This window comes from Narcine bancroftii, chromosome 14 (assembly GCF_036971445.1).
Source record: "Narcine bancroftii isolate sNarBan1 chromosome 14, sNarBan1.hap1, whole genome shotgun sequence".
In the NCBI taxonomy this organism is placed as follows: Eukaryota; Metazoa; Chordata; class Chondrichthyes; order Torpediniformes; family Narcinidae; genus Narcine; species Narcine bancroftii.
Window position 1 is genome coordinate 33447371 of NC_091482.1, and position 60948 is coordinate 33508318.

A 60948-nucleotide genomic window follows, 5' to 3' on the forward strand; every position below is an offset into this window, starting at 1 on the left:
AGGACATGTAAACACTGTGAAATGCAAATAAGAGCTCAAGCCAAAAGGAAAATTTTGGAAACACCCAGCAGATCAAGTAGTATGTCACTTAAATATTGCAGGTGGATAGATCAGCAGCAGAACTGCAAACAAAGCAAGAGATATAATAGTCACTGGCTGTTGAGTTTGTCAACATAAAGAAATCCCCAGGATGTGAAGCCAAATAAAGAAAGGAGAAAGAAAATTGCTGGAGGAACCTGGTGGGTTGAGAAGCATCAGTGATGGGGGTGGGATGGAAGTGAACTGTCATTTCAAATTGAGACTCTGCATCAGGTTAAGAAAGGAGGAGGTAGCAGCTTCCATCAAGCATGTAGTGATGAAAGAGACTGGCAGTTTCTTTGTTGAAGATGCAGCAGTGGATAGATGGACTCTTGACCAAGTATAACAGTGCACAGCAGCAGGGCGGAAATGGGTTCATGTAAGTTCCTGACATAGCAGCTCTCTCTCTCTCTCTCTCTCTCTCTCTCTCTCTTTCTATATATATATTCATGTTATAATGATCATTTTTAAATTAAAATTTAGACTCTGATACCATTAGAACTCTGGTTTCTGGGAATCCATTTGACTGCAAAACAATATCCCTGAATATTTTTTTTCTTAAAGACATGGATAGACATTGCTTGTAGAAATTAAATTAGAATGTCATTGTTGTCTATGACTCATTCAAAAATATCCGTACTAAAGTTGAGTTGATTTTTCCATGGTTTATTAAACATTGTATCAGTTACTACATTTTTTTCTTTGGCTTGGCTTCGCGGATGAAGATTTATGGAGGGGGTAAAAGTCCACGTCAGCTGCAGGCTCGTTTGTGGCTGACAAGTCCGATGCGGGACAGGCAAACACGGTTGCAGCGGCTGCAGGGGAAAATTGGTTGGTTGGGGTTGAGTGTTGGGTTTTTCCTCCTTTGCCTTTTGTCAGTGAGGTGGGCTCTGCGGTCTTCTTCAAAGGAGGTTGCTGCCCGCCAAACTGTGAGGCGCCAAGATGCACGGTTTGAGGCGATATCAGCCCACTGGCGGTGGTCAATGTGGCAGGCACCAAGAGATTTCTTTAGGCAGTCCTTGTACCTTTTCTTTGGTGCACCTCTGTCACGGTGGCCAGTGGAGAGCTCGCCATATAACACGATCTTGGGAAGGCGATGGTCCTCCATTCTGGAGACGTGACCCATCCAGCGCAGCTGGATCTTCAGCAGCGTGGACTCGATGCTGTCGACGTCTGCCATCTCGAGTACTTCGACGTTAGGGATGTAAGCACTCCAATGGATGTTGAGGATGGAGCGGAGACAACGCTGGTGGAAGCGTTCTAGGAGCCGTAGGTGATGCCGGTAGAGGACCCATGATTCGGAGCCGAACAGGAGTGTGGGTATGACAACGGCTCTGTATACGCTTATCTTTATTACAAGCTGTTAAAACTTTGTTACATGGTACTAAAACAATGAGTTAATGGTCAATAAAAGTTGTTGGAATGCTTCTCATTTGTTTATTTTTGTAGAATAAAGAAAATCTAACTATTCTAGACTGCTTCTGCTCATCTCTTTCTGAAAGCATTCAGAATGGCTGTTGCTAGGAGATTGCACAAAATAGGCCAAACAAAACCACATAAGGACAAATGCAAACATTTTAACCCCTACAGACTACCCTTAAAAATAACAAGTAAATCTCAGCAGCTTGTCCATCCCATGAGGAAAACTAATGTGCATTAAATTGATAGACACTATCAATTACTCCAAAGACTGAGTGAAGAATGATAGGCTTTAATACACATTAGATTTCAGCTGGCCCAACTCCATGTCCTCGAATGAATGGAAGGGGGCAGGGAGGTCGACTTTTATGTCTAGGTCACAGGGGAGGGGTTATATGGGTCGAGTCATCAGTGGGCGGGCTAGCCACTTATGTACAGAGCAGCAGCAGAATATACATATCTACACAACACTACAGTTAGCAGAAACCAGAGAAGTCGATGTTAATGCCAACTGGCTGAAGATTGCCCAGATGGAAGATAAGGTGTTGTTCCTCCAATCTGCGGGTGGTCAGGGTAGGATAGTACATAAGGCCATGGACAGACATGAGTCTGAGAGTGTGACTCAGAATTGAAATGGTTGGTCACTGGGAAGTCTCTGTTGTACTGGAGGAAGTGGAGGTGCTGAGCGAAGCAATCTCCCGATCTGCAACCGATCTCTCCGATGTACAGAAGCCCACAATGCAGTATATCTGTCCTATGCATGTACAGGTGCAGTGTTACTTCACTTGAAAGGCCTGTTTGATGCCCAAGACTATGGTGAGGGAGGAGATGTGGGCGCGTGTTGCACCTCCTGTGGCCACAGGGGAAGGTCCAGGGGTGGGGGGGGGGGGGAAGTGCACGAGGGAATCATGGAGGGAGTGGTCCCTATGTAAGGCAGAGAGGGGAGGAGAAGGGAAAATGTGCCTGGTGGTAGGATCCTGTAGTAAGTGCCAGAAATTCTGAAGGATAATGTGTTGGTTGTGAAGGCTGGTGGGGTGGTAGGTGAAAATGAGGGGGATTTTCCTCTGGGGGCAGAGGGGGCCAGGGCAGATGAGCAAGAAATGGAGGAGATGTTGGTGGAGGGGAAGCCACATTTGTGGAAGAAAACATACATTTCAGAAGATGTGGACTGGAAGGCCTCATTAATATAATAACAACATTGCTGCAACAGTGGTAGCAGGATAAAAGGACACCTCTATGGAGTCTTTCATATGAAGCCTGGAGACAAAATTGTTAATCTTGTTGCATGCTGACCTATCCTGAGCCTTTTGCAGAAATTCCTTAGGAGAGTCGTCATCCAGCTGCAAAAACTCCAGGTACTCTTTGATGTATAGGAGCCACAAGACTTGCATTGCCAGGTTCAGGAACAGCTGCTGCCCCTCCACCATCAGACTCCTCAACAACAAACTCAATCAGGGACTCATTTACTTTTGCACTTCATCGATTTTTTTTCTCTGTATTTCAGTCAGTTTGTTTACATTTCAGACACATCAGTGCAGGAGAGTCCATCCTTTACCTCATGCTCTGTCAAACCAAGGCCACTCGTAAATTGGAGGAACAACACCTAATATTCCACTTGGGTATCTCCAAACAGATGACATTACCATTGACTTCTCTGGTTTCTACTAGCCCAGTCCCTGTTTTCCCTCTCTTCCCTATCACTTTGTCTTCTTTCCTCCAGCTCTCCACCCCTTTCCCTCTCCATTCACAGACTCCTTCTCCTTCCACCATGTGTGCTGGTTGGCCCTTCCTCTTCCTCCCTTATCCACCTATTACCTGCTGCCTATGGGACTGTGCTCCTCCTCTTATCCCTCCCTCCCGACATTTGGTTCGGATGCCTGTCTACATTTTTATCGTGCCTTGAAGGGCAGCACAGTTGGCATAGTGGTCAGCACAACACTGTTACAGTGGCAGTGATCGGGTCTAGGGTTTGAATCCCACGCTGTCTGTGAGGAGTTTGTGTGTTCTCCCTGTGTCTGAATGGGTTTTCCCTGGGATTTCCGGTTTCCACCAAAACTTTAAAATGTACTGGGGGTTTAGGTTAATTGGGTGTAAATTGGGCAGCCTGTCACAGTACTGTATGTCTAAATTTATTTAAAAAGGGCTCAAGCCTGAAAATGTTTTTTATGTATCTTGATCTTTCCTATATAAAGTATACTGTTTGACCTGCAGAATTTCTCCAGTATTGTGTTTTTAGTATCAGCAAATGTATCCAAGCTCCTCATGATAAGTAAATAAGAAATCAGCCAACTGTTTTATTTAAAATAACTGTGGTGGCTCACCACTAGGCAGGCGAACCAGCCCCGCTTGTAAGCCATGTGGCGGGGCAGCCAGCCAAAATGGCGCCTTCGGGGGTTTCCCTTCCTCCCAGCACGGGGCTCAGGAGCCCACGCTGGGGGACCACATGACGCCTGGGTGACGTCAGCGCCCTCCAGCACGGTTCTCAGCCAGGTCCGGGCTGGTAGTACAAGTGTGGCCCAGCAGCCTGCAATAAACTAGTCTGCTCACTGAGCTCAACCCGTCTGGTTGTGTGTGTTATTGCAGGAGCAGAGTAGCTGCCGCTACAATTGGTGACCCCGACTGGTTCAAACGTCTTTGAATCCATCATGAGCGAGCCTGGGATCAGCGCTATAACATGAAACTGCCTGAATTCTGGGTTCAGGAGCCAGAGAACTGGTTCGGCCATGCGGAGGCTCAGTTTCACCTCCGCCAGATTTCATCCAACACGACCAAATTCTACCATGTGGTCGCTGCCCTGGACCAGGCAACTGCCAGACATGTGCTGCACCTCGTTCAGCACCCACCTGCTGAAGACAAACATGAGATCATCAAGCGAGTGCTTACCGGATCCCTCGAACTCCAGGCACCAGCGTGCCTCTTAGATGCTGCACCTTGACGCCCTGGGGGACAGGTCCCCGATGGAGCTGATGGACGAGATGCTCATGCTCAAAGGTGATCACACCAACTGCCCACTCTTTGAGCGCATTTTCTTCGACCATATGCCTGGGTACATCTGGCCGCTGTTAGTCCAGGAGAGCTTCACTGACCCGAGGAAGGTCACCCAGAAGGCCCAAGAGCTATGGCTCGCACGATTCCCAGAGGGCTCAGCAGTCCAGCAGGTCACAAGGCACAACCATGACCATGCCAAGCCCGCCCCTAGCTGCGGTAGAACATCCGTCGCCCTGCAGGGGCCCCCAAGAGCATAACCAAGGCCAAGAGCATCCGCTCCAGGCCTCTGCTTCTATCACCAGCGCTGGGGAGCCAAGGCTCAGAAGTGTCGTCAGCCCTGTTCATTCCAGAGAAACAACCAGACCGGCCGCTGTTAATGGCTGTGGCGGCTGGCCAAGGACACAGCCTCCTCTACCTGTGGGACTCAGTCAGCGGCCGGCAGTTCCTCGTTGACACTGGAGCCCAAATTAGCATCATCCCGGCCACAGCCATGGAGTCCAGGAACCAACCTCATGGACCTCCCCTCTGTGCGGCCAACGCAACAGAAATCTGGACGTATGGAGACAAGACAGTCCACTTACAAATCGGCCAATGAAATTTCGCATGGATGTTCACCGTCTCGTCTCTCCTGACCGCCATCCTGGGTGCAGACTTTATCCTCGCACACGGGCTTCTGGTGGACATTCGAGGTAGGTGCCTGGTGGAGGCCTGTACCTTCCAGGCTGTTCGCCTCGACACCTCCCGCTCGGAGCAACTGCAGATGGCCACGATCAGCATGCCCAGAGACGAGTTCCAGAGAATCCTGCACAAGTTCCCGACACTCCTCAAGTCACAGTTCTCCGCTGCCTCACCGCGCCATCGGGTGTTCCACCACATGCCCACCCAGGGCCCACCGGTTCATGCCAAGGCATACCGGCACCCGGCTGACAAGCTCCAGGTGGCAAAGGAGGAGTTTTCGCACCTGTTGGAACTGGGGATCATTCGGCGGTCCGACAGTCAGTGGGCCTCACCGCTCCACCTCGTCCCGAAAGCCTCCGGAGGCTGGCGTCCCTGCAGAGACTATCGATGGCTCAACGAGGCAATAGCTCCTGACCGTTACCCCATCTGTTACATCCAAGACTTTATGGCCAACCTGCACGGTGCGAGGGTTTTCTCCAAGGTTGACCTGGTGTGCGGATATCATCAGATCCCGGTGCACCCTGAGGACATACCCAAGATGGCCATTATCATCTCCTTTGGCTTGTTTGAATTCCTGCGAATGCTGTTTGGGCTCAAGAACACCGCTCAGACTTTCCAGCGCCTCATGGACTGTGGGCAGGGACTTCGATTTCGTCTTTATTTATTTGGATGACATCCTTATCGCCAGCAAGGACCAGGCGCAACACAAGGCCCGCCTACACGCCCTTTTCTCCAGGCTGGCTGACTTCAGCCTTACCATCAACCGGACAAGTGCCAGTTCGGGAAAGTCCATGCAGTTCCTGGGCCATACCATCATGGCCGAAGGAGCCACACCCGCTGCTGCGAAGGTCGCCACTATCAGGGAGTTCCCTCACCAGGACAGCCTCAAGGGGCTGCAGGAGTTCAAGAGTATGGTCAACTTTTACAACTGCTTCATCCCAGGAGCTGCGTGCATCATGCAGCCGCTATTCGCCCTCATCACAGCCAAGCACAAAATGCTCGCTTGGAACCCAGAAGCCTGCACCGCATTCGAGACCACCAAGGATGTCCTCGCGAAGGCCACCATGCTCGCCCACCCGCACACCAACCTGCATATGGCACTCTCTGTCGATCCTCTGCCACAGCTGTCGGTGCCGTCCTGGAGCAGCAGATGCATGGACATTGGAAGCCACTGGCATTCTTCAGCCGCCTGCTCTGCCTGCCGGAATGCAAGTATAGTGCCTTCAACCGTGAGTTACTGGGCATGTACCTGGCAGTGCGGCATTTCCGCTATTTTTTGGAGGGGAGGACTTTTACCATCTTCACTGACCACAAACCTTTCACCCAGGCACTCATGATAGCAAAGGATCCCAGGTCAGCCCGCCAGCAGCGTCACCTCTCCTTCATGTCGGAATTTACCACCGACATTCAGCACAAGGTGGGGAAGGACAATGTGGTTGCCGATGCATTCTTGCGACTGGCCATCTCCACGCTGATGCCCAGCCTTGACTTCGACCAGCTCGCCCGGGACCAGAAGTCTGATGAGGAGACGAGGGCCTTCAAGACTGCCATCACGGGCCTGCGGTTCCAAGACCTCCTGACTCCGAGTAGCGAAGGCACCATCCTGTGCGATATCCACACAGGCACCCCGCGACCAGTGGTTACCCAGCAGTGTCGCAGGCAGGTCTTCTGTCACATCCACGAGCTTTCACATCCGTCCATCAGGTCCATGGTCCGGATGGTGGCAGAATGGTTCGTATGGCATGGGCTGCAGAAGCAGAACTCGGGCTGGGCCAGAACGTGCATCCATTGCCAGACGTCCAAGGTTCACAGGCACACCAGGGTGCCCGTACAGGAGTTCAAGCACGTCCGGGAATGGTTCAGCCACATTCACGTGGAGATCGTCGGGCCCTTACCCATTTCCCGGGGCAAGCGTTACCTGTTTACAATGGTGGACCGCACCACTCGCTGGCCCGAGGCGATCCCGATGCCAGATGCCTCCACTGACTCCTGCTCCCAAGCTCTGTTGCATGGTTGGGTTGCCCGGTTCAGTGTCCAGGGTCACCTCACCAGCGATCGGGGTACCCAGTTCACATCTGTGCTCTGGGCACAGCTTGCCAACAGGTTGAGGATCCAGCTACACCGCACCACTGTTTACCACCTGCAGCCCAATGGACTGGTCAAACGCCTGCACCACCAACTTAAGTTGACACTCATAGCCCGCCTCACCAGTCCCAATTGGGAGGATGAACTGCCTTGGGTGCTCCTGAGCATCCACTCAACTCCCAAGGAAGATCTGCAGGCATCATCAGATGAGCTGCTCTACGGTGCGCCGCTGGCACTACCTGGTGAGTTCATCAATGCAATCCCCAACAGTCACTGCACGAATTACTTCCTCACCTCAGGGCATGCTTGGACTCATTCGAATCCCCACCGCTGCCCAGGCATGGCACCTGCCCGTCTCACATTCCCGGTGAACTGCTTTTTGTGGAGTACGTTTTCGTTTGCCAGGGCCCGATCCCGGCACCTCTGAAGTGATCATACGAGGGGCCGTACAGGATTGTACAGGGTTCCGGCTCTATGTTCACACTGGACATTGGCGGCAGGTGGGAGCTGTTTACCGTGGACAGGCTGAAGCCAGCACACCTCGATCCCAACGAGCCCGTGGTCGTAGCCCTGCCCAGGAAGCAAGGCCGCCTGGCAAAAAAGGACATTGGGGCTGGTTCTGGGGGTGGTTGTGTGGTGGCTCACCACTAGGCAGGCAAACCGGCCCCGCTTGTAAGTCACGCGGCGGGGCAGCTGGCCAAAATGGCACTGTCAGGGGTTTTTCCTTCCTCTCAGCACGGGGCTCAGAAGCCCGCGCTGAGGGACCACATGACGCCCGGGTGACATCAACGCCTCACAAAATATAGCCACTGGTGAGGCTTCTTCGTGATTGCATCAGATCCGCGGAAATATTGACACCCAGGATTTTGAAGTTCTTGACCCACTCCACTACTGAGCTCTTGACTGGATCTTGTTCCCTTGACTTCCTTCTGAAGTCCACAATCATCTCCTTGGTTTTGCTGACATTGACCGCAAAGCTGTTGATGCACCATTCAACGAGCTGATCTCTCTCCCTCCTGTATCTTTGCTCATTGCCGTTTGTGATTCAGCCGATGACCGTGGCGTCATCAGCAAACTTGTAGATGGCATTGGAATTGTGCCTGGCCACACAGTGTGCACACAGCTACACTGGGTGTTACAATTATCTTCCTTTATAATCACTTGGAAAGAATTGAGTGCTGTTGTTTATGACTCGTTCAAAAAGGAAATAATACAAAAGGTGCGTTGAATTTTTCACAGTTTATTAAAACCTTATCAGTTGCTACATTACTCTACTTTCTTATTTGATTAAAACTATGATAAAACAATTAAAACGACACTTCAATGATGATTCAAATGATGTTTATAACGATGAGCACAGAAAGCTAGCGACAACCTTAAAGTTGGCTATTACTAGGAGAAACACTCATGGAAAGCATAATTGATATATGGCAGCTTCTTGAAGAAATTTTAATCCTTCCAATACTAGCCCCTAATTGTTATATCTAAAAAATTACTATTACAAAGAAAAATAATCAAACATTGTAGTATATCAGTTAAATATTCAAAAGAAAGTGAAAATCAATCATCAAAGCTTTCTGCTTCTTGTAAAAGACAGATTTTGGTAATTGATCTGTTCTGAAAACCAGTTTTAGTCTTAATCTGGACTTGATGTACAAGTCTATTTTTGTCCTAGATGGTATTAACCATCTTCCCCATTAACCATGAATTTCGAGGTGCTGAATGATCTACAATGATCACGACATCCCAGCTGTGGAATTGCGCCTGAACTTAAACCATTTCTGTCACTAGGAGTCACATGATAGAGTAGTGGCCGGTAGGAGAATACCAGCCCTCTCCAGAAAAGAAGAAATAAAGTGAAGAAAATACAAAGTTCAAGAAACACAAAACACATCAAATAAAAGATAAAGTTGTGGAGAAAAGAAAAAAAATGGCACCCAAGAAGGAAAAAGTAAAAACAACAGGGAAAAAAGAAGAAAAGCCGCCGGAAGAGAAAGGAGAAGGCCTTACCTGCGTGAAGAAACAGGAAGCTGTCGTGGAGAAAAGAGCCCGCTCCCCAAGGTTGGTGACGACCCTGCAGAGTCGCGATCTCCCAACCGCTGGACTGCAAAATGGCTCTCAGAGCCAAACATAAGCGCGCAACTGCGCACACTAAGGAAAAAGAAAACACCGACGGGAGAGGGAACTAGTTGAGGAGCGAACTAACACAGGAAAAAGGACAAACAAATTACATATAATCCAATGGAGATTAATGAGAACTTTAAGGAATTTTATGAACAATTATACCAAACTGAGAACTAGGGGAAAGAAGACAAAATAGAAGTTTTTAGCTAAAATCGAACTGCCAAAATTGCAAGAAGAGGAACAAAACAAGTTGATAAAACCATTTAAAATAGAGGAATTACAGGATATGTTAAAAAAGCTGCCAAACAATAAAACGCCTGGAGAGGATGGATTCCCAATAGAATTCTATAAAACATTTAAAGAGTTATTAATTCCTCCTCTCCTGGAAGTAATGAACCAGATAGAAGAAATACAAAACTTGCCAGATTCATGTAAGACAGCAATAATTACTGTAATACCAAAGACGGGGAAGGATCTCTACCACCAGCATCATATAGATCATTATCTCTATTTAATTCAGATTATAAGATAATAGCAAAACTATTTGCAAACAGATTGGCTGATCATGTACCAAAAATAGTAAAACAAGATCAAACTGGACTTATTAAGAAAAGACAAACAGCGGATAATGTCTGTAAATTTATGAATTTAATTCATGCAGTTCAAGGAAATAAGATGCCAACAGTGGCTGTTGCTTTAAATGCAGAAAAAGCCTTTGACAGAGTAGAACAGATTTATTAATTCAAAGTATTACAGAGGTTCAATCTACCAGAAAAATATATTAATTGGATTAAAGCATTATATAATGGACCATTGGCGAAGGTGACAATAAATGGATATGTATTGAACCAATTTAAATTAAGTAGGTCAACTAGGCAGGGATGTCCATTATCTCCCTCACTGTTTGCTTTTGCAATAGAACCATTGGCAGAACTGATAAGAACAGAAAATAAAATAAAAGGGATGGAAATAAAAGGAGAAGGAGTATAAAATCAGTTTATTTGCAGATGACATCATAGTATACTTAACAGAACCAGAAATATCAATAAAAGAACTACATAAGAAAATGAAGGAATATGGAGAAATATCAGGGTATAAGATCAACGCAAATAAAAGTGAAGCGATGCCAATGAGTAATGTGGATCATACAGAATTTAAAAAAGAATCACCATTTAAATGGCAAACACAAGCAATCCTGATACCTAGGTTTTAGCTTAGATAATAATTTAAGCCACCTGTAGAAATTAAATTATCAGCCATTAATGAAGAAATTACAGGAAGACTTGGAACATTGGAAAGAATTACTACTAACGTTGATAGGGAGGGTAAATTGCATTAAAATGAATGTCTTCCCAAGGATACAATACTTATTTCAATCATTACTAATTCCCTTAACAGAAAAATTCTTCAATGAACTAAAGGGAATAATAAGGAAATGTTTGTGGAAAGGGGGGTAACCGAGGATAGCATTAGATAAATTAACAGAGTGGTACAAACAAGGTGGTTTTCAGTTACCAAACTTTAAAAATTATTATAGAGCAGCACAATTAAGGTATTTATCAGATTTTTATCAAACAAGGGAAAAACCAGATTGGACTAAGATAGATCTAGATAAAATAGGGGAGAAGGTACTGGAAAATATACTTTATAAGTGGGATGAAAAGCTGGTGCATTATAAAAGCTCACCATTTACTCAATATATGGAAGAAGATTCACTTAGAAAGGAAAAAAAACAAATTACCAACTACCAAAATTATTATTGATGCAAAATCAGCTAATTACTTTTACAATAGATAACTTTTCCTTTAGAGAATGGGAGAGAAAAGGAAGAAAAAGAATAGAAAATTATTTTTGGGGAAATAATTTATTAGCATTTGAATAGTTGACATCTTTGGCTTGGCTTCGCGGACGAAGATTTATGGAGGGGGTAAAAAGTCCACGTCAGCTGCAGGCTCGTTTGTGGCTGACAAGTCCGATGCGGGACAGGCAGACACGATTGCAGCGGTTGCAAGGGAAAATTGGTTGGTTGGGGTTGGGTGTTGGGTTTTTCCTCCTTTGCCTTTTGTCAGTGAGGTGGGCTCTGCGGTCTTCTTCAAAGGAGGTTGCTGCCCGCCAAACTGTGAGGCGCCAAGATACAAATATGGAATAACTCATGGTACAATGTTTGCATACCATCAACTGAAAGCCGACTTTAAGGATAAATTGAGAAACAGACTGAGATTACCAGAATGAAGCAGCTTTGAATATGTGATTACAGAAACAATGATAATAAAAAAATTTATAAAAAACATGTACATCAAGCTGCAAGAGGAAAATTATGAAATAAGCTATAAACCCAAACAAAAGTGGGAAAAAGATTTAAACATAAAGATAAAAAATGAAACATTTTTATGCTATGATCTGGAACTATGAAGAATATAATAAACGCAAGGTTATGCATGATACAGTATAATTGGTTACACAGGTTATATATCATGCCCCAATAGTTAAAAAAATGGTATCCAACATTATCGGATAACAAAAAATCCAGAGATCTTTCTTCTAAGTAATTTAAGAAGTAAGGAATTAGGCCTCAAACTGGATGAAGCGCAAAAAAGATTTATTATGATAGCCTTAGCTGTAGCAAAAAAATGTATAAAGTCCACTTGGAAATCAGAAGAGAGCCTGAGAATACAGCAATGGTACATGGAAATTGATAAATGTATTCCACTGGAATAAATAACATATAATTTAATAAATAAAGTCACATTATTTGAACAAATTTGGGAACTCTACATGGAACACAACAGAGAAAGCCTACCGCAGACCTCCACCCACTAAAATTATAGAATGAGAAGAAGATGAAATGACCTGACCCAGTGTGTAAAAGTAGATGACACAATTTTCTTGTTTATTTTCATTGTGTGATGACATTGTTTAATGGTTTTATTGTATTGTATATGTTGAACGTTTAATGGGTTTGGAGGGGGGTGGGAAGGGGGGAGGGAAGGTAGAGGGGAAAAAAGGGGAGAAAATGCCACTGTGTATATTTAAGAGGGAAATGTTTGTATGTATATTGATTTATATGGTTCACAGTGTGAAAAATTTTAAAAAATTTTTAAAATACCATTTCTGTCGCTCCTGCAATAGTGGAAGATACTCTTTTACCCATCTACCTGCAGTGCGTATATATGTCTTCCTTCTGAAACTTCCCCGGTGGCAATGAAGGTTTACCATTAAGAAACAAAAGATGGTTTGGGATAAGTGTTTCAAGATCATTTGGATCTGTTGAAGTTTTAGTGATTGGATGGCTGTTGAGGATAGCCACAACTTCACATTAAGATTTTGTCCATCTAGGATTGATTTAAGAACTGATCTAATCAATCTTTCCCATATATTTCCATTGTGTAAGCCAATAGGGGGACTGACGATTCAACTAATTCCAAACTAGTTTATTATGAATTTGAGTTTGACTCCAGTTTATGATTGCATCTCTTAACTCATGCTGAACTCCCACAAAATTAGTACCATAGATTGTAGTTCCCTCACTCGAACATGTCTGGCAATAAAACTTTGATATGAATTGCTCTTATGGCTAAACATATGAGAATAACACCATAATCACTTCATAACACTCTCTTGCACATTTCACTTGAAAGGGTCCAAAATAGTCAACTTCAACATATATGAATGGAGGTTGATCTGAAAAGACTGTCCAGAGGAAAATCTGCCATCAGTTGTCTTCCAGAAGGAGTACTTACAGGCCAACAAACAATGCATTTTGATACAATATTTCTGTTTAATCTAGTGGCACCACAAATCCAATATTTTCCTCGTAGTCGGGATAACATAGGGTTACAACCACCATTGTGAAAGATTCTATTTTTAAGTCATCCAGAAATGGCAATTATTAAGGAAATGCACCACTGATTTTGCTTTATTTTAAATACAAAATTGCTTAGCTTTTAAAACCAGTCAGAAAAAATAAACGTATGTTCATGTTTACTGAAAGCAGACTCACTGGTTTTCCAATTAAATTAGCATTTAATTGGAAAACCTCACAAAGATAAGCGTATACAGAGCCGTTGTCATACCCACACACCTGTTCGGCTCCGAATCATGGGTCCTCTACCGGTACCACCTACGGCTCCTAGAACGCTTCCACCAGCGTTGTCTCCGCTCCATCCTCAACATCCATTGGAGCGCTTTCATCCCTAACGTCGAAGTACTCGAGATGGCAGAGGTCGACAGCATCGAGTCCACGCTGCTGAAGATCCAGCTGCGCTGGGTGGGTCACGTCTCCAGAATGGAGGACCATCGCCTTCCCAAGATCGTGTTATATGGCGAGCTCTCCACTGGCCACCGTGACAGAGGTGCACCAAAGAAAAGGTACAAGGACTGCCTAAAGAAATCTCTTGGTGCCTGCCACATTGACCACCGCCAGTGGGCTGATAACGCCTCAAACCGTGCATCTTGGCAGTTTGGCGGGCAGCAACCTCCTTTGAAGAAGACCGCAGAGCCCACCTCACTGACAAAAGGCAAAGGAGGAAAAACCCAACACCCAACCCCAACCAACCAATTTTCCCTTGCAACCGCTGCAATCGTGTCTGCCTGTCCCGCATCGGACTTGTCAGCCACAAACGAGCCTGCAGCTGACGTGGACTTTTTACCCCCTCCATAAATCTTCGTCCACGAAGTCAAGCCAAAGAAAGAAGAAGAAGAGCATTTAAACAGCTCAATGCCACTTTAAATTGAGTATTGTTAAACAGGTTTGCAGAAGGCAGAAAGCTTGCACCTCACTGTGGTATGTGTCTTAAAGATTTGATTAACTCTCCAGTAATAATTAGCATTTTGAAGTGGCTCACGGCCCATGCCTCGGGCTGACACAAGAAATGGCCGTGGAACGTGGCGACTGGCAAAGCATCATGCGGGCTGAAATGCCCGTTTCCATAGGCTGCCGGCTGAGCAGTGAAACTGGCCAATCACCGATGGTGGATCACAGGGGGCCCAAATCGGGGCCCAGGCATCCGAGGTAACCAATCAGCAGCCAGCGCACTCAAGCCATGCCCCGGTGGTGTCGTGGCAAAGCTGACTATAAAAGGCAGAGTTGCCACTGAATAAACTCAGTGTCAAATACTCTCTACTGGTGGGTGTGTCTTTCTTCTCCTGTGGATTTGAGCTATAGCCTTAGGGCTATGACCTAGCTGTAGCCGTAGCGACCTCACTACAATTTCATAATTAAATTTTAAACCTAATGTACACAGGGCACAGATGTTCGATATGTAATGAAAGCAAAACCTCAAGACATTACTTCAACTGTTTTTAAGTCATAAAATTTAAATAGAATTAACTGATAATGTCAGTGTTGGATGTCAGTGATTTACATTTCTTAAGAGAGAACCACAATAACAAGTGTTAACAAGGAACTCTAACAATATATCTCAAATGAATTCAGAGAGATGCTTATTAACTTGTAAGAGAGATGCTGCCAAAATATGTCATACATACTGTGCTATTTTCACTATGATCTTTGACTCTGTCTCCATGAACTTGATATGCCTCACTCCCGCTAGTGTAATTTAATAAATCTGCAGTGTATGCTCTATAGTTCTGCCATGTATTTTTCCATCTTGGCAGCACGGACTGATTTTCACATTGGCATAGTTGGCGGAGTGTCGCTGGGACGATCACTGTGGATAAAATAAAAGGTCACAAGGATACTGGGACTTTTGACGGAGTTGAAGTGACCTTCGGGACCCTTGGGACCGAACTCCATGGCTGAATCCCTGCAGCATTGTGGTCCCTCATACTTGGTTGATCTGGTTCCCTGTTGAGATCCAGAGAAAGAACCCAAGAGTTAAGACAAGGTGAGAAGGATAAGGATAGAATTATTCTTATTTGTTGGAATAGTCTGTTAGCCTGGGAAATTTATTTAGGAAAGCAGGCTAGTGAAATGGGACAGGCTATGGACAGAATAAGAATAAAATTCTGCTTATTGTCAGAATAGTCTGTTAGCCTGGTAGAATTTTTATTGTGAGAATTGTTTTGGAACTCAAGCTATGTCTGTTAGCTTGGTAAAGGTTTTACTCTGAAAACTCAGAAGCTGCAACAGAGATAAAGAACCATCTGAGAATTGTTTAGGAAAGCAGGCTAGGAAAATGGGACAGGATGTGGACAAAAGCAAATGTGTTATTTGCATCTGAACTATGGCAAAGACTGCCTTTTTACAAAGTTAAGATGGTTCTCTGGTGAAGGCAATGAAAATGAAAGTACTTTGGGGATCCTAATTACATGTCTGGCATATCGATCTTGTTTGGAAACCATAATGTAACTAATAATAATTGCCAGCTCCGGCCCTTATATATGAGCAGTATTTTTTTTAAAGATTCCAAAAATCTTTTTTCCAGGAGTTACAAAAACTAACCCCACTATGTATTTGGAAAGTGCTAAGTGGAGGCTTGCAAGCAGCATAATTGAAGCCCCGTGGTATACATTACTCAATAGTGATCAATACTGAAATAAAAATTAAATGAAATATTTAAAGACCTCAAATGGTTAAAATTGAAATAAAGAACCGTCCAGCACCATCTACAGAATATGAAACTAAATTGGCATTTCAGACTAAAGATCTGGTATTTACTATTAAAAAAGCAGCATGTGTAGAAAAAAAAACACACACACACACACACACACACACACACACACCACACACACAAACACACACACACACTCACACACACACAAACACACACAAACACACACTCACACACACAAACACACACACACTCACAAACACACACACAAACACACACACGCACAAACACACACACAAACACACACACGCACAAACACACACACAAACACACACACACAAACACATTTCTTTGGCTTGGCTTCGCGGACGAAGATTTATGGAGGGGGTAAAAAGTCCACGTCAGCTGCAGACTCGTTTGTGGCTGACAAGTCCGATGCGGGACAGGCAGACACGATTGCAGCGGTTGCAGGGGAAAATTGGTTGGTTGGGGATGGGTGTTGGGTTTTTCCTCCTTTGCCTTTTGTCAGTGAGGTAGGCTCTGCGGTCTTCTTCAAAGGAGGTTGCTGCCCGCCAAACTGTGAGGCGCCAAGATGCACGGTTTGAGGCGATATCAGCCCACTGGCGGTGGTCAATGTGGCAGGCACCAAGAGATTTCTTTAGGCAGTCCTTGTACCTTTTCTTTGGTGCACCTCTGTCACGGTGGCCAGTGGAGAGCTCGCCATATAACAGGATCTTGGGAAGGCGATGGTCCTCCATTCTGGAGACGTGACCCATCCAGCACAGCTGGATCTTCAGCAGCGTGGACTCGATGCTGTCAACCTCTGCCATCTCGAGTACTTCGACGTTAGGGATGTAAGCGCTCCAATGGATGTTGAGGATGGAGCGGAGACAACGCTGGTGGAAGCGTTCTAGGAGCCGTAGGTGGTGCCGGTAGAGGACCCATGATTCGGAGCCGAACAGGAGTGTGGGTATGACAACGGCTCTGTATACGCTTATCTTTGTGAGGTTTTTCAGTTGGTTGTTTTTCCAGACTCTTTTGTGTAGTCTTCCAAAGGCGCTATTTGCCTTGGCGAGTCTGTTGTCTATCTCATTGTCGATCCTTGCATCTGATGAAATGGTGCAGCCGAGATAGGTAAACTGGTTGACCGTTTTGAGTTTTGTGTGCCCGATGGAGATGTGGGGGGGCTGGTAATCATGGTGGGGAGCTGGCTGATGGAGGACCTCAGTTTTCTTCAGGCTGACTTCCATGCCAAACAGACACAAACACATACACACACACAAACACACACACACACAAACACATACACACACAAACAAACACACACACAAACAAACACACACACAAACACTCACACACAAACACACACACACACACACAAACACACACACACACACACACACACACACACAAAACACACACACACACACACAACATTCAATTTATTGTCATAGTAATAAACTAGTGTCCTATTACATGTGTCCTTTTGCCTGCTGCAAGGCAGACTGATTTGCCACCGGCAGGAATGGCCTAAAGTGCCTCTTACATTTCTTACAATCAAAGGGAGTCCGCCCAGAGTCACCAAGTGTCTGTAGATTCATCTCCAGCACTTCCACAGCCTCCACAGCCAGTCCAAAACATTGGCAACCTGAGCTCCAGATACGAACCTCTGACACAGTCAGGGACCTTTCGGCCCCTCAGCACCCCCTCACATTCTTGTTCCGATACCTGGTACCCCTCCAGCCAGTTCTAGTCAGTCTCCACCAGTCCACAGTTTCCGTAGGTTGCTCGCCTCAAGTCACCAGCAGCCAGCTGCAGAGCTTCCTCACTGGTCCACCTCTGTGGTGAACCCTTAGTTTATCTTTTCTACTTCTCCTTCTCAGACGGTGAGGGGGGGGGAGGTGTGATCTTCCTGTCCTCCGGCGACCTGCTCCAGCCCTCTGCTTCCCCAGAGTCTGTCGCCTCTGGTGGTTGCTGCCAATTAATCGGTGCCGCCATCTTGGACGCAGACCCCGTGGTCACAGGATCTCAAATAAAACTGTTGACTCCCTCGATGAGCCGTTTCAAGCCCATGCGGAGCCAATGGCAGTTGATTGAGTGGCTGGACCCTGCAAGAGCACTGCATCTCCACTCCCTCGCTCTCAACGGGTCTGCACCAGCAGCAGTGCTGCCATTACAGCAGCTCCGGCAGTTCCGCCATCTTCTGTGTACAGGGTGCAAATATAAAAAGCTCTGTTGAATTCACTTTACACTCTCTTGTCCAACCACCCCCCCACCGCCCCCCCCCCCCGCCATAAAGAGAGAGAGACTTTTTGCTTTCTCTTCATGGCTGACTTAACCCTTTGTTGTTCATATCTGCTAATCTGTGAGTATATTTTAAGCGAATGTTAAGTGCCAGTGTTTCCAGCATTTTCTGTTTCATTTCCAATAATGTACTGAGTCCACATTAAATGTTCTACTTGACACACTTCAAGGATAGAACAAGCTTGTAAGTAGCACTTCAAGGACACACAAAAATGTATCAGTGCCTATTTTTTCTCACTTCTGAAACTTTAATTCAACATGTTAGAAGGGGAACACCATTGCCTGATCATCAGGTTTGCCCTTCTGCAACCATTTTTTCCCTTTAAAATAGTAGACATTTATTGCTTTCAGAAGATTGGCTACTTTGGAAATCTTTTTCAAAAGATAATGTAAGCAGTAGGCCATTTCATGTCAGGCCTCCACCTGGAGGCCGCCTACAAGAGCAGATCTAAAACTTAAAACTTACCTTTCAGACAGCAGCCCTAAAAGGCTGCTCCAGAGCCCCATTCATATCCAGAGGCGTCTCATATGGAGCCAGCCAATGGAGGCGGGTCGAATGGTGTCGTGGCACCACCCGTCATAAATACGCGGGCAGTACAGCAATGGTCATCTTCCCTACCCTTAATCCCCCATGCAGCTGGAACCGGTCTCTGGTTCCCAGAACAGTTCCAGCTGCGTGGGGGATTATGGTTAGGGATGATGGGCATTGCTCTGCTGCGTTTTGGGCCACAGAGTGGCCTTCAAAGTGGCCCAATGTGGCTGTCTCAGCCCGCACCAGCTGCCCCCTGATGGCTCCTACCGGTTCTGATGGCTCCCGCTCCCCCGCCAACTCCCGGTGTCCCACCGGCCCCTGCTGACGGCTCCTGCTGCCCCGCCAGTCCCCACTGCCCTGACGATCCCTGCTGGCTCCCACTGGCTTCCACTGCCCCACTGGCTCTTGCTCGCTGCCTCTGCCTTGGAGGGAGAGGGGTGAGTGGGGAGAAGGGTGAGTGAAGAGATGAGTCACGGGTTGATGGCATCATCAGCCCATCCCTAACCAGCTGCTTGCAGCGGCCGAACATTCAGGTCTGGTGGCGGAGCACAGCATTCCGCTGATTATCCTTCCCCGAGAAGGATTGGTGCCTCAGAGCTGGCTACTGCACATTCAGGCAAGTACATCTTTAGCTGTAAGGGTGAAGAACCTCCACCTCTACGGATGGGTGTTTTCCCTGCTTTTAAAGTACCTTGAATCTTTATTTGAAGAGGTGAGAATTTTCATGTTAAGTGCTTGGAACAAAACAATGCTTATGTCATTAGATCTGTCATAATCATTGAAAATAAAGCAGGACAATAGTGTTTTTTAGACAGCAAGGTTGGAAAAATCTGTGAAAAATTTAACGTAACTACTCACCTTGTGGCCATTTACACTGCACCCCTTAAGTTCCTTTGCACATTAGTCCTGGTGCTTTTACGTGGAGCAATGTGGCCTGAGTCATCAGGCCATTTCAGATACCCCATAAGTTGAGATGTAAAAGTGGAGAAACTCCACCAAAACCCATAATCACCTACCTTTCTGAATGTGTGGAGACGGTCTCCAAGCCACATATTCCAGCCCCTCTCCAAGAGGGATAATCTTTACTGCGCAGCCCTCCACCGATCGATTTGAATTGACAGCAGTGACATCATCAGCCTGAGACGCAGGAGCGCAAATTTTATCGGAGTTTTAATGGTATTAATGGCCTTACTGAGGATGAGCTGGATCTCATTCTAAACACCACGACAGGCTGTGAACATCGTAAGCATTTGCCTTGCCTGCACCAGCACCGCCATGATCCAGTATAGAAGTCTTCTTCTTTAGCCTGCTTCAATGATGCACGTCGATGGGTGGAGCAACAGCAGCAGTTGGTCAACCTCCATGGGCCTCTGGAGGGCACTACGAGGTGCCTCTCCTTTGAATGGGATGCTGAAGCAGCCTTTTAGGGCCGCAGTCTGACGGTAAATTTGCATTCCTACATTCGCTCCGTAGCTGGTCTCAAGGTGGAGGCCTGACATGAAATGGCCTATCAGCTGGACATTGAATTCACGAAGTGAGGTTTGCGGTGCAATTTAGACTGCAGGCTTCCCCTGAAAAGTAGTAGGGGTTCTGCAGGATTAATCGCGGTGCAGGGATTGACTAAAAATTCCTGTACTTTCCTTTTCAGACTGTCCATGTAATGGCAAATTTCAAATATTGTGCCATTACATTCCTGTAATCTAGAAATACTAAATTTTGTAAATTTAAAATTAGTACTCCTTTTTCATTTCAAGCTCAACTGCATGCTGTAGTTTTGTTTGTTTAAAGGCTTTGCAAGAAAATGCCTTGGAAGAAATTTTTTTCTCTATTTGGTTGTTTTGACCAAGACTACCCTAAATGAGGATATTTTAAGAAGGGGTTCGGATTGAGACATACAGTACATGTGTGACAAAATGTGCTGAGAAAGCAATGCTTCAAAATAGCAGTGAAAGATTTTTGCTGTTGTTTTTTCTTCACCTCAGAATATTCACTTTTAAATGTCCTTTGTTTTTGTTAAACACTCTTTTTTTTAAGATGAGGATTCTTTAAGCGCAATCATAAATTAACCTAGTGTTCTTGCAAACCATCAAAGGTAATGCAATCAATAAGTTGTTAAATTGAAAATTAACAAGGTCATATGATTTCTGAATGCCTGAATATTCCCATTTCATTGAAATGCAGCAAACTTAGCAACAGAGACGAGATAGCCAAGGAAAAATACAAACAGCAAGTTTTGTAGACAAAGGGGAAAGTGAGAAAATTAAAAGAGTAAAAGCTAAACATTTGTACTACTTTGACTCCTAGACATAAAAATGAGAATGATATGAGGGATTTTGACAAAATGCAGCAGGTAGGCAGTTGAGCTGAAATGAGGTAGAATTTGAAAGTGAACAACTGTACTATACTTCTCCTGTACTCCAAAAGTTCTGTACAGAGCCTTCAATTTTTTCAGTACCTGAATTTTTCACTTCATTCAGTCTGCATTCTTTTGCCTGAAAACAAATAAGCTGTTTATGGTTAGTCGACATGTAGCAAGTGGACGAACAGTAGAGGGATACCTCTGCCGCTGAGAAACAACAATGGGAATAGATACTCATTTATGGATTATGCCGGCCATCCAAATATGTCTACAGTACCTGATATTTTGTTAATTGATTATGTGTGCAATGGTACACAGATTGGCAAGGAGGAAATGATAAATATCTTACCGTAAATGCCTCACTGCAGACATAGTGGCATCCAAATTTTAGTTAAGCAGATGGAAAAAAACACCAAAACACTGGTTTATGCCAATAACACAATGTTGGTAAAGGGACGCTAAGCCAGCAGGTATGTACCCCTTGCCAGGATGTCATTTTTCATGTTTATAATTAGCTATTTTTCTTGTTTATTATCAGATTTAATTGAATTATCGCAAGTGCATTGCTGTAATATTGCTTGGTGATAGTACATGTTTAGTCAGTGGATTGAGACTAACCCAACCACCAACAATACAGCTTTCATTGTTAAGACAATACGGTTTTGACTGTTAGTTAAGATTTTGTTTTACTGCTTTGACTATTAGTTTAAAATGTTGTTAAGGGAAATAATTCCCTGCTATGGACTGCCTGAGGCACTGAGTTCAGATAATGGTCTTTACTTTCTAGCCAAGATAAATGAAGAATTATATAAGGAATTGGGATCCTACAGTGTTTCCACTACACCCAAGAACCCCAGGCAACAGAAATAGTGGAATGTGTGAATGAAACATCAAAAAATTAAGCTGGCGAAATTGACTGAGGAAACAGGGCTAAAATTGGTGAAAAAGTGCTACCTCCAGCATTGTTTAAAATGCGCTCGACACCACAGGCTAAGTCGGGTCTATCTGCTGGAGAGATGATCCATGGACAGGCAATGCAAACACCTTGGGGAGCAAAGCCTGCACTGCCAGTAGGGATGAATTTATTATCATTTGGCAATGACACGAGCAAGTATTTGAGTAATCTAACTAAAACTTTTATGTGCAGTGCATTCTGAGGTATATTAAGCCCAACTAAAGAAGGGTGATCCAACAGATTGAAGTGGTGAATATCCTAACATTGAACCTGAAAATGACATTCTAGAAAAGAATTGGGATGGAAGAATTGGGACACTCGGTAGGGAAGGGCCATTCCAGGTGCCATTAATAACACTGACTGCAATAAGGCTTGCAGGACATCCTCACTCGATACACCAATCAGACTGAATGAAAAAGGCCCACCTAAAACCTAGAGACTTTTATTATAACAGACTGAAAAACATGAGAATATTGTTTTGACTTTTTGTCGCCTTGAATGCCGGAGTTGTGAGTGAAAATATGAATTTTTGGTGACAGCATAAAATCTTTTTAAATGTGTCTTACTTATATGTTAATAAGATTAATGTTTATAACTGCTGAATCTATTCCCATATTGTAACAAACTCAACGGGAGGTATTCCCTCAAGAACCAGGCCCTATCCCATACAGGAAGTGATAGAATGGATTTTGAGACAGAACAGATCACAGACAAGTAAGAAAATAAATGGTACCTACCATTATATAATCATACCAAAGCTGGGAGAACATTGATGTAAAACTTTTACTGTATACAATGAGATTAATTTTATTTTTGTCACAAGACACATCTACACCTAACTGCTAATTGGACAGGGTCCTGTTAATTGGGATATATGTGGTTCCCTTTATATATCATGTACAGAAGCTACACCAGATTGGCCAGATGTAACTAGATTCAGAACAAAGAGACGTATCTCTAAGATAGAGCAGGTCTTTATGATTCTATTCCACTTTTACAGCATGGAAAGGATCAAAAGAGCTGAATTGCTACCTCAGCATTGGAGCTATTGGCTAATGAAATGGCTAAGAGGCTCCAAATAGCTGGGAAGGTGGTGTCTCAACTGTCAGCAGAGATGGTTGCCATCTGTACTGAGACAATCCAGAATGGACTTTATTCTGCTGGTCGTGGGAAGACCTGTAAAATTATAGGTCAAGACTGTTGTATGTATAGCTCTAACAACATCATTGGTGAACCACATGAAAAAAAGAGATAAAGGACTTACGAGAAATTGAGGCAAAATGTCTGAATATTTCACCAATCCCTTTGCACAATGCTTTGGTATTGGATGGATCAAATGGCTGGAAGAAAGTTTTATTATGCTCCTATCAACCCTTGTAGATTTACTGTTTTTATGCTGTCCAAGTATCCTCCATATCCCTTTTAGTGGTTATTATATTGTGATAAAAAAGAGGGAATGTGAAAGATTATATTTTTAAGTAATCCAGAAACAGCAATTATTAAGTAAAAGCACCACTGATTTTGTCTTAATTAAATACAGAACTCCCTAGCCTCAAAACCAGAGTTAGAAAAAAAAAACTATATGTTCGTGTTTATTGAAAGCAGATTCTCTGGTTTTCCCGAAGAGTTAAATTAGTAGTTAAATGAACAGTTCAATGCCACTTTAAATTGAACATTGTTAAACAGGTTGACAGAAGGCAGAAAACTCTCATCTCACTGTTATCTTTTCTTTGCTTTATACGTCTTGAAGATTTTATTAACTCTCCAGACTAATAATTAGCATTTCATAATTAATTCTTAAACCAAACTTACACAAGACATGGATGTTCAATATGTATTGAAGGCAAAACCTCTAGACATTACCTCAACTGTTTTTAAAACATGAAATATAAATAGAATTAACTGATAATATGGTTTGACGTCAGTGATTTTCATTTCTTAAGAGGGAGCCACAATGACAAGAGTTAACAAGGAACTGTAACAATATACCTTAAATGAATTCAAAGAGATATGCTTATCAACTAGTAAGAGATATACTGCCTAAACCTACCAAAAAGCCCCGTGCTATTTCACTGAGATCTTTGAGTAAGGTTCAATATTAACTAAGGTGACTCTGCTACCTGAACTTCATATGGCTCACTTCCACATCGTAATTTAATAAATCTGTAGTTCATGCTCTATAGCTCTCCCGTGTAATTTTCTATCTTGACATTGCAGTCTGACTATCACACCATGTCCTATCACTTCAGAATATGTTGAAGAATTAGTGCTGAAATGTGAAAATCTTTGGCCAGTATGACAGGATGTTTCATCTCTTCTGGCTTTGCTGCCCTACTAAGGCGCCCACCAACTCTTAAAACAACATTCTCGAAAATAGGGCTGAGTTTACAAATGCGGCTTGTCCTTTTGATATTCATTCCTTTTTTTCAGACTTAAAATTTCACCTGCAAATTTCTTCCTTTGGCAAAAATTTATTTTTATCCCAGCTTTAATTAATTCTTTAACTGTGAGATGTCCCTTTTTCTTATGTCTCAAGATTATCTGTTTTTCCTTCTGGTAGATTCTTTTGATGGATGTTATCCAAATGAAATTAAGAAAGAGTATTGTTTGTTTCTGCTACAATTCAGAAACCATCTTTTAAATCTGAGCATCCATGCTGTTGCCCTTTTCAAACTATTTCAGGATAAAGAAATAATGGATTAAATGGGTAACTGAATCCATTTGTTCAGACATTATCTGAACAGCATTTGCAGTCTTACTCCTGATTTTAGGGTCATCTGGTGAAATTGTCTTTAATTTATCAGGATTTAGAGGCCACTCCTTGTGAGGCAGTATAATTGGTTACACAGGTTATATATCACACCCCAAAAGTTAAAAAAAATGTTATCCAACAGTATCAGATAGATGTTTTTGAGGCCCTGACACCCACATTTCATTCTTCAGAAAAAACTGACTTTCAAACCTTAGGAAGCCAGACCTGCTGGATTGTTAACCGTATTAATATCTCCACTGTAATGGACATGAGATTTTTTTTTAATCAATTTCCATATTTCTGTTAGCCGCAGAATTTTGAAATCTTGTGTTTTTATTGTTTTTTTAGTGATGTTAATTTTTTTATTTTTCACACAAACATTTCCCTTTTGAATATACACAATGGCATTTTCTTCCCCCTCCCTGCCCTCCCCACTCCCCCCTCCAAACCCATTAAACATTCAACATATACAATACAATAAAGCCTTTAAAACAATGTCATCACACAATGAAAATAAACAAGAAAATTGTGTCATCTACTTTTACACACTGGGTCAGGTCATTTCATCTTCTTCTCATTCTATAATTTTAGTGGGTGGAGGTCTGCGGTAGGCTTTCTCTGTTGTGTTCCATGTAGAGTTCCCAAATTTGTTCAAATAATGTGACTTTATTTTTTAAATTATATGTTATTTTTTCCAATGGAATACATTTATTCATTTCCATGTACCATTGCTGTATTCTCAGACTCTCTTCTGATTTCCAAGTGGACATTATACATTTTTTTGCTGCAGCTAAGGCTAAAATAATAAATCTTTTTTGCGCTTCATCCAGTTTGAGGCCTAATTCTTTACTTCTTATATTACTTAGAAGAAAGATCTTTGGATTTTTTGTTATGTTGCTTTTTGTGATTTTATTTAATACCTGATTTAGATCTTCCCAAAACTTTTCCACTTTCTCACATGCCCAAATTGCATGTACTGTTGTTCCCATTTCTTTCTTACAGTGAAAACATCTATCTGATAATGTTGGATCCCATTTATTTAAACTTTTGGGGTGTGATATATAGCCAGTGTAACCAATTATACTGTATCATGCATAACCTTGCGTTTATTATATTCTTCATAGTTCCAGATCATAACATAAAAATGTTTCATTTTTTATCTTTATGTTTAAATCTTTTTCCCACTTTTGTTTGGGTTTATAGCTTATTTCATAATTTTCCTCTTGCAGCTTGATGTACATGTTTTTAATAAATTTTTTTATTATCGTTGTTTCTGTAATCACATATTCAAAGCTGCTTCCTTCTGGTAATCTCAGTCTGCTTCCCAATTTGTCCTTTAAGTAGGTTTTCAGTTGGTGGTATGCAAACATTATGCCATGAGTTATTCCATATTTGTACTTCATTTGTTCAAATGATAATAAATTATTTCTCAAAAAACAATTTTTTATTCTTTTAATTCCTTTTCTCTCCCATTCTCTAAAAGAAAGGTTATCTATTGTGAAAGGGATTATCTGATTTTGCGTTAATAATAATTTTGATAGTTGGTAATTTGTTTTTTATTCTTTCTACGTGAATTTTCTTCCATATGTTGAGTAAATGGTGCAGTACTGGTGAACTTGTATATTGCACCAGTTTTTCATTCCACTTATAAAGTATATGTTCTGGCACCTTCTCCCCTATTTTATCTAGCTCTATCTTGGTCCAATCTGGTTTTTCCCTTGTTTGATAAAAATCTGATAAATACCTTAATTGTGCTGCTCTATAATAATTTTTTCAAGTTTGGTAGCTGCAAACCACCTTGTTTGTACCATTCTATTAATTTATCTAACACTATCCTCAGTTTCCTCCCCTTTCCATAAGAATTTCCTATTATTCTCTTTAGTTAATTGAAGAATTTATCTGTTAAGGGAATTGTTAACGATTGAAATAGGTATTGTACCCTTGGGAAGATATTCATTTTAATGCAATTTAATTGTGGTTTTATTGTTGATGTATTTGAGCACACGCTTATCTGAAAAACCTCACAAAGATAAGCGTATACAGAGCCGTTGTCATACCCACACTCCTGTTCGGCTCCGAATCATGGGTCCTCTACCGGCACCACCTACGGCTCCTAGAACGCTTCCACCAGCGTTGTCTCCGCTCCATCCTCAACATCCATTGGAGCGCTCACACCCCTAACGTCGAGGTACTCGAGATGGCAGAGGTCGACAGCATCGAGTCCACGCTGCTGAAGATCCAGCTGCGCTGGATGGGTCACGTCTCCAGAATGGAGGACCATCGCCTTCCCAAGATCGTATTATATGGCGAGCTCTCCACTGGCCACCGTGACAGAGGTGCACCAAAGAAAAGGTACAAGGACTGCCTAAAGAAATCTCTTGGTGCCTGCCACATTGACCACCGCCAGTGGGCTGATAACGCCTCAAACCGTGCATCTTAGCGCCTCACAGTTTGGCGGGCAGCAGCCTCCTTTGAAGAAGACCGCAGAGCCCACCTCACTGACAAAAGGCAAAGGAGGAAAAACCCAACACCCAACCCCAACCAACCAATTTTCCCTTGGAACCGCTGCAATCGTGTCTGCCTGTCCCGCATCGGACTGGTCAGCCACAAACGAGCCTGCAGCTGACGTGGACTTTTTACCCCCTCCATAAATCTTCGTCCGCGAAGCCAAGCCAAAGAAAGAAATTTGAGCACAGAGGTGCTATCAGTCTAAAATGTAGAGTTTTGTTAGTTTCATCTGCAACTCTTTTTTCAACAATCTGCTTGCCATGGTAGCAGCTGTCAACTCCATTCGAGGGATAGTGATTTATTTCAATGGAGCCACTCCGGCCTTTCCCATTGCAAATTCACAATGTACCTGATTCTTGCTATCATGCAGTAATAGGTGACTAACAGTTCTGTAACCATCTTCACATGAATCAGCAAAATGATGCAATTAGGCAGATGTTAAAATTCCAAAATTTGTGGGTTTGAAGCATCTGTCAATCTTGAAGTCTTCCAGCTTCTGAAGATCATGCATTCAACACGTCCATTCTGGTACAATGGACAATGGTATCTCATCATCCCAACCAATCCTCTTCATACTCAAATCTTTCAGGATCTTCTTGGCAGTCATGACTACTGGTCCCAATATTCCTGGAGGATCATATGTTAAATTGACTGTTGATTGAATCCCCCTTCTTGTGAGAGGTTGGTCTTTCAAAATTATTTTAAACTTAAAAATGTCACTTTGAAAGCATCATTGTACATCTAACACCCTTTCAACAGGAAGGTTCTCATGGTCTGTCCAAATTCTTCATTTCTTTTGCTCTCTCTCTTTCAGGTATGTATCCAATATTACTTGTCCATTTGGTAAGTAGAAAGCTTTCTTTGAAACAGATCATCTTTAACACATCATAAAGAGTTATTGCTTCTTTTACTGTGAGACAGTCATAGAGCTTGAAAGCCAAATTGTTCCATATTGTCCAAACTTCCTAAGATCAGAATTTGCACAACTTTGATGAAGTCGCTGCAAATAGATGCCCTGTTGGTATATATCATGGAAACCTGGGACTATTTTAAGCTAGAGCATGAACACTAACACTGTAAGTACGGCATCACACTTGAGAGTGGTGCATGCACGGTGAGACACATACGCGATCCAGTAGCTGAATGTGAGTAAAGAAATATGCTGTTAAACTTGCAAGCCTTTCTAGTGTTTATTAAGACCTCTGATGGTACAACCGGTCACAACACCTGTCATTCTGTATTCCACCATGACTGTAGTCTCCATCAGGCCACCAAAGGAATCATAACAAGTCAAGGTGTTCATTCGGTACCTTCACCTGGTGGAACGTTGCTTCAATGTCTGCAGTAATGATGACAAGTTCTTCATAGAATCTAGTCAAAACTCCTATCAACGTATTTATCATATCAGGACCCTGTGAGAGATGAAAATTTAGTGAAACTCTTGAAATGTTGCTCCACAATCAAACATCACACAAAGATTTTCCTTCAGTAGATCCAAACCCCATGGGGCAGTAAGTACCATTTTTTGCCATCACTAGTTCCAAGATATCATCTGGTACTTTCTCTGTCTAACCTTTAAGTATCAGACCAGACATGCTTTTGGTTTAGTCTGAATGAAAGGAAGAATCTTTCTTGAATCTTCTCTTTAAATTTTTAAATCAAGTATGTTGCTTGATTACACTTCTATTATCAGCTATACATATTTCCCTTTTCTTCAAAGGTAATTCAATGCATTAATAATCATTAGCCAGTTTGGAAGATATTGACACCGATTCCAAGAACTGCTAATTTTCCTTTGAAGGTTCTTGGTCGTCCCTGAAAGTCATTCTTGAACAATTGCTTCTAAACCTTGTCAAGCTTAACAAGCAATATCCTGTTGACACTTATAGCCGAATGATTTTGAACCTCTTTTCTTTCATCTAATGGTCCATTAATCATCCAACAAAGCATAGTTTTGACAGTGTAAGGTCCATCTCCCTCATTCCTTATCATGTTTAGTGGTTTCAGAGCTTTTGGTACATCTGAAACAATCAGCAACTCAACGTACATTTTTCAAATGCGTCCATTGTTCAATGTCATTTTGATGCTGTGTGTTTCCTTTATATGCAGGCATAGTTTTCTGAGTGTATATGCCTGGGAGTTCACAAAAATCGTTACTATTCAGAAGATTCTTGTTGGTTTTCAAAGGGAGATTTGTTGCTTATTGGACACAAACGGATTCCTTCCAACCAGCCACTTCAATGTCTTGTGGAAAAAATTTGCCCCATCAGGGTTTTCCAGATGATAACCTCTTTCTTTCAGGTAACCACAGAGTTCCTTTTCTGTTCCCTTATTTCAAGTGAAACATTATATAGCCAGCCATCTCCTCTTATATGGACCACAAGAGCTTTGTCCAGGCTGAACTCACAACCTGTCTTCAAAATGGGGGTTTTCCACAAGTTTGCCAGCCTGTCATATTCCAGTCCCAGCTGCTGCAGCTGAACTGTGGAACTGAATTCTCTCTCTCTCTCTCTCAGATAAAACCACATGACCCTCTTAGAACAGCAAACTACATTCAGACAGACTTCAGCACCAGACCCAGTCTTCCGAGTCTGTTCATCTGTTGCTTTCCAAAACAATAATCCATTACTCCACAGGCATGTCCAATTAACACCTACTTGTGAAGTCTCTATAGGCATTCTTCAAAGGTTTTGCAAAGGCACTCAGAGCCTGGACTGTCTGGTTTGAGCAGAGTTCTGGCATTTTAAATGAGATCCGTTTTGAAGTGTTTGTATCAGTGTGTGACCTAACTAAAAATCCCACAATCTATCTTCCAAAAACATATCTATGTGTAAAATAACATAATCCGTCACAGTACCTTTGATAATTCCATACACTAGATCTGTGATAATGTCCTCTTGCCCTTCAATGAACTTCAGTAAATCATTAAAAGTAGCCATTTCATCATATTTTTTCTGGTATTCAACAATTTGACCTCCATAATTCTCTCATCTGGATGGGTAATTTATTTACAATGATTAGCATGTATTAGGTATGTCAATCTCTCGAAGATGGCCAATCTCTGTCATGATATTGCAACATTCTCTCAGAAAGAGGGAGTAAGCTTTGTTTACCCTTTGTGTCATCTGGTCTTATTAACAATCATGAAGGAGCTTTTTGTACATAAGCTGTAGAAATTATAGACTTGTAGCCAAATGCTTCTTCAGTAATGATCTAGCCTGTTTGAATCCTGCATTAGGAGCCATATGTTGGCAACACTTTACAAGATCTTGTGGTGGTCCTCTCATGAACTGCTAGTTTTCAAAGCTTTTCATAAACGCTTGGTATTCAAGGCGGGGGTGGGGGGGGGTCACCATCAAAAATTGGAATCTCTCTCTTGGGAAGAGAGGAGAGAGTCTGTGATTCTATTAATGATGTAGCTATCTCTTCTTGTCTTGTCGTGCCTGGCATACGTTACTTTATTCACCTGGACTTCTAATACCTGCTGGGAGCGCCTGGACTGATTCTCCATATGATGGCATTTGGCTTACATCTCTGTACAATGGGATCATCATTAGGCTTGAGATCTGGCACTTTGCCTTAACCTGATTAATTTGGGAACTTGCATGTCTCATAACCATGGCACTGGCTCAGCCCTGTTCCTCAATCTGTCTAGTTCATGACAAAGCACGTCATGTGCCCATAGCACTGGCTCAGCACCATGTCCCCTCTTCTTTTCCTGTTCTTCCTCAAAATGGGACGCTTTAGATAATTTACTTTGAGCACCAGACACCGCTGAGCCATCGCCCAGTAGCTCCATTTGGCTTTATAATCACACTTACTCCCTTCTTAGCTGCTCCTGCTGCCGTTCCTTTTCCATCTGCAGTTGCTGCCATTCCTGCTCCTCCTCCTTTCGTAACTGCTCCTCTTCGTAGCTGCACCTGTTATTCTTACCTGATCCTCCCATTCCTCTAACTTGAAGCATTGTTTTTTTTTTCCCACTTCAAGAGCTCCCCGTGTCCACCTGAATTTTTAGGCATATAAATTCAGTACCTGACGCTCTGGAGCCTGATCTAGAACTCCTCTTGCTTTCAGTATTTGACACACTATCATTAGGTTGCCTTAATATCTGACCCTGTGTTGTGAGTGAGGAAACAGGTTTGGCAGGTCTCAAAGGCAAGGACTCTGAATACAGCTTTACTGTAGTGAAGGATTTTATTTACAGAAGACAAGTGTGGGAAAATGGTAAATGATGCAGCACACACACACCTACAGTTTATACCAGCTGTGGGAAAGAAATAGCAGGCAATTAATAACGAACGTGGGGAAAATAGTGTGGGAACTAAATACACACACACACACACACACACACACACACACACACACACACACACACACACACACACACAAATCACTACGATTCCCCACCACCCCTATACTCAATGCGGGCACGGCCCTATGCTACAAGGGACACTAATTAAATACTCCCAACCTTTTTAACAGTGCACATCTTACCAATAGTTTCTCCAGCGCCCTTCCACATTTCTAGGCCTGGTGTGAAGCAGGGTGGTCTCAAGCTGGCAAAGTGAGAGAACAAAGAGCACATGGTGCTGGAGGGTCAAGCCCATATCATTTCTAGGCACCCAATGATTCAGTGGCAGGAGGGTTAATCCAATTACAACAGCCAATGGCCCAAGTACAGGCAGGCTGAAGAGTCCAGATAATTTACACCGAGGTGTGCACTAATGGGTGGGGCCGAACCAAACCTTGACTGGTAGCTGGTAACAAGGTGGGGGCAGTGCTGTCATGTGACAGCCACAACCCTTCCCAATACACCCTGCCTCCATTTTGGGTTGCCCATCCTCCTCACCGCCATTTTGTGGCTGATCTTAGTTTCTATTAATGTTTTTTGCAGTAATTCTGTGGGATCTGTATTCCCAGCTACTGTAGCCTTCTCCTTAATCAGTCTTGCTTGAAGAGTTACTTTGTTTCCACATCTCTAATTGCCACCTTTGCAATTCTTCTATAAGTTCCTTTTTCTTCTTCTTCTAGACAGCTGTCCTCTTATCCAGAAGTCGATTGTCGCACCCTGATATCAAACATGCACAACAATTACTCCAAAGCCAAAACAGTCTTCATAGGACCCAGCGGCAGATTCACCAAACGGTGTTCTAATTTGCAATAAGGCTTACTGCTTCTTCAGTGGTCCTGGTGCTGTGATGTTTGTGCCTCCTTCTTCAATATGCTCTAAACATTGCCCAGTCGATTTCGTCTGAATTCCACAACCAATTTCCATCTTTCTATGTCTTCAATTTCATCTTCTGTTGACTAATGAGTCAATAGGCTCTTTATTGACTAAATGTCAATAGACTAATTTTATTCACTAATGAGTCAATAATCCAAATGTTATTGGCTAAATATTGTGACTATCTTCCTTTATAATCCTTGGGAAAGAATTGAGTGCTGTTTATGACTCGTTCAAAAATAAGGTCTGTATTAAAATTACCTTGTGCATTTCACAGTTTATTAATACATATCAAAGTGAAATTTCCAATTAAAGAAACAGTAAAACCCAACTGGACCCAAAATGCTGATAACCACCCAACCAAGGTCAGTACACAAGCAAGGAGAGAAAGCAGCCTGACAATGACAACAGCTCTGAAGATGACAAAACAACAGCTGCAGTCTTGAACATCTGAAAGATAATTGAAAAAGCAGCAATTTATATTCAACTAAAAATAAAAAACGAACCTCTGAAAATGGAATTCGACACAGGGCCTGCAGTGTCTCTAATGCCATTACATTTAAAGCAACACTTGCTACCACTCCTCCCGGTGAAAACAACTGAAATAACAGCAAGATCTGTTTTGGGAGACAAAATCAAAGTGTTTGGGAAATGTTCAGTCAAGGTATAATACAGGCAATAACAACCAAAAACACTATTCCTCTACACTGTAGAATCCCAGAGACTAGCATTTTTAGCAGAAACTGGCTACAACACATTCCCCTAGACTGGCTGGAGATCAGTTCAATACTGACTGTAAACCATGAAGACAACACCCAGCCAGAACTCAACCAAATCCTCAATGACCATGCCATGGTCTTCCATCAAGGGTTGGGAAAGATCAAAGGGGTTCAAAGCAAACTGCAAATAAAAGAGAATGTGGAACCAAAGTTCATCAAAGCCAGAACAGTACCATTTGCAATGAAAGGAAAAAATGAAGCTGGATTAAATAATGTTACAGAGTTCTGTGTTGTGTATTGTGTGGTTGTATGTTAAAAAGTGACAGTTTGCCTTAGAAAGCCAAGGTGAAGGTGGACTGCTGAGGGAGTGGGAGACGAACTGAGCATGTGCAGAAAATGATCTAAAAATTTCTGGACTTGGACGATAAACCACCACTGGGCGTGCTATGGAGTGGAAGATGGCCCAGAGCATGAGTCATGGTCTGGAAGACAGTTTAGAATGTTGGGATTTCAAAAAGGGATGAACATTCCGAAGGCAGCCAGAAGGATCCAGATCAAGTCAGTTGTTCCTCTCTCTGCAAGCAACACTAGACATCTCCAAATTCTCTCTCTCAAAGATCTTTTGGCTTCAATTACCAAACAAACTGAATTTTGTTTATGACCTTTGCTTCGGTTGAGATCAAGGTTTTGTGAGTCTTGTGTGTTTTGTGTCTAAGTTTATCTGTGGGCTAGTTGGAAGTGTAGCTTAGACTTTATTTACATATGGCTGGGGAATTACATATTAGACTTTAATTACATATAGCTGGGGAATTTATTAGTTTTACACTGTTATAGAAATTTGCATAGCAACCAGTGGGCATTGTTATAAAAGGGGAGATTTTGAATTAAAGTTTGAAGATAAATTTTTTGTTAATAAAGTAATTGTTCATCTTTACCCCTGTGTGATCTGCCTTCTTTGTGGTTGTTGGTTTGATTTAGGAACATAATTTGGGGATATCATTCGGGATCAAACCAATTTGGAAGCTTTAGGGGTGATTAAGTTGTGCTTAGTTATCAGTCGTCTGAGTTTGACTCAACCTCCAGTTTGAAATTAAACATAAACGGTGAGTGTATAAATCACCAGCAGAAAAACCAGCAACTATGAATATTGACCAGTTCATAGTGAACCCTTCAGTGGTTAATTTAAAAATGGCTAAAAAGTCAGAACTGATGGTTATAGTTGCCAAGTTAAAACTTCTTACAGTAAGAACTGGGATGAAAAGAAAGGAAATTGCCCGAAAGATTGTAAAGCACTATGTAGGAAAGGGGGTATTTGAAGAAGCTGCATTAGAATAGTTTCCAAAGGAGAAAACTTCAGAGGAAGTAAAGTTGGCTTTGAGAAAACTAGAGTTAGAAGAAAAAAGAGAGGCAGAAAGGAAAGCCGAACAAGAAGCAGTAAGTCAGGCAGAAATGGAAGAAAGGGCAGCCACAAGGGAGGAGAGAGAGAAAGAATGGAAGCATGAGCCACATTCTACATTAACTACATTAAAGCTGACCCAAACCCAAGGAGAGGGAGAAGCCCAAAACCCATGTTCTGGTCAGGAGGAAAGGTTTATGGTCAGCAAAGAAGTAAGGTTAGTTCCTCCATTTGTGGAAGCTGAAATAGACCAGTATTTCCAGCATTTTGAGAAAGTAGCTGTAAATTTAAAATGGCCACCAGACCAGTGGTCACTCCTGCTACAAAGTGTTCTTAAAGGGAAAGCCCAACAAATGTATTCGTGTCTCATGATTCAACAAGCATCTGATTATGAATTTGTAAAGCAGGCTATACTCTGATCTTATGAACTGGTCCCAGAGGCTTATAGACAAAAGTTCAGGAGTTTAAAAAATGCAGCAACTCAATCTTACCTGGATTTTGTGTGATTTGATCGGTGGTGTGTTGCAATGAAAGTAGAAAATAACTTTGATTTATTGAGAGAAATCATTCTGATTGAGGAGATTAAAAATTGTGTTACTGATGATATTCAAGTGTACTTGGCAGAGAAAAATATAAAAACTTGGCAAGAATTGGCTAAATTCACGGAGGAATATGCTTTAACCCATAAGCCCAAGTGGACACCAGGGAAAACCTTTCAAAGGAATACTGCTGATTATCCAAGTAGAGTAGAAAGAAAATCTAGAAGTGAGGTTAAAGGAAGAGAGGAAGAGAAATAGGTGAAGGAAAGATTTTTGAGTGTTATTTGCCATTATTGTAAGAAGCCATGGCACATAATAGCAAATTATCCTGTACTGAAAAGGAAGAAAGGAAAAGGCATGGTACCAACTGCCTGTGTTCAGAGTGAGAAAGTTAGGGATATTTTTAAACCATTCATGACTGAAGGTTTCATTTCGGTTAAAGAAGGATCCAATCAAGTGCCAGTTAAAATCCTGTGGGATACTGGAGTAGCCCAATCGCTTGTGTTAGGCAACGTTTTGAATTTTGGTGAGGAGACCGATACTGGAGATGTGAATTTAATTAAAGGCATTGGTGATGAAGCAGAGCCGATACCTTTGCATAGAATAGTGATGAAATCAGACTTAGTTAATGGCCTGGTTACGATAGGGATAAGATCAAGTCTGCTGGTGGATGGAGTTTCTCTTTTGTTAGGCAATGATTTAGCAGAGGGTAAAGTCATACCTGCGGTGAAACTCACAAGTAAGCCATTGGTTTATGAGTCCGAAAAGGATTTGGAAATCTGCCCTGCATGTGCCATTACTAGAGCCATGTCTAGAAAAAAGGTAGAGGTAGAGATAGTCTGTGATGATCCTGTAGTGGAGGCAAGCATTGAGGACAAACCTAAGGATCCATCTTTGCTGTTGTCAAGAGAAGAATTAATAGCCAGAAAAAAGCATGATCCTGATCTTGTGGTTAGCTATGAACTGGGATAAGAGATAAGATTCTGTCTAACCAGGAAATTGAACCTGTGCCAATAGATTACTTTGTTCAAGATGGAATTTTGATGAGAAAGTGGAGACCACGGGTAATACTGGGCGGTAGTAAGGCAAGTTGTAATTTCCAAAACTTACAGGAATGAAATATTAAAGTTGGCTAATAGTACACTCAGAGATAATCTTGGAGTGAAGAAGATGGTAGAAAAGATAAGGAAACAGTTTTATTGGCCGAAATTAAGAAAGGATGTTGTGAACTTTTGTAGAACCTGTCACACTTGTCAGCTGGTGGGCAAGCCTAATCAAGGACCACCAGTGGCACCTTTACAACTTATCCCGGCTTTCGGGGAGCCCTTCTCAAAAGTGATAGTGGATTGTGTTGGCCCATTCCCAAAAACCAAAGCGGGAAATGAATATTTGTTAACATTCATGTGCACAGCCTCAAGGTTTCCAGAGGCTATTCCCCTGAGAAACATTAAAGCAAAGACGATTGTGAAGGCTATGCTAAAACTTTTCACTCTTTGGCCTACCAAGGGAAATTCAATCAGACCAAGGGAAATTCAATCGGACCAAGGGAGCAATTTTATGTCTGGAATATTTCAACAGGTGGTGTATGAATTGGGAGCCCATCAAATTGTGTCGTCTGCCTATCATCTTGAAAGTCAAGGGGCCTTGGAAAGGTTCCAGTTAATTGTGAAAAATATGATGAGGGCTTATTACGTGGAAAATAATAAGGATTGGGATGAAGGAATCCATTTGTTATTGTTTGCTGTTAGAGAGGCAACTCAGAATTCTCTTGGCTTTAGTCTTTTTGGTCATGAAGTCAGGGGTCTATTACTATTGTTTTTTATATATTTTTTTTATTTTTCACACGATGAACCATATCAACCAAAATACATACAAACATTTCCCTCTTAAATATACACAATGGTAATTTTCTCCCCTGTTTTCCCCTCTCCCTTCCCTCCCCCTCCAAACCCCCTCCAAAACCATTAAGCATTCAACATATACAATACAATAAAACCATTAAAAAATGTCATCACACAATGATAAATAAACAAGAAAAATGTGTCATCTACTTTTACACATTGGATCAAGTCATTTTGTCTTCTTATCATTTTAGGGGGTGGAGGTCTGAGGCAAGCCCTCTCTGTTATGTTCCACATACGGTTCCCAAATTTGTTCAAATAATATGACTTTATTTTTTAAACTATATGTTATTTTTTTCCAATAGAATACATTTATTTATTTCCATGCACCATTGCTGTATTCTCAGGCTCTCTTCCGATTTCCAAGTTGACATTATACATTTTTTTGCTACAGCTAAGGCTATCATAATAAATCTTTTTTGCGCTTCATCCAGTTTGAGGCCTAATTCAATACTTCTTATATTACTTAGAAGAAAGATCTCTGGATTTTTTGGAATGCTGTTTTTTGTGATTTAATTTAATATCTGATTTAGATCTTCCCAAAACTTTTTCACTTTCTCACATGCCCAAATTGCATGTACTATTGTACCCATTTCCTTCTTACAGCGCAAACATCTATCTGATACATTGGATAACATTTTTTAAAATTTTGGGGCGTCATATATAACCTGTGTAACCAATTATACTGTATCATGTGTAACCTTGTGTTTATTATATTCTTCATAGTTCCAGAATGTAACTTTTCCCATATTTCATTTTTTATCTTTATGTTTAAATCTTTTTCCCACTTTTGTTTGGGTTTATAGCTTATTTCATCATTTTCCTTCTCTTGCAGCTTGATGTACATGTTCATTATAAATATTTTAATTATCATTGTGTCTGTAATCACATATTCAAAGCTGCTTCCTTCTGGTAATCTCAGTCTGTTTCCCAATTTATCCTTTAAATAAGCTTTCAGTTGATGATATGCAAACATTGTAGCATGAATTATTCCATATTTGTACTTCAATTGTTCAAATGTTAATAAATTATTTCCCAAAAAACAATTTTCTATTCTTTTAATTCTTTTTCTCTCCAATTCTCTAAAGGAAAGGTTATCTATTGTGAAAGGGATTAGTAGATTTTGCGTCAATAATGATTTTGGTATTTGGTAATTTGTTTTTTTTTTCCTTTCTAAGTGAATCTTCTTCCATATATTGAGTAAATGATCCAGTACTGGTGAGCTTTTATACTGTACCAGTTTTTCATCACACTTATAAAATATATGTTCCAGTACCTTCTCCCCTATTTTATCTAGCTCTATCTTATTCTGTTTTTCCCTTGACTCATAAAAATCTGATAAATATCTTAATTGTGCTGCTCTATAATAATTTTTAAAGTTTGGTAACTGTAAACCACCTTGGTTGTACCACTCTGTTAATTTATCTAACACTATCCTTGGTTTCCCCCCTTTCCACAAAAATTTCCTTATTATTCTCTTCAGTTCATTAAAGAATTTCTCTGTTAAGGGAATTGGTAATGATTGAAATAAGTATTGTATCCTTGGGAAGACATTCATTTTAATGCAATTTACCCTCCCTATGAACATTAGCGATAATTCTTTCCAATGTTCTAAGTCTTCCTGCAATTTCTTTATTAGTGGCTGATAATTTAAATTGTACAAGTGACTTAAATTATTATCTAAGCTAATACTAAGGTATCGGATTGCTTGTGTTTGCCATTTAAATGGTGATTCTTTTTTAAATACTGTATAATCCGCCTTATCCATTGGCATCACTTCACTTTTATTTGCGTTGATCTTGTACCCCGATATTTCTCCATACTCCTTCAATTTCTTGTGTAGTTCTTTTATTGATATTTCTGGTTCTGTTAAGTATACTATGATGTCATCTGCAAATAAACTGATTTTATACTCTTTCTCCTTTATTTTTATCCCTTTTATTTTATTTTCTGTTCTTATCAGTTCTGCCAATGGTTCTATTGCAAAAGCGAACAGTGAGGGAGATAATGGACATCCCTGCCTAGTTGACCTACTTAACACCCTGTCAAAGGCTTTTTCTGTGTCTAAAGCAACAACCTCTGTTGGCATCTTATTTCCTTGAACTGCATGAATTAAATTAATAAATTTGCAGATATTATCTGCCATTCATCTTTTCTTAATAAATCCAGTTTGGTCTTGTTTTACTATTTTTGATACATGATCGGCCAATCTGTTTGCTAATAAATTTGCTATTAACTTATAATCTGAATTAAGTAGAGATATTGGTCTCTATGATGCTGGTGTTAGTGGATCCTTCCCCGTCTTTGGTATTACTGTAATTATTGCTGTCTTACATGAATCTGGCAAGTTTTGTGTTTCTTCTATTTGGTTCATTACTTCCAGGAGAGGAGGAATTAATAACTCTTTAAATGTTTTATAGAATTCTATTGGGAATCCATCCTCTCCAGGCATTTTATTGTTCGGCAGCTTTTTTAATATATCCTATATTTCAAATGGCTTTAACAGTTTGTTTTGTTCCTCTTCTTGCAATTTTGGCAGTTCAATTTTAGCTAAAAACTCTTCTATTTTATCATCTTACCACTCATCCTCAGTTTGGTATAATTGTTCATAAAATTCCTTAAAATTCTCATTAATTATTGGATTATATGTAATTTGTTTGTCCTTTTTCCTTGATGTTAATACAGTTCTTTTAGCTTGTTCTGTTTTAAGTTGCCAGGCTAATAGTTCGTGTGTTTTTTCACCTAGTTCATAATACTTTTGCTTTATTTTCATTATGTTCTTCTCCACCTTATTCGTTTGTAATGTTTCGTATTTTATTTTTTGTCCGCAAATTCTCTTCTTTTTGTTATCTCATCCCTTTTTGCTAGTTCCTTTTCTGTACTTACTATCTCCCTTTCCAACTGCTCTATTTCCTGATTGTAGTTCTTTTTCATCTTAGTTACATAACTTATTATCTACCCTCTAATGAAGGCTTTCATTGCATCCCATAATATAAATTTGTCTTTCACTGATTCTGTATTTATTTCAAAGTACATTTTAATTTGGTGTTCAATAAACTCTCTAAATTCCTGTCTTTTAAGTAGCATGGAGTTTAACCTCCATCTATATGTTCTTGGTGGGATGTCCTCCAGTTCTATTGGTAATAACGGGGCAAATGATCAGATAGCAACCTAGCTTTATATTCAGTTTTCCTAACTCTCCCTTGAATATGGGCTGACAACAAAAACATATCAATCCTTGAGTATGTTTTAAGCCTACTCGAATAATATGTAAAATATAGCTCTTGGGTGCTGCCTCCTCCATATATCCATAAGTTTCATTTCCTGCATTGATTTAACCATAAATTTGGCCACTTTATTCTTTTTGCTTGTTTTTTGTCCAGTTTTATCCAACATTGGGTCCAAATTAAGGTTAAAATCCCCTCCTATCAATATATCCCCCTGCGTATTTACAATCTTCAAAAAAATATCTTGCATAAATATATTGAGCAAATTCCAAAATTCTGAATATATCTGACACTTTATCATTACATACCTCCCTGCTGGATCTATTATTTCCTCCTTTATTTTGATTGGTACATTTTTATTAATTAATATAGCTTCACCTCTAGCTTTTGAATTATATGATGCTGCCGCTACGAGCCCTACCCAGTCTCTCCTTAATTTATTATGTTCCACTTCAGTTAGATGTGTTTCCTGCACAAATGCTATGTCTATTTTTTTCTTTTTTCAGTAAACTTAATAGCCTCTTGTCTTTAATTTCGTTATGTATTCCATTAATATTTATAGTTATATAAATATCTCATATCCTGTTTACACCTCATTTCCGCTTCCTCAACACCACCATTCCCCTTTTCCCCATTTTCATCTCTGTTTTCCCTTTTAAAACTCAATGTATGACAACACATTTAAAACATAAAATACTTCAACAATTCCCACATGCAATATTCCCTTAGCCCCAAATGACCTCTCTGAGTTGCCCCTTATCCCTTGCCGGACAACCGCAACTCCATTTGGATTGTGAACCCACTCGCAAGCATCAACTGATTTTGCAGTGACGGTTATTCTCTCCCACCCAACCCTCTCCAGAAAATACTTTTTTTTACACATATAACAAAATTCACCCTCTTTTTTTTCCCCTTACTTCCTTTCTTCCCTTCTCTTTCCCTTCCTTGGGTCTTACATATACATTATTTTTACATTTTTATATATACTTAATCGCCATTCTTCATTCTTGTTACAACTCTTCATCTCTCCTTCTGTCATGCAGGCATTCTGCAAATTCTTGTGCTTCCTCCGGATCCGAGAACAGTCTGTTTTGCTCCCCAGGGATAAATATTTTAAGCACAGTTGGATATCTTAACATAAATTTATAACCTTTTTTCCATAGGATCGATTTTGCTGTATTAAACTCCTTCCTCTTCTTTAAGAGTTCAAAACTTATCTCTGGGTAAAAAAATATTTTTTGACCCTTGTATTCCAATGGTTTATTGTCTTCTCTAATTTTATTTCTCACCCGCTCCAGTATATTTTCTGTTGTCGTGTATCTCAAAAATTTTACTAAGATGGATCTTGGTTTTTGATGTGTCAGTGGTTTCGGAGCTAGTGTTCTGTGTGCACTTTCTATTTCCATTCCTTCTTGTATTTTTGTCATTCCCAGGAACCTTTGGAATCCATTCTTTTATGAATTCCTTCATATCTGTGCCTTCTTCATCTTCCTTTAGGCCCATTATTTTTATGTTGTTTCGCCTAGTATAATTTTCCAATATATACATTTTCTGAGCTAACAACTCTTGTGAGTCTAACTTTTTTTATCACTTTCTTCCAATTTTATTCTTAAGTCATTCACTTCCATTTCTATAGCGTTTCCCGCTCTTCCACATTTTCTACTCTTTTCCCTATTTTTGTCATGACCAGCTCTAATCTATTCACTTTATCTTCTGTACTTTTCATTTTCCTTTTAATTTCACTAAATTCTAATGTCAACCATTCTTTTAATGCTCTCATTTGTTCTATATTCTGTCCATCTATTTTACCTTCTATTTCTCTGTGCAGATCTTGGACTTCTTCTTCCTCTTGTTCTGTGTCTGTATCTGTGTTTGTGTCTTCTTCTCTTCCTTGTATCTGTGTCTCTTCTGACTTTCCTGATGAGTTGCTTGTCTCACTTTCCTGGGCATCTTGCTTGGCTTCTTGCTGTTGGTCCTCTTCTGGGCTACTCATCTGTTGAGCCTCCTGCTGCTGCTCTTCTTCCCTTTCACTCCCTTTCCTGTCGCTTTCCTCTTCTTCCAGCTGAGAACGCTGGTGTCGGGTGTCCCTCAGCCCATTGCGTTGTGTTTACTTGCTCCTTGGCTGAGCCCCCCTCCTGTCAGTGTTCTCTTTCTCCTTAGTAAGCGCACTGCGCATGCATGACTCCTTGCGCATGTGCGTTGCACACTTTTGTTTGGCTCAGAGAACCATTTTTGCAGTCCAGTGGTCGGGGGGTCGCGACTCTACGGGGTCGTCACCAACCTCGGAGAATGGGCTCTTTTCTCCATGATGGCTTCCTGTTCCTTCATGTAGGTAAGGCCTTCTCCTTTCTCTTCCAGCATCTTTTTTTCCCGTTGATTTACTTTTCTTTCTTGGGTGCCATTTTCTTTCTTTTCTCTACAACTTTATCTGTTATTTGTTATATTTTGTATTTCTTGAACTTTGCATTTTTTCATTTTATTTCTTCTTTTCTGGAGAGGGCTGGTATTCCCCTACCGGCCACTACTCCATCACGTGACTCCTCGGTCCATTACTATTGTTGAAGGAATAGTGGATACATAATGATATACAATCAAATCTGTTGGATTATGTTTTCAAATTTAAAAACAGATTACATCAGGCTTGCGAGATGGCAAGGAAAATTTGGTATGATCAAAAAGCAAAAATTAGGGATATTAAACCTGGTGACAAAGTATTGGTTTTGTTTCCAATGCAATCAAACCCTTTGAGAGTTCAGTTTTCAGAACCATATAAGGTGAAATCAAAAATTTAACCAGCTCACCTATGTCATTGAGATGACTGATCGTCGAAGAGACACAAAGGTCTGTCACGTGAACATGCTTAAACCTTACTTTGAGAAAATGACTGAGGAGGAGACTAAGATTCCAACCAAAGTGCTAGTTATAGAGGAAAGTAAGGACGAGATAAGTTTCAGGGAATGTCATGGAGCACAGAAAGTGATAAGCCCCAGGCTGGAAAATTTTATAGTTTTGCAAAACTTAGATACCAAGTTAATGCATTTGACTAAATCAGAAAGGGAAGAAATGAAGACAATACTTATGAAATTTAAGGATATATTCCCAGATGTTCCAAGAAAAACTACTATAGCTTGTCATGATGTGGAGGTCGGTGATGCTAAGCCTATTAAGTAGAATTATTATCGAGTTAATCAGGAAAAGAGCAGATTGTTGGATCAAGAGGTGGATTATATGCTCAAAAATGACATCAACCGAAAATCAAGTTCAAATTGGAGTTCATCCTGTATTCTGGTGCCTACGCCAGATGGCTCAATTAGGTTTTGTACAGATTATCGAAAGGTAAACATGGTGACAAAGACTGATGCATTCCCTATTCCCAGAATAGATGATTGTATAGATAAGGTGGTAAAGGCTAAGTTTCTTACAAAGATTGATCTCTTAAAAGGATACTGGTGTGTTCCTTTGACAGAGAAAGGCAGGGAGATGTCTGTATTTGTTACACCTTTGGGATTGTATGAGTATAATGCTATGCCTTTCTGGATGAAAAATCCACCTGGTACATTTCAGAGAATGATTAATGCGGTAATTCAGGGTTTAGATCACACAGGAGCCTATATCAATGATTTATTAATTAGTATGGATACATGTGAAGAATACATGCTTGAATTAGAGCAGTTATTTCAGAGACTAGTGGAAGCACACCTCACAGTGAATTTGCTCAAGAGTGAGTTTGGACATGCCACTGTAGTTTATCTGGGTTATGTGGTAGGACAGGGACAGGTGGCACCGGTTGGAGCAAAAGTATTGGCTATCACTGTGTTTCCTATCCCCAGTAATAAGAAAGCTCTTTGGAGATTTCTAGGTATGATTGGTTACTATTGTAGATTTTGTAAAAACTTTGCAGAAATTGCACTTCCATTAACAAAACTACCTGGAAAGAAAGAAAAATTTATCTGGTCAGATGTATGCCAGGAAGTGTTTCTGAAGTTAAAGGCCATTTTATGCCATCAGCCTGTACTTGAGTCCCCTAACTTTGAAAAGCCATTCTCTTTAGCCATGGACGCCAGTGACGAAGCAGTTGGTTACTGTGACAGAAGAAGGATGGTGATGGAGTAGAACATCCTATTTCATACTTCTCGATAAAGTTTAATGACCATCAACAAAATTATTCAACCATTGAGAAGGAGTTATTAGCACTTGTTTTTAGCGTTGCAACATTTTGATGTGTATATTTGTACTGCTCAAAAACCATTAATAATATATACTGATCATAATCTATTAGTTTTTCTGCCTAAAATGAAAAATAAGAAGAGACGGTTATTGAATTGGAGTTCACTATTACAAGAGTATGATTTAATTATTACACACATAAAGGGGATGGATAATGTAATAGCAGATTGTTTGTCAAGATGTTAATCTGGGTAGATATTAATCTAATCACATACTTACTGTAAAAAATGGGATGTTTATTTTATTTTATTTATGTAGTACTTCCATTAATTGTTAAACATTTGTTCTTGTGGACCAAATTTTTTTTTAGCAGGGGAGGTGTTACAGAGTGTTGTGTGGTTTTATGTTAAAAAGTGACTGTTTGCCTTAGAGAGCCAAGGTGAAGGTGGACTGCTGAGAGAGTGGTAGACAGACTGAGCCTGTGCAGAAAATGATCTAAAAATTTCTGAACTTGGACGATTAACCACCACTGGGGGTGCTGTGGAGTCATTGTCTGGAAGACAGTTTAGAATGTTGGGATTTCAAAAAGGGATGAATATTCCGAAGGCAGCCAGAAGGATCCGGACCAAGCCAGTTGTTCCTCTCTCTGCAAGCAACACAAGAAGACAACTTCGAATTTTGTGCTCTCTCTCTCTCTCTCTCTCAAAGATCTTTTGGCTCCAAACTGAATTTTGTTTACTATCTTTGCTTTGGTTGAGATCGAAGTTTTGTGAATCTTGTGTGTTTTCTGTTTAGGTTTTTCTATGGGCTGGTTGGAAATAAAACTTAGACTCTAATTACATATGTTATATTTAGGCTGGGGAATTTATTAGTATAACACTGTTATTAAAATTTGCATAGTAACCAGTGGGCATTGTTATAAAAGGGTGGAATTTTGAATTAAAGTTTGAAGGTGAATTTTTTTTAATAAAGCAATTGTTCATCTTTACCCCCGTGTGATATGCCTTCTTTGTGGTTGCTGGTTTGATCTTGTAACAATAGATTAAAAGATGAAGACATATTCGAACCAATAGAATACAGTGATTGGGCTGGATGGGCTAGAGTTTGTCAAATGTGTGCAAAATAGTTTTCTTAATCAATACGTAGAGGAACCGACTCGAGACAGTGTAATACTGGATCTCCTGTTAAGGAACGAGATAGGTCAGGTGTCTGAGGTTAATGTTGGAGAACAAATTGGGTCTAGTGATCACAACTCTATTAGTTTTAGGGTAGTTTTAGGGAAGAGCAAAGAAGGGCCTAAAGTTGAGGTTCTGGATTGGAGAAAAGCAAATTTCGAAGGAATGAGAATGGCTTTGGGGAGTATTGAGTGGGACATGATTTTTTCAGGAAAGGATGTAAATGAAAAATGGAGAATATTCAAAGAAGAAATTTTGAGAGCACAGAGTAGATATGTCCCAGTGAGGATCAAAGGAAAGGCTAGAAGTCATAGGGAGCCTTGGTTTTCAAAGAATATTAGAAATTTGGTAAGGAGAAAGAGGGAGGTGTACAAGAGGTATAAACAGCAGGGTGATGAGAAATTGAAAGAGGACTACAAGGAGTGTGGAAAAAAATCTTAAGAAAGAAATTAGAAAGGCCAAAAAGAGGCACAAAGAGGCTTTGGCAGACAGAGTAAGAATAAATCCAAAGGGTTTCTATAGGTACATTAAAATTAAAAGATTAGTGAGGGATAAAATTGGACCCCTTGTAGATAGGGAGGATAGGCTATGTGAAAAGTCAGAGGAGATGGGGGAAATTTTAAATGATTTCTTTTCCTCAGTATTCACTAGGGGAAAAAAAATTGTACCAGTTGAAGTAAAGAAAAATAGTTGGGAGGTCATGAATCATATAAAGATAACTGAGGAGGTAGTGATGGCAGTGTTAAAAAAGATAAAGGTGGACAAATCTCCGGGTCTGGACAATGTATTCCCAAGGACACTCAGGGACTCTAGTGTACAGTTAGTGGGGCCATTAACAGAGATATTTAGGATGTCACTGGTCACGGGGGTAGTGCCAGAGGATTGGAGGGTGGCTCATGTTGTACCGCTGTTTAAGAAAGGGTCCAAATGTAAGCCAGGAAATTATAGACCTGTGAGTCTGACGTCTGTGGTGGGTAAGTTGATGGAAAGTGTTCTGAGCGATGGCATTTACAAATATTTGGAAGAACAGGGATTGATAGGAAGTAGTCAGCATGTTTTTTTCAGGGGTAAAACCTTATAGAGTTTTTCGAGGGGGGGTTACAAAAAAGATTGATGAAGGGAAGGCTCTGGATGTTGTCTATTTAGACTTTAGTAAAGCTTTTGACAAAGTTCCCCACAGGAGGTTAGGAAAAAAGGTGGAAGCATTAGGTATAAATAAGGAGGTTGTGAAATGGATTCAGCAATGGTTGGATGGGAGGTGTCAGTGAGTACTGGTAGAAAATTGTTTGTCAAATTGGAGGCCGGTGACTAGTGGAGTTCCTCAGGGTTCAGTCCTGGGTCCACTATTGTTTGTTATATATATTAACAATCTGGAAGAAGGGGTAGTAAATTGGATAAGTAAGTTTGCAGATGATACAAAGATTGGTGGTATTGTGGGCAGTGAGGAAGATTACCGTAGCTTAAAAACAGATATAGGAAAGCTAGAGGAGTGGGCTGAGAAATGGCTGATGGAATTTAATACAGATAAGTGTGAAGTGCTGCATTTTGGAAAGGCAAATCTAAATAGGTCATATACATTGAATGGTAGACAATTGAGGAGTGCAGAGCAACAAAGGGATATAGGAGTTATGGTAAATAGTACCCCCAAAGTTGATACTCAGGTAGACAGAGTGGTGAAGAAGGCATTTGGAATGTTGGCCTTCATAAATCGGAGTATTGAATTCAAGAGTTGGGATGTTATGATGAAATTGTACAAAGCATTGGTGAGGCCAAGTTTGGAATACTGTGTGCAGTTTTGATCACTGAATTATAGGAAGGATATAAACAAAATAGAGAAAGTGCAGAGGAGGTTCACGAGAATGTTGACAGGATGTCAGGGTTTGAGTTACAGAGAAAGGTTGAGCAGCCTGGGGCTTTTTTCTCTGGAGCGTAGAAGATTGAGGGGGGATTTGATGGAGGTGTTCTAGATTTTAAAAGGGACAGAGAGAGTCAACGTGGATAGGCTTTTTCAATTAAGAGTGGGGCCATGGTTTGAGATTGCAGGGGGAAAATTATAAGGGGAACATGAAGGGAAATTTCTTCACACAAAGGGTGGTTGGGATTTGGAATAAGCTTCTGGCAGAGGTGGTTGAAGCAAGGACGTTATTTACATTTAAGGAAAGTCTGGATAATTACATGGAGGGGAGAGGATTGGAGGGGTATGGACCAGGTGCTGGTCAGTGGGACTATGAGAGTAGGGATTTGTTCCGGCATGGACTAGTAGGGCCAAACTGGCCTGTTCTGTGCTCTATATGGTTTTATGGTTATATGGTCACCATCATTGAGGCAATAAAAGTACCTGAACACCCCATGCCCAAAGCAGAACTATTTCAAGCACTTAATGGAGGGCAAAAGTTCACAAAACTAGATTTGTCACAGGAATACCAACAAATAGAGTTAGATTTTTATAAAAATCCATACCCACCCAGGACTGTTCCTTTTTTACACGCAATTTTTCAAGCTACAATGGACAAATTACTACACGGAATACCAGTGGGATGTTACCTTGATGATATCATCATCACGGGCCGAAACGACAAGGAACACTTACAAAATTTCAAAAAGGTCATACGCAGACTACAACAACCCAAAGTACGATTACGATAGGATAAGTGTGTCTTCATGCTGCCCTCAGTGACATACTTGGGATTTACAATCGATAAGGAGGGGGCACAAATGGATCTGGCAGCCACAGAAGCCATTCGCAAAACGCCATACCCAACCAAAAAGTCGGAATTACAGTCCTTTCTGTCGGAAACATATCCCACTATCGGAAACATATCCCTAACATGTCTAAACCGGTTACTCAAGAAAAATAAAAAATGATACTGGAATACGGAAACTAAAAACACAGTTGATCGACTAAAAGGAATATTAACATCAACAAATAAGGTTCTGATCCACTACAACCCAAACAAGGAAGTGACTCGACCTGTTGATGCTTCACCAGTAGGACTGGGAGCAGTATTGTCCCAAATCACAGAGAAGAGTGAGCGACCAGTGGCATATGCTTTGCAGACATTAACTGCAAGCGAACACAATTATGCACAACTGGAAAAGGAAGGATTAGCAATAATTTTTGGTGAAAAAGATTCCACCAATATCTCTACGGAAGAACTTTCACACTAATCACTGACAACAAACTCCTACATTTGGTTCTGGGCCCCCAGAAAGGAATACCAATAGAAGCTGCAGCCAGAATTCAAAGATGGGCCATGTTACTAGCCGCATACAACTGAGGTAGAAAATAAACCGTGAACATTCAATAGCCATGTGGATGCCTTATCACACTTACCACTACCTAAAACTGAACGAAAAGAAAAATTATTCGATGGGCAGCAGAAACAGCAGCTATCAACCAGAATAATTACAACAACTGCCCATTACAGCTCAGACTATCAGCAAAGAAACCCGAAAGGAGGCAACGTTAAGCAAATTCTTATACTTCACCCATAATGCGTGGCCAGAATCTGAGGTCATACCAGAAGATCTGAAAACTTTCTTCATACATCGCCATGAACTATTGTAGCAATATTAATATTTGGGGAGAATTTATAAGATTTAGAGTAGGTCACATTTTAAAACAGACCTTATTTGAAAGACTGAAGAATTCACATTGCAGGATCTCTGGAGAATGTAAGCACCTTTCACAAGTAGGTGTTAATTGAACTGACATCACAAAATGCCTTGACCATTGTCTTGCTGGAGTCATGCTGTCTATCAGTACCCTTTCTTCTCATAGAAAGGTCACACCTGGATTTTGCTTATCTAACAACAGATGGGAGCAGAAGAAAGAACTCCTGTTGTTTTGCTGGAGAAGGTGGGGATATTGCAAGACATGAGTCACATGCTCTCTTTTGAGTTTCAGTTGGAAAAGAGAGTTTAGTTAACTGCTCAGTCAGACAGTCAGTCAGTGTGTGGGACACTGACAAATAACTGAAAAGCGCAATCCAGGGAAAACTGTTTGAAACTGATGAAAGCAAGTTCCAGAGCAGTAGATGGCTGGAAGTGCTATCTGTCTGATGCTTCTCTTGAAATAGAGGAAGGAATGGAACTCTGTGGTAGCTTGTAGAAAGAGGTTACCATCTAGAAGAACCTGATGGGGCAAGTTTCATCAGCGAGACTCTGAGGTGACTAGTGGTGGACCTCAGTTGTGGAAATCCTGGAGCAACAAATATCTCTCTCTGCAAACCCTACAAGAACCTTCCTGAGCGGTAAACATTTACCTTTCAACCACCAAGCGTGGTGAACTTTATACATGTTAAATTAGAAGGGGGTTAATTTCGGTTAGTTAGGTATTGAGTTATGTTAATGTTTGATTCTATTTTCAAGTTTGAAGTTGATTAAAAATAACTTTTGTTTTGAAAGCCACTTGCCTTGGTGAATGTCTATTGCTGCTAGGTTTTGGGGTCCTTTGGGCTCTTAACAGTATCAGTTGAAGAAGGATGTTTACTTTGGGGTACCTGTACAATTATCCTGCCCAAATGGCAAAACACCATACTATCAGAGCTGCACTACAACCATCCAGGAATGGTACGAATGAAAGTGCTGACCAAGATGCATGTTTAGTGGCCATCAATAGGCAGAGACATTGAAACAACAATGAGAGAATGCATAAAATGTCAGTCAATGCAGCCAAAAATGCTGCAGGCCGAGGCCAACCCATGGAAATGGCCTTCCAGATCTTGGCATCGGATTCATGTAGACTTCGCAGTGCCATTCCTTATAGCGGTGGATGCACATTCCAAATGGCCAGTAGTTTCGCATATGATTCTACAATTGAACAGCTATGACAAAATATTTTGTCAGCCCCCAATCACCCAAGTACTAATGGGGAGGCGGAATGTTTTGTGCAAACATTCAAAAAGGCAATGAAAACAAAAAAAAATTCCTAAATGCCTCCTGGACTCACAGAATTGCAGATTTCCTGTTGGGGTACAGAAACTTACTGCATTCTACCACAAAACACACCCCAGCAGAATTAATGTTTGGCAACAACCTGCAGACAAGACTTTCCACAGTTCACCTTGACCTGGGCCTCTGTTTAGAAAAATCCACATCACCACATATTTTACCTAGAACACTGAAGGTGGGCGAGAGAGAACTGGTACAAGATAACAGACAATGCAATGACCCATGGGTGACAGGGGTGATACTACAAAAGTTGAGCCCCTGCTCATACTCTGTTCTAGTGGGAGACAGACTGAGGAAACGACACATTAACCAACTGCGGCCATTGTCTGACACCAAATTCCATGAACTACCTCATGACCTGAAGGAGGTAGAACCAGACCTGCCATGGCAGGCCACAGCAATCCAACCCCTTGGGTCGAGTGAAAGAGAGGCGGAGACGGATAGCCCAGTAACTGTGACAAGCAGTCCAGCACATAGGACCCCGGAGGCCACCAAAGGCCAACAGTCACTGTCAACCCGAATATCGATGGGTCCCACCCAGAACAGCCCCGAGCAAATACCGGTCCAGCATGCCAGGCCGAGGTGGTCCAAGAGAGAAAGAAGATCATCTGAGTGCTTTAAGAACCATGTTCCATAATTATTATTAAGTTCCTTTCTGTATTATATTCACTCAGTACATGTACTCTTAATTCGTACGAGTAGTCATGGGCCCGATGTAGTAATAGTAGATAGAGGGGACCCATTATTGCACGGAGGGGGAAAGAATGTTGTGTTCTTCTGTTCATCATGACACCCACGTCATGATGTTACCCCTCCATATATGTATCTCTGTATGTCAGTAGTCACGTAAGTCTGATGGTATTAAAGAATGAGAAAAGGACCACATCTCTGAGACCTAATTGTGTAAGTGTCTGCACAACAATAACGATGATTAAAATGATTAAAACACTGATTATAACAATGGTTAAAATGATGATTAAAACAATTATTATAATGATAATTATAACGTTAATTTTGTCAATAAAATTATTTGGACCATTGTAGCATATGCTAACGGCAGCACTACTGAAATGAAAGACATCCACATAGCACAAGGGTGAACCAGTAACTGAACTTTATTTTGAATTCCTTGCATTGCTTGAGGAGACTGCCCACTTCCTGTGAGGGACGTGCAGGTCTTAGGGAGTGACGTCAGCGGTGTGCAACCAGGAAGTGGCGCCGTCGACCACAAGGAATTTGAACAGGGTGAACTCAGAACTCACAACCCGTCTTCAAATGGGGTTTTCAACAAGCCCGCCAGCTTACCATTTTGCAGCATCAACTGCTACTGTAGAACTGATTTCTCTCTCTCTCTGAGAGAAGAATCCTGTTTGTTTTTTCCTCTCCCTGCTTGTAAAAACCAAATTACCTCTCCCAAGGCTCCAAACCCAGTCTTTGAAAGATCTTGTCAGATTTTCTGAGTCTGGACTTTATTGCCCATTCACAATATATTAACATTCTTCATTGTCTATGCAAAGTCAACCGGAACCTCAACATCTAGCTTCAGCATTTTAAATGAGTCATCTTTTGTGAAGTGTTACTTTGTTTTTAACCCCCACAATCTATCTCTTTTAAAGACATATTTTACCCTTAACTATTCTAACATGTCCCATAACACAGTCCAAACAAGTCTTAGCTCATAGGTTTACATCACTGCGGAGGCTGTACCACAAGCATTTGTCAGGCAGATCATGGACCTTATGGAAGGATGTGACAGGCTGTGAATTTGGTCAACATCCGCTGTTGCCAGATAGTAGGTAGGATGAGTCTGGGGAAACCTGTGGACATGTCGCACAGTAAAGTCGGGCTCCCCGGTGAAGGACAGAAATTCTAACCTTCAGGCTAGTGATGGTGGCCTGGATGTCTGCATCCGCTGCTTTGTCTTTGGCCAGCTGAGCAACATCGAGACCTTCTGAGGTAGCCGCGATGGAGGAGGCTGCCAGGCAGCTGGCGCATGGGGGAGGCAGCTGGCGCATGGGGGAGGCAGCCGGGCGGCCGGCGCTTGGGGGAGGTGGCTGGGTGACTGGAAAGGGGTAGGGGTGGATACAGCAGCACAATTCGAGTGGGCTCTCCGAAATCCAGAAAAATGCGAAATTCGGAACACACTGTCTCCAAATGGTTCCGGATAAAGGATTGTGTACCTGTATTTCCCAATTTTGAAACATGTCATATAACCATATATAACCATATAACCACTTACAGCACAGAACAGGCCAGTTCGGCCCTACTAGTCCATGCCGTAACAAATTCCCACCCTCCTAGTCCCACTGACCAGCACCCGGTCCATATCCCTCCAGTCCTCTCCTCTCCATGTAACTATTCAGTCTTTCCTTAAATGTAACCAATGATCCCGCCTCGACCACATCTATCGGAAGCTCATTCCACATCCCTACCACCCTTTGCATAAAGAAATTTCCCCTCATGTTCCCCTTATAATTTTCCCCTTTCAATCTTAAACCATGCCGTCTAGTTTGAATCTCCCCCACTCTTAATTGAAAAAGCCTATCCACGTTTACTCTGTCTGTCACTTTTAAAATCTATCAAGTCCCCTCTCGATCTTCTACGCTCCAGAGAAAAAAGCCTCAGTCTACACAACCTTTCCCTGTAACTCAAACCTTGAAATCCTGTCAACATTCTCGTGAACCTTCTCTGCACTCTCTCTATTTTGTTTATATCTTTCCTATAATTTGGTGACCAAAACTGTACACAGTACTCCATATTTGGCCTCACCAATGCCTTGTACAATTTCATCATAACCTCTCTACTCTTGAATTCAATACTCCGATTTATGAAGGCCAACATTCCAAATGCCTTCTTCACCACACCATCCACCTGAGTATCAGCCTTGAGGGTACTATTTACCATCACTCCTAAATCCCTTTGTTGCTCTGCACATCTCAATAGCCTACCATTTAATGCATATGACCTATTTAGATTTGCCTTTTCAAAATGTAATACCTCACACTTATCTGTATTAAATTCCATCAGCCATTTCTCAGCCCACACCTCCAGCCTTCCTAAATCACCTTTTAATCTACAGTAATCTTCCTCACTGTCCACAACACCACCAATCTTTGTATCATCCGCAAACTTGCTTATCCAATTCTCCACCCCTACTGCCAGATCGTTAATATATATAACAAACAATAGTGGACCAGGGTCCGACCCCTGAGGAACTCCACTAGTTACCGGCCTCCAATTGGACAAACGATTTTCTACCACTACTCTCTGACACCTCCCATCCAACCATTGCTGAATCCATTTCACTACCTCCTCATTTACACCCAATGCCTCCACCTTTTTTCCTAACCATCTTCAAGGAAAGGTAAGCAACGATATTCCCAATTACAGTGTTATTAATCCAATAAATCAAACGTTGTAGTTGCAGCTTTAAGTAGCTGTAATTCATTGATAAAATGTATAAACATTTTGTATAACTTTACAATGAGATTTTCATAATGAATAAACAAAGCATACTATATAATGATATAACAATATTCAACTTTAAACAGGTATAAGAAATAGACAAAATGAAGATGAATTCAAAGAAAAGTATCTTCGAAGATACTTCAAAAAAACTCTTTGAAGAATGAGATGTCAGCTCTCCTATCAACTCAGGTATTACAACGTATGATGTTATAGTAACTATGGTAACACTACAATCAATAATTTGTAAAAGGGATAGGCACAAAATTAACTAAGAAGTAAAAACACCAGGTTTTAACCTTTACAAATGCCTCTGATCTGGAACTGTGACTTGGCCAGTTGTAACCAATTCCTGGGCTGATTTGCTCAGAAGGGTGGCAAATGCATGCCCACAGTGTTGGTCGCAGCTGTTGCAACTGTAGTATCCTGTATTTTGTCGTATTCGAGGTGGATTCCAAAGATGTTGGAACCATCATGGTCACCACTTTAGCATCTGCTAATGGCAATGCTACCAAAATGAGAGACGTCTACCAGTGAATGAACTTTATTTTGAATTCCTCTTGCTGCTCGAGGGGACCACCCACTTTCTGTGAGGGGTGTGCTGGCCTTAGGGAGTGACATCAGTGTGTCGCAGTGACACTCCCCGTCCACTGGCACGCAACCAGGAAGCAGTGCCATCCCCTGTGGGCTTCTCCTCAGAAGAGGGGCCCACACCATCTTGTGTTGGATGACTGGGGCGGTGATTAGGCCCATCTCACTGCATGGTTGCTCAACCTGCTACACCATCTCCATTTTTTCCATTCTCACACTACAAAGAAAAATTCAAAACTGATTGTTTATCTTGAAAACACAGAAAGCTACAACCTTGAGGTTGGCCATTATTAGAATACACTCATGGAAAGCGTAAACGATTATCTGCCAGCTTCTTGCAGAATAAGCTTGCAAGTCATCTTAACCCTTACCACGGGCTTCTGGCATGTTCTCCTCAGATATGTTTGTAATGATTCTATGCAAAAGTATATAAGCAAATATTTTTACTTCATTAGAGAGGAAGAAAACATTTCTTCAGAATCTTTTGTAAAACACAGAAGTCTGCAGACTCCGTGGTTGAACAGCTTGAGAGTAGCAGGGATTACAGGTGGGGAGCAGTGAGAGTGTTTTGTGTTTTTACTTCAGAATCTTCTGCCAACCTCCCTGTCTTTGTTTTCGATTTAGTGATAATGCCGTTCTTGATATCTTGTGGCATTCTTTCTTCTTTCAATATACTGTTCAGGTTTTTGTGGAACACCTATGTAATAAATCAGCCAGCTACTTTTAACAGTTCTGCTTTGATTCAAGACTTTCTGGACATCTTGCTAAATTTCAGATGCACTTTACTCAGTGGTGGAGGTCACAAAGTACTTTTAGTGTTGTCTCATCAAAGCCCTTTATAACTGCTTAAAAATCTTCTTGGCTTTGTACTTCATTTCCTAAGCAATAAATATCAACACTGCATTAGCTTGCTGTACCTGTAACCTTGCTTTCTGTACTTCAAGAACCTCTGTAGGTGGCACAGTTAGTGTAGTGGTTAGCACAATGCCGTTACAGCACCAGTGGTCAGTACATTCTCCTGGTACCTGTAGGATTTCCTGGGGATTCTGGTGTTCTCCCATCATTTGAAATATATCACGGGTTAGGTTAATTGGTTGTAAATTGGGCACCATGGGCTCATGGGCCGAAATAGCCTGTTACTGTGTTGTATGTCTAAATTTAAAAAAAATTATAAATTTAAATGTATGTCACGAAATTCATTGTTTTTCGGCAGAAATACAGTGCTAAAAATTGCTGTAAATTACATTTCAAAGTTAAATAATTAGTGCAAGAAAATAGGAGAAAGTGATTTATTGTCCGTTCAAAAATCTGAAGCAGAGGGGTAGAAGTGTCCTTGTGTCACTGGATGCTTGTCTTCAGGTTTCTGTATCTTTTTCCTGATAGTAGCAATGTGAAAATACCATGGCCTGGTGATGGGGTCATTGAGGATAGAGGCTGCTTTGTTAAGACACTGCCCTTTGTAGATGTCCTCGAAGGAATAAAGTCTGGTGCCTGTGATGTCACAGGCTGAGTTAACAATCCTCTGGAGTTATTCCTTATCAGGCAGTGATGCCACCAGCCAGAATGCTCTTCACAGTACCTGTAAAAATTTTCAAGTCTTTGATGACTTATAAAATCTGCTCAAACTTCTCACGAAGTATAGCCACTGGCAAGCCTTCTTTGTCAACAAGCTCACAACTTCATAGCCAAGTTTGGATCCAACCCAATTCACAAATTCATGGATGACACAACTATTACTGGCCAAATAACCAGAGATGATGAGTCTGAACATAGAATGGAGATTTACAATCTGGTTGGGTGGTTTCAAAACAATTTTGCTCTTAATGTTACAAAGACCAAAGAGCTTATTGTGGATTTTAGGAAAAGGAGGTCAAGGGATTGATTTGTGTTGATGGGACAAAGGGAGAGAAGGTTAGACCATCAAGTTCCTGTCAGTCCATATTTCAGAAGACTTCTCCTGGAGCCAGGACATTAAGGCTACTGTGAAAAAGGCACACTGATGCTTCGAATTTCTAAGAGCTGATGAGATTTGGCCAGTCACCAAATGTTCTTATCAAACTGTGGAAAGCGTATTGTCTGATTGGACCTTCTTCTTTGGCTTGGCTTCGCGGATGAAGATTTATGGAGGGGGTAAAAAGTCCAGGTCAGCTGCAGGCTCGTTGGTGGCTGACAAGTCCGATGCGGGACAGGCAGACACGGTTGCAGCGGTTGCAGGGGAAAATTGGTTGGTTGGGGTTGGGTGTTGGGTTTTTCCTCCTTTGCCTTTTGTCAGTGAGGTGGGCTCTGCGGTCTTCTTCAAAGGAGGTTGCTGCCCGCCAAACTGTGAGGCGCCAAGATGCACGGTTTGAGGCGTTATCAGCCCACTGGCGGTGGTCAATGTGGCAGGCACCAAGAGATTTCTTTAGGCAGTCCTACATACCATGGTCAATCACAGGTTTTGACCTCCCATTTATTTAATACATCTATTTGAGGTACTTCCTCAAGAAGGCAGTCAACACCAGAAAGGACCCCCATCACCAGGGTTACAACCTTTTCTCACTCCCACCTTTGGGCAGATGGTACAGAAGTTTGAAAACCAGCCAATTACAGAATCATCTTTTTCTGTGTTGTAAATAAATTAAAACATTTACATTTCAAAATATGAGGTATTTTCAAAATAGCTCAGGGGTTCTCGATTTATTAAAAGTCCTCAGACTTCCATTGGCATCTGAATGAGGGACTACAGACTCTAAAAGGTATCTTGCCAAGGGACCATGCACCTGTCTGCATTGATGGGTTAGAGATAGAAAGGGTTGGTACCTTCAAAGGTGGAGAAAGTTAGACCTTCAAGTTCCTGGAAGTCCATACTTCCGAAGACCTCTCCCAGAGCCAGCACATCAGGGCACCTGTCAAGAACGAACTTTCTTTGAGGAGTTTGAGGAGATATGGCATGTTGTCGAATATACTATCAAACTTCTACAGATGCTCTGTGGAATGCATATTGACTAGTTGCATCACAGCCTGGTTTGGCAATTTAAATAGCTGGGAATGCAGCAGGCTGCTAAAGGAGGCAAACACAGCTGGGTCCATCATAGGTTCCAATCTCCTATCCATTGAAGTCATTCAATGTGAGACGCTGTCTCAAGAAGCAGCCAACATCATAAAGGATCCTAGTCACAGTCTCTTCTTACTGCTACCTTGCGAGAAAATGTACAGGAGCCTTAAAACCAGGACTTCTAATTTCAAGAACAACATCTTTCCAACAGCTGCCAGGCATTTAATAAACCTCTCCTTGTTAGACTACTTTTTTCTTGCACTGAAGTAATGGGACATTTTGATTATCTATCTATCTGTTATATTTCTTATCATTTTAAAATTTAATTTAATACTTAAATTTAATAATTAAATTTAATAGTGGTTTTGATGAAATATCTGTTTAGCTACAGAAGTAAGAATTTCAGTGCATATGTACATTGTACAATGTATATGACAATAAATTTATTATCAGTATACAGTATTATCCTATAGAAGGTCTATTTGAATCGATGTAAGGCACCTAAGCAGGACAACTCCCCCCTCCCACCTCTTCATACCCCACCAAGAAGCCTGGGAGAGCAGACCACAGCAGCAGGACAGCGAGCTCAGCCCCAAAGGCCTCACACCAGGCTGCAGGTTACTGGTGACCATCTTCTGGTAACTAGGTATTTGGATCTGACATTGGTGAGGGGATAAATGGCAATCAGGGCTCCCATAAGGTCTTGGCAGTGATAGCTTCCTTATCGAATTGAGGCTGCATAACCAAGCTCGGGTTCACCACAGGATAGGGCCAGAGGTTGTGCGGATGCAGAGGTTATGGGGATATAGGAGGCGGCAGCAGGACTCATGGACACTTGATGTCTCTCAGTGGACTCTCTTTTGCATCTCTTTCTTGTCCTGATAGTAGTGCTGGATTGATAGCACCTCTTTTTGTGCCTTTATAGGATGAATAAAGGAAAACCCTTTTGTTTCTGTTTGTGTACATGACAATCAGATTGAATCTTCTACTAGTTTCTCCATTTTCATTCAGATGATAAGACTTCCACAGTACTACATTTAAGACATCTTTTTTCCTTATCCATGGCTTGCGTTCTACCTTGTGGTTAACAGGGCTCTCAACCACATCTCTTTGTTCCCTTTGTAACTTCCTAGTTGGCTAAACCATTTGCACCAATAACTTCCTTTTGAATTATGGAGTTATACATCCTGGCCAAACAAGTTGCCTACCCATTTGACCCAATCCAGCAATATTATCCTGCATTTGGCCCATATTCCTCAAATTTTTCCAACCCATTAATTACTTTTAAATGTTTTAATTGTGCACCCCTACTTCTTCCTTGTTCAGGCAGCTTGTTCCACATACCCTCTGGGTGATAAGTTGACTCCCTCCCCCTCACGTCTCTTCTAAATCTTTTCCCTCTCAGGGAAAATCCATGCAATTAAATCTCTAGTTTTAGGACTCTCCCCCCCCCCCCCCACCCGCCCCCAAAATGACTGTCTTTAAAATTTATGTACAGTATTTCAGCAGAAATGTAGTTTTTAATAAAAATATCCCTGTAGTTAGTTATAACAACAAAAACATTTTTCATAAGGCCACTTTACATGTATCAATGTAACTACAGGGCTAAAGCTCTATAGGCCCTTTCATGCCAGGTCTCCATGTGGAGGCCGGCTATAATGTGGAGGGGAAACATAGAAATTACCTTTCATGGTGCAGCCCCAAAAGGCTGCTCCTGTGCCACATTCATGTTGAGCTGACGGAGGCGTCATCAGCCCACCCCTAACCAGATGCAACGGCAGCCAGGCAGCGGAGCACTGTGCTCCACTGATTATCCTTCCCCGAGAGGGATCACAATCTGTGCCTCAGAACTGGCTGCGGCGTATTCAAGAAGGTAAGTCCCCAGGTGTAAGGGCAGAGAATTTCCGACTTTAGTTGAGCTTTTTCGTTGCATGAAAGGGCTTTATGCTACTTTTTGAAACCTTCTAATGCATTTTGGTCAGAGCTCCCCCCCCGCCACCCCCCCCCCCCCACCCCCCCGTCCCTCCTGCTCAGCACAGCTGCCACCGCCCATCCTCCCCCACTCAGTGATCCTGGACATCCAAGGAATACATACCTGTTTCTTCTATGCTTGGTACACTCGATCCATAGGTGGGGTGGGTGGTTGACACCATGTGTTACCGCACTGGGTCACACCAACTCTAGTGACGCCACAGCTTCCAGGTGTATTCACTGAAGCTCAATGTAGCCGTTATAAAGGCTTTGTGGGGAAGGACTGCAATGTAAGGTGCTGGACACTGGGGCTGGGCCATCTGTGTAAGAGTCTCTCAAATACTTGATAGGTGGATTGCTCAAAGTAGGCACAAGTGGTGTTGGTAGTTTGGAGATAAAATGTACTGGTTTGGTGATTGTATTGATACGATGATGGAACAGACAAGTAGAGACTGTATTGAGGTGAACAAGAAATATGCAGATACTGTAAAAATGAAGCAACACACAAAGTGCTGCAGGAACGCAGCTGGTTAGGGCAGCTTCCAGGGATTCAGCGGAGATAGAGGGTTCACAGCCCCAAACATCATCTATTCATGATGGTGACTGATCCGCTGAATTCCTTCAGTACTTTGTGTTTTGTTCTTGTGATTGATTGTACTGTATTTCCTGTATGCATTTTTAAGTATATAAGTTTGGAAAAGAAAACAAAATTAATTCTCTGTCTTGTTCCCAGATTGGCCTCTTATGTTTTTGGTCTCGTATCTGACGATATCAAACAATCTTTCGGGAGAGCACCTCATCTTCTGTCTGGGCACATTGCTGCCCTCGGCATTCTATATGGAATTCAACCTTTTCAGTTATCAGTCTTTTTTTAAGCTATAAATGTTGCTGTTTCAGTTTCAATTTGCTTTTTTTGTTCCCTCTCTCTCTAACTGCCAGCATTTAAACCCTATCAGGTTTCTCTCTGTTCTCATCACTCCTCCCCCTCACTGCAACTTGAAACATTTGTTTTCTCACTTTTCCAGGTTCTGATAAGGATCATTGACCTGAAACATTGGCTCTGTTTCTCTCTCCACGGATGCTACTGACCTGCCGAAAGCTTCTGGCATTTCCTGTTATTGTTGTCATCACTACAGGGCCCAATCACATAATGACACGGAGACATTGAGTGTAATATTGCCAAGCATATGGATTCACTACACTGTTTCTCATTTTTATTGAAAAAATATTGTTGTCAAAACCCTCTGTAGTTTTAATATTGAAATGCAGAAAATCATGATATTTAGCACATT

General features: G+C 41.5%; 1 long non-coding RNA gene across 1 annotated transcript; it reads right to left on the minus strand.

The window, feature by feature from the left end:
* Window positions 1-28514: 28514 nt before the first annotated feature.
* Window positions 28515-60074, minus strand: LOC138749446 (uncharacterized). Its single transcript, XR_011348643.1, has 3 exons — window positions 59781-60074; window positions 57451-57536; window positions 28515-28706 (listed from the first exon to the last, which is right to left on the minus strand). It is a non-coding gene; the product is annotated as an uncharacterized lncRNA (long non-coding RNA).
* Window positions 60075-60948: the final 874 nt, after the last annotated feature.